Source organism: Trachurus trachurus (assembly GCF_905171665.1).
Source record: "Trachurus trachurus genome assembly, chromosome: 11".
Lineage (NCBI taxonomy): Eukaryota > Metazoa > Chordata > Actinopteri > Carangiformes > Carangidae > Trachurus > Trachurus trachurus.
Window position 1 is genome coordinate 23,430,962 of NC_139904.1, and position 72,089 is coordinate 23,503,050.

General features: G+C 42.1%; 3 protein-coding genes across 3 annotated transcripts in view; all 3 read left to right on the top strand.

Annotated features, from left to right (window-relative positions):
- Positions 1-16,002: 16,002 nt before the first annotated feature.
- Positions 16,003-40,990, top strand: LOC310993237 (CMP-N-acetylneuraminate-beta-galactosamide-alpha-2,3-sialyltransferase 1-like; the record flags this gene model as incomplete). Its single annotated transcript, XM_083981551.1, has 6 exons — positions 16,003-16,029; positions 17,064-17,260; positions 17,434-17,613; positions 39,166-39,211; positions 39,287-39,406; positions 40,823-40,990. The coding sequence occupies 6 exons, from the start codon at positions 16,003-16,005 to the stop codon at positions 40,988-40,990; spliced, it is 738 nt and encodes a 245-aa protein (XP_083837677.1).
- A 3,024-nt stretch (positions 40,991-44,014) lies between these two features.
- On the top strand, positions 44,015-62,744 carry LOC310993238 (CMP-N-acetylneuraminate-beta-galactosamide-alpha-2,3-sialyltransferase 1-like; the record flags this gene model as incomplete). The annotated part of the gene is made up of 5 exons (XM_083981552.1): positions 44,015-44,080; positions 55,202-55,398; positions 57,251-57,359; positions 57,802-57,921; positions 62,688-62,744. 5 exons carry the CDS (start codon positions 44,015-44,017, stop codon positions 62,742-62,744), a joined length of 549 nt encoding a protein of 182 aa, XP_083837678.1.
- A 3,094-nt stretch (positions 62,745-65,838) lies between these two features.
- Positions 65,839-72,089, top strand: part of tomm7 (translocase of outer mitochondrial membrane 7 homolog (yeast)) — a 6,845-nt gene continuing 594 nt past the window's right edge. Inside the window, exons 1-2 of the mRNA XM_083982744.1 lie at positions 65,839-66,008; positions 67,398-67,446. Coding sequence (XP_083838870.1) covers positions 65,906-66,008; positions 67,398-67,446 — 152 coding nt within the window. The 5' untranslated portion in view covers positions 65,839-65,905. The remainder of the gene's footprint in view (positions 66,009-67,397; positions 67,447-72,089) is intronic.

A 72,089-nucleotide genomic window follows, 5' to 3' on the forward strand; every position in this document is an offset into this window, starting at 1 on the left:
CTGCTTTTTTAGCTAAGGGAACTCTGAGCCTCCTTCCTGATGGCATCAAAACAAATGCGGAGTTGAGAGGGTGGGTGGTGTCATTGTAAATCTGAATGGCTTTTTTGGCCATAGAACGATTGTATATTTCCTTGAGCTGAATTTGCTTGTCTCCTGTTATCTTACTGGCCTGGTTAACTACCTGGGCCAACTTATTCCTGTGTCTGACTGAGAGGTTCCCATACCAGGAGATGATATTAAAGGAGAGAACACTCTCAGTGAGTGACCGGTAGACCATGGTCAGGGTTTGTTTACTGGCATTAAAGCTCTTTAATTGTCTAAGAAGATGCAGCCGCTGTCTAGCTTTTTTGTAAATGTTGTCTGCATTTCCCTGAAAGGTGAGGTTGTTGTCTATGGTTGTGCCAAGATATTTAAACTCCCTGACCTGCACCACATCCTCCCCTCTCATGCCAACAGGCCTGAAGATAGACCCTGTGCATTCTGCTCCTGCCCTCTCTCCCAAACACATCTCCTTGGTTTTACTGACATTAAGGTCAAGGAAGCTGTTCTCAAACCAGGTGGTAATTTGGTTGATGTGTTGGGAGTAGGAGGGACAGCAGGCATCCTGCAGGCTGGCAACCAGGGCCATATCATCAGCATACTTAATAAGAGAGAAGTCTTTGCTGTTATATTGCAACTCATTTGTATACAGGGAGAATAAAAGCGGCGATAAGACCCACCCCTGAGGAACGCCGGTGTTCAGGACAAGACAGTCAGAAAGTATATTATTAACACACACACGTTGGGGTCTCTCTCTCAAAAACTCCCTGATCCACAAAGTGAGATTGCTACTGACGTTCAGGTCACATAAACGTTTCAGGAGAATGTGCGGCTGAACCGTATTAAAGGCGGAGGAGAAATCCATAAAAAGTACAAGAACATAGGTTTTAGCATGATTATTTAAAGGGGAACTAAACCCCTCAGTTTTGGATGACGTGCTCTAAGCTTGAAATTCAAAAAATGCCTTGATTATGGGCGGGACTCAGGAGCACTCTCCGATCCCCCCTCCCCCCTGCGCCCCATTCACACCCGCGAAATCACACAAAAGAGAAAAAAAAGTAATAAACACACATCGACACTTCTGCTAGCGCTAACGAGCTACTAACGAGTGACTCTAACAGCACTAGTAGGGCGGACGCTACTAGGAGAGGACGCCAGAGCCGTGACACAGCATCTACAGCTGATCCGCCGGCTCGTTAGCTCGTTAACGGCTCGTTAGCGCCGGCCGCACTAACGATTCCCATCCAGGCAGCTGTTAGCAGCCGTTAGCCGCAGCAGAGCAGCTAGAGTGCCTAGCAACCGTTAGCTGCAGGCAGCAGCCGGTGCTGATTGGTCGGGGAGCTGGTGGCCGGTGACGAAAGCTGCCTCCAAAACGTCATCTGCCTCCATCTCAGCCAATAGAAAAATTCGATTGTAATAGCCGTGTTTCAACCCATAGAGGGCAGTCACTCTACATTTTTACTACAAAATACACCAAATTGAAATATTTTGACTAAAATGTCAAAAGTTGGACCAGAATCAACTGACAACACTACCTTATACCCAAATATATTTGTTTTCAGCAGAAAAAAGTGGTTTGGGGGTTTAGTTCCTCTTTAAGTGACAGAATATTTTATCCAAAAGAGTGAGAGTTTAATAATAATTGTTCAACATGTTCAGACCGAGCCAACAAAACAGGATGAATTGAATATTAACAAAATGGGGGGGGGGATACATCAGTCCGACCGCTCATTTCTCCGACTACCCATTAATCCAAGTTATTCTACAGTGTTACGGTTAGGTTTAGGGTTAGGGTTACTCAAATCGGAGAAATGGGAGGTCGGACTAATGGACACAAAAATAAAGAGATGTATGGTCAGAGAAATGGGAAGTCGGAGAAATAGGTAGTCGGACAGATGTCATGTGCCCCAAAATGGGTGGGTCAAGATTAAAAATGTAATTTTCTTGAAAACTATTACAATGGATTTATAGCATTTTGGAAAAGAGCTCCTCAAATGTTGATAGATATTATTTTTATGAAAAGCCCAATAGGCTACTAGGTTTCTTATGTCTGTATGGCAAAATAGCTAGAGCCAGCAGCCAGTTAGCTCAGCTTAACATGATTAACGATAAGAGGGGAAACACGCCCGGCTCTATCTAAAAGTGACCAAATTAAACACTATCTGGTTTATTCAATCAGTACTTAAGTGTTAAAAGGACTCCTCACCCTACCTGTTTTCTCTGTTTCAAAATTGAATGCGAAGCTATACAAAGTTGTCTCTGGCATAATTTTACTGTAGCTATACTGATCTTCTTATTCAGCTTTTAGCAGGAAAGGGATCATTTCAAAAGAAGTGCCCAAGACGTTTTGCTACTCTGATACTTTGTACTACATAGGTAGTTGAAAGTCTGCTTTTTTATTTTTAAAGGAGCAGGCTACTAAGAAAACCTATGAATGGCAAAAAAAAAAAAAACTTAAATTCTAGGTTTAAACCAACACTAAGGAACTTTTCAACCTTCATATAATATTTTCATAACTTTTGTGATGGTACATCGACTTACAACAAGTTGAATGACACCTCTGTCATGGCCTGAGGGGGTCTGTATCACCTTCACTGGCACTAAGCAGTTTCGAGGTGCATGGTAGGAACCCGGCTCTCACTTAAGTTTCACTTTCACTTTCGCGAGTCACGACGAGGAGGGAGCAGGCAATGCGGCACCTTTCCGTTGGATTGTGTATGTGTGTTTACTGAGAAATTATCCGCTGGTAACAGAAACTTAGTTTGGACGTCTTCTGTTCATTTCCATGCACCGGGAGATCAGGATGTTTACAGCGCCACGTGCTGGTGCTCATGGGTCTTCCCAGTCTTCCTTCAGGCAAAACACTACCGCTTTGGGCCACTGGTGCCGCCAAACTCAAAATTGAAAGTTCTTAAGTACTGCTTTAATGTTTGTTTTTTCAGATCAGTGTCTTTGGGTTTGGTGCAAACAGTGATGGAAACTGGGATCATTATTTTGAAGTACTCCGCAACAAAAACCTGAAAACTGGAAATCATCCTGGAACACATGAATATAAAGTTATTGAGGAACTTCACAAGACAAAGAATATCCATTTTTATAAAGGATGGTAATTTTTGCCTTTCTCTTTCTGTTGAAGGGGAATTGCCATTTTCTTTACAATCTGGACCTTATTTCTAGCATAAATTATGATCATTTACTCACCCAGATAAATTTGGTGTCATTACAAGTAATTCCGACGAAATTAGATCCAGCCGAGAACCGCATATCCATATGCGAGTCTACAGGGCAGCGGAATGCAGCCTCTAAATAACACATTATCCGCCATGAAACTCTTTTATTTCCCCAAAATGTTATGATACACTAGTGCTATTCCCCTCCGAGTCCGGGGTTAGCTGTTATCAACATCCGTGGTCTGTAGGTTGACCTACTAACCTCCAGTGTTGGGAGGGTTACTTTTAAAATGTATTCCCCTACCGATTACTGATTACATGTCCTAAAATGTAATCTGTAATGTATTTGGATTACTCAACTAAAGTAATGTAATCTGAATACTTTCTGGATTACTTTTAGATTACTTCAAAATTGCCGGCCTTAGCACCTTTAACTGGCACTGAATTTGCTTTAAAGAATGATCTCGACACATGAACTTATAGGCTACTGTGGCTCCTTTAAACTAAAGCATTAATAAATATGTGTTTGAATTTGTCAAACCACATTTAAATTTGTTGTTGATCATCCAGCCATATTTAAATTATTTTTTTAAATAGCTAATCACATTAAATTAGTAGACCTAGGCTATATTAAACATGAGCAGCTTTCTCTGCTCTACAGTCCAGGCTACAGCCCCTCAACCTCTCATAATATGCAGCATACCTTTGAAAAAATACATGGTTTAAAATAGGTTTTGTTTGTGAGTGTAGGGCAAGCAACATGTTGATATTTGGAAACAAAGTAATAACAGGAGGAGCCACTGTTAAATCTGTAGGCTAACTCTGAAAAATTTACTTAAACTCACTTCTCTGCTGAAGTCGGTGTCATTTTGGAAACAGCGTGACATTGCTGTTAAACCATGCTTATTATAAACATGACAGTCCAGGATCCTTTTAAAAACGTGATCCTGTCGCAGTTTATTCATGTTGTTTACCAGAGGCCGTACGTTGAAGAGGAATATGCTGGCCATCCCCAACATTACCAGCAATGTAATCCGTTACTCCCCAACCCTGCTAACCTCTGACCTAGATTATATCATCTCTGAGCGCCGCACAGCTCATTCTGATAATAATCATTCCGCTTCAGCATTCGGGTTCATTTTTAACGCATCTAACCAGAGCTTTAGTGAATCTAGGTTGCGGAGAGGAAGCCTGTGGAAGCTGAACTTCGTCCAGCTGGTCATTTTGTTCTGACAATTCGGAAACAGCAGAAACGGACAAGCAGTAGCAACGTTAAAGTAAACAAGCCGCGCAGCGTTCAGAGATGATATCATCCAGGTCAGAGGCTATAGGTCAACCTACAGACCCTGGATGTTAATAACAGCTAACCCCAGACTCAGAGGGGAACAGCACTAGCATATCATAAGAAAATATTGGTGAAATGAACGAATCGTGGCAGATAATGTGTCATTTAGAGGCTGCATTCGGCTGCCCTGCACTTGCATTATACGGATATACGCGGCTCTCGGCTGGATCTAATTTCATCGGAACGACTTGTAATGACACCAAAGTTATCTGGGTGAGTAAATGATCGTATGTTATGCTAGAAATAAGGTCCAGATTGTAAAAAAAAAAATTAATTGTATTAATATGAGCAGCATCATTTTTTAACTTCCTCCATATAGTCCCATACAACCAAACTGCAATGGCAAATACATTTTGTTGAGAATGTTCAAAAATATTCAAAGACAACTATTTCATTAATGAATAAGTGTGGGGAAAGATCATGGTTTTGTTTGTCATTTTTTATGTGACAATTAAAATATTTTGTAACTCAGAATATACAAGTTTTTGTAATGTGTAAGAAAGTGAGGAATGTCTTGGTTTTTTATCAAAACAGAGTTAATTTAGTTTCTTTGTATAGCCTAATACTGAATCTTTATACAGTATATTTTTTAATTCATTTTTGATTTTATTTTATATTCTGTGTGATGTATTTCAACATGCACTTAAAGTAGCACTATCACAAATACAGCAGTATTAGCAAAAAAAAAAAAAAAAAAAACTGAAATATGCAATAAATAGGTCCAGGGGAGCCATAACTATCTTCACACAATATAGCCAATGGTGTAGTTCCTGTGCAGCAAATGCAGAATTACTTTTTGTTATGAGACAAGCCGGCCCAGCGCTCAGCCCCACCTCCTGAACGGCACACTATGTAAAGAGGATGAGGATTGTTTATATCTGATACGCTGCACCACTGGCCCCATCTTGTGGCCAAACAATGAATTGCAATTTGCGATAGTGCTACTTTAACCAGCCCCAAACAAGTTACATCAGTGCAATGTATAACACATTAGTACAGTACTGCTCATTTTGTTCATTTGGTTCTTGGGTCATACTGTCATGATCATTTGGAGCTCTAAACTCCAATTCATATAAATGTCTTAATGTCCATAAAACAGTTGACAACCTTTCCTTGCAGTCTTTGGGTAATGGTTAAGGTGAAGCAGCATTATGCAAGTCTTTCTTCTTTGGGAATTTGTCACAATGACCGAACAACTGCCAAAATGCCAGTAAATAAAATAATTTATTAAAACAAGAGATGAAGTTTTAAGAGTTATCAGTTGTGTTAATGTGGTTGAGAGGTTATGGTGTGTGTGCGTGTCATGTTGGATGCAGAACCAAAAGTACAAAAAAACAAAAGTGTCATGTCCTTCGTGGGTTCTTTTGTGTAGTTATTTCCTGTTTTACTTTGAAGTTCAGTGTTCTGTCTTCCTATGTGTTTTGGTTGCTGTCTTTCATTCTCTGTGGAGTTCCTGTTTTATTCTTAAGTTTAATTTCTTGTCTTCCTGTGTTCTCCTGCTTGTGATACCCAGCACCACCTGTGTCTTGTTCCCTTGTGTATTTATGCTGCATTCAAAACAACTCGGAAGTCAGAAACAAACAAGCTCTGAGTTGTAAAAAATGAATTGAACGGCGTGGAACTCAGAAATTACAGGTGGGAAACTCGGGTATCAATTCAGAGCTCCGACTTTCCAACTTGACGTCATGACAACATCAAAACATGGCGCACCTCGTCTAATGGTTAGAATTTAGAAATTTTAAGTTATTTGTTGAGGTTTTAATGCATATTTTTTGTGTATTATTGCAGTAGGCTATATGAAATAAATTTATATTAAGATGTGTTTGTTATATTGTGTGTGATTGTGGCCCTCGTATGTAACTGAAATAACGTTTAACTGTTATCAAGGCTATAACATTATATGTCCACTCACAACACTGAAGATATGTCACTTTGATACAATGGAAAGTAATCAGTGTGCGCAGCTTGTATAACAGTGTAAATTACCTGTCCCCTCAAAATAACTCAACACACAGCCATTAATATCTGAACTGCTGGCAACAAAAGTGAAATGTCCAAATTGTGTCCAAAGTGTCAATATTTTTGACATTGCAATGCTACAGAGGTTGAAGGGGTGGGGGGTCAACCCTGGCAACCTGTGAAGCTCTAGTAAACTCCATGTCCAAGATAGTTAAGGCAGTGTTGGGAAAAAAAAAGGTAGCCACACAAAAAATTGACACGTTGGGCACAGTTTGGACATATTTACGTACTCCAGTGGTTCAGACATTAATGGCTGTGTGTTGAGTTATTTTGAGGGGACAGCAAATTTACACTGTTACACAAGCAGTACACTGACTACTTTACATTGTATCAAAGTGTCATATCTTCAGTGTTGTCCCATGAAAAGATATAATGAAATATTTACAAAAATGTGAGGGGTGTACTCACTTTTGTGAAATACATGGCAACTCTTCAACCCTCCCCTCCACGTAGTTCCACTTCCACCTAATTCCACCCATATAGATCTAAGTTCAGGTGTGAGCTCAATCAAGACAGGTTGAGGACATATCTGAGGTGTTATCCCCTGGTTGTAACAGCATCACTTTGACCAATAGGGGATAACATTAGAGTTATGTGGTCAATATCATGTGTAGCCTTAATTTTGACTAGTATCAATACTGTTGAGGTTTTAATTAGGTAACTTGTAGCCTATTAGATGGAAGAGCAGGTTCATTTCAAACCACCATGCTGATACAGCTAAGCAGTGACGGACAGGGGTGGGGATGGTTGTAACACCTTTTATCTTTGTTGTTTTATTAAGTGTCATTAAGTGTCAACCATCTTTCCTGGAATTTTACATGGACTATGAGCTGCTTCCAACCTCCTGCTGAAGGTTTACATTCATACATGTTCACCATTCACTGGTATTATCAGATGTTCTATAAGACAGCTTTCTACAGTAGGATACACACCACTGACACTGTTTTTCATTTAGCCGTCAGTCATGAGTTCTTTTTGTTCATACTGAACCATAGGACATACCCAACATATCAAATTCCCAACACACAGCCGTGGTCACATTTTGGACTTGGTCTGCTCCACTTATCTCAACATCCAACAGTTAACCAGCCACAACCTGCATACTGTATCTCTGACCACCTGGCTATCACAATGGACATAGATATCCCTAACCCCACCACCAAACAAGACCAGACCATAACTTTCATAAATCTTAAGTCCATCTCTCCCTCAGCTCTCTCAGCCTCACTCACCCAGGCACTCATCTGCCTCAAACAGTATATAAAATGAATAAGTAAATGAAGCTCAATTTGTTATGTTACTCACACATGCAGGCCTCTGTTGCCCGCATGTCTGCTTTCCTGCATGTCCTCTCCACGGAGATAGGTGTGTCCAACAAGATATCACACTGTGATTACATTAATCACACCATGTCTGTCATGGGAAGCCTCCTAGCTGGCGAGGAACTTGTTGACTCTTCACACACCATCACCACCATGTCACTTATGAAAAGACAATAGTGAAGCAGTCTTATTGGTGCCATTTGGTGAGGCAGAAAGAAATGAAGGGGTTTTCAGTGGACCGCATAAGTTTCGCTTCAACCCCGCACATGCTGTATGCAGAACGCTTCTCTGTGTGTGTGTGTGAGGGAATGTCAATACGGAGCAGCGCTATGCGGAGGTGAATGAACGGAACGATCGTCTGACGGGGGACGGGGGGATTTATTTGTGGCGGGCGTAAGTCTTTTGTGGCGGGCCGCACAAATGAATGTGTGGGAAACACTGAATTGAGAACGGCTGGTTCTCCTGCTGGACTTGGGCAATTCCCCCTACATGATTGATGGATGTGTCTCAGAGGAAGAGTCGGGCCCTTCTGCCTCCTTCACTATGGGACAGTGGGACGGAACTTGATGGAAAAAAATAATATGCTGAGGCAAAACACACAATGATGTGTGTCTCAAATGACTTCACTGATGAATGTCTGGTTTGATTTCCTGGTATGAATGTTTACCTGAGACAGCCGTCAGGCCTCGACAAGAGAAATATGAATGCTCTGCGGTCTAATCCACTGAGTTAATGTTAATTCATTCAACCACCATCATGAAGTGCTTTATTCAAAGATGTCAAAACATTATGTGTTTGACAGCATGTGTAGTTCAGTGCTATCTAGATGTGGTAAAAAATAAAAAAAGCTTTTGCAGCCTCCACTTGTCTAAATCTTAAGTCTGTTGTAAAAAGTGTAACATTGATGTAACTTTTATAGGGACTATTCTGGAGCCAGTGACTTGAGTCAAACGCTAACATCAATATGGCAACACGCTCGCAAAGGTAACGCTCAGGCTTCCATCTTTATCTTGCGCAAATATTAGTCTAATAAATTCATGTGTAAATCAGGGTGAACTGGCATGTCATTCACTTTGCCAGTAAGAGTAAGAGTCAGGGGGAATTATTCATCCTGAGATATTGAAGAATTGTGTCAGAAGAAGTCAAAAATGAACCAAGTCATTGGGATAGTATGAGTTAGACGGAAGGGAGCAGCAGACCTCTGCTCTGGTCCGTTATCACATTACAGTATCTCCTTCCTTTTGTTTACCTCTCTGCAGGTTGAACAAGTTGTTTAGGATGGTTTGGCTTATCACACTCGCAGTAACTGTATGGGTGTGGTTCTTCCTGAAAAAAACTCAAACAGGCTATTATTTGAGAATCAACAGATGCTATCTGCCAATAGAAAAAGAAAAACTCATGTGGTGGCAGGTTATGCTGTGTCACGTCATCTCATCTGTTTCATCTCATCGCTCTGATGCATACTTGGCACGCTGTAGAGAGCCAGATACAGGAAGTGTTCAGATATTTGAATTTGTCCAGGCCATGGTGCCATCCTTAAATGATGATATGAGTCATGTATGTGTCCTACCTCTGTCTTCCTGTTAAGTTCCCCACCTGTTTGATTACCAAATGTGTCTTACTGCTGTTGATTTAACAACCTGTGTCTCATTCCCTTGTGTATTTAACCTGTGTGTTTTCCCACTGACCTTGTCCGATCGTCTGCGTCCATTCACTGTTGCTCCCCATGACATGTTACAATGAACCTGTTTTGTTTGTTCTCAGTCTGAACTTGGGTCTGCCTTCCCATGACCCTGACAGCTAACATTTGTTAATTAGTACAACTGAGGCTGATGGGACATATATTTGTTTTGCAGGTTATAAACAAAAGACCAGTTTTAGGCACATGAGCATTGAACAGTTGCTAATATGATTTAGCGCATTTGTTTATTACTGTTAAAGCGCAACTGGTCCATGTGCCTGTGTATTGTGTCAGTGTGTGTGTGTGTGTGTGTGTGTGTGAGAGAGAGGGTGCAAGGGGAGGGTCTGACTGACAGAGATGACGGACGTGAAATAATAGCCTAATACCGGTAATATAGTATATTTTTTTGGGCCACTTCCACTGTCTCTTCAGAAAATAAACCACAAGCATGTTGCTGTCTCTCTTCTGCAGTTCCGCCCCCAGCACGTTATTAATTGACATTTAGAAAATTATAGATTTTGATATATAAAATAACATTTTTTTTTTTTTTTACTGACTCAAGACACTCGAAAACCGACTCATTTAGTGAGTGACTCATACAGACTCGAGTCAGTAAAAGGAATCGAGTTTACCATCACTAAACAAGAGGTTGAAGAAATATATTTCTTTTGATAGTCATTGGTGAGCAATGTGTTATTTACGTACATTGAAAGAAAATTGACAATGTGAGAAACCTGCTGTCATTTGTGTTTTTATTAATGTTGAGTGTCTACTACAACATGTCTGCCGTGAATCCATCTCCAGATTACATTCCAGAAAATATTCTGGAAAAAAAATGAATTGTTTAACTCTAAAAGCACATCTGTAACAGTTTTACTAATCTAAGATATAAAGTATACACTTTAAGTTGTAGGGTGGAGGAAAAAGTAGAATTAAAATGAATATTGCATCATAAAACTTGGTCAGGACACATATAAGTGAAAGTCTATTATTCGTTAGTACAGAAATGAGAGAGTTTCTGTGTTGTAGAGGCATCAAAGACACTCCTTCACAGATGAACACCTGGATAATATTTGAATCACATAAACCTCTGTTTAATGTCATATGCGTTGACCTCAACTGAAAGCAGCATAATACAACTGGGACCAGTGAGTATGTAAAAACACTGATTTAATCATTACATGAAATGTGAAATTAAGAAGTATAATAAAATGGTGAATAATTATTCCATTGAAAAGAAATACATGTTTTCAGTGGGATATAGGGAAATATGAATAAAATAAATAATAATTTAATAGTTTTAGTTTCACAGTTTCTGTTTCAGTTCGATACAATGTTGTTATTTTTCTAGGAAGGCCCTAGTTTCGTGGTGCGGCGCAAGGTGGCGCAGGCGGCGCAGTGCAAGTTTCGACCAGCGCAGCCCGGTGCACGGTCAGTTTGGCAATTTAGTAGCCCGCGGTGCGCCGAGATGGGTGTGGCGGCGCAGCAGGGGGAGGTGTCACAGATTCAGCTTGGCACAGTGGAAGTTTTGTGTCGAAAAGCCGCGCCGAAAGCCCGCCAGCTCCAACCTGGTCTACTCTCGGCGCAAGGCGAAGCGCAGCCGGCGCAATGGTAGATTGGCTGACTGGCGTGCAGTGAGCACACGTCACCAAGACCTCACAGGCCGGTTTCCATAGTTCCAGGCACATTTAGATGCAATAAATAATTACAAAAAACACTATTTAAAGCACAAGTAAGCGGAATGTTTGTGTTAATATAAGTCTTAAATCACTTACATAGAGTGTTTGGTCCGAAACACGGGTCTGTCAGTCACTCTGCTCTGCTGTAAGCCGAGGAGAAAACGTCTTGTATACTACAACCTTTATCCAATGAGGAGAGAGAACGGCATGAAGGGCTGTGTGTGCAGCCAAGGGATGCGCGTGAATGTGGTGACGTAGGGACGTAGGGACGAGGACCAATAGATCCATGACGAGGGCGGGGGCTGCTAACTCCATCGGCTGACAAGAAGTTAGCCAAAACGACCGGATCGCTTACTTCTGCTTTAATGCAACTAATGTAATCAACACGTGAATTTATATCTATATAGATTGTCCCGTCACATCTGACATCAGATCATAGGCTGTTGGCACACGTAATGGAAACTCGACCTGAATTAACACAGCAGGGATGAACTGGGACTAAAAAGCAGCCGCGGGTGTCCCAAGAGCAGGACTGTGAGGGTGGATGACTGCATGTCACTGCTGTGTTGAGACTACGCACTGTGCCGTTGTGATGATCCGCTTTATTTATTTATTTACTTATTAATCGTGGTCGTCGTCACGCAGCCAAACAAAAAACAAACAAAATATCATCTCTCTTAGCCAACCACAACAGCCTCTGCATCAGATAGTGAAAGCCTATACTCAGCATCTCTCATCACAGAAAAAAAAGAGAGACGGACAGACAGAGAGAGAGAGAGAGAGAGAGAGAGAGAGACAGACACTTGTCAATGCGTCCTTTACGCTGAGATGCTCCTGATTTCAGAAACAAGGTTCCTTATGGAGCTATTTGAACAGACTGATTGGATGACTGATTAAAAGAAGAGCAGCTTTTAAGTAAACACTCATACAAACTAAAGAGTACAAAGTTGAATGTTGGGTCTGGGTGGGTGTGGCTTGGGGCATAGCTGCCTCACTGTGACATCGCAAAGTTACAGAAGTGCCTCAGCTCATTTTAAGGCTCGATTTCTGAATACAGGCCGTGCGCATTTGTCTGCTAACTGAGGCTTTGATACTTTCACAGTATAAATATAGAACCTACACCTGATTTATAATCAAAGAGCGTATTTTACTGATATCATACCAGATGTAGGTATGATATCAACTGAACTGGTTGAGGAGTTTAGGCTGCCAAATAGATCACTGAGGCGTTGCAGGGAAATGGGGGTGAAGGCATCCAAAATCGATCTGGAATCAAAACTGGATGACTGGAGAGAGGATCGGAGGAGGGTGTAATGCTATCCCTGACATTATTTATCACGTCTACAAAAAAGGAGAGGAAGTGACTACAGTCCTTATTTGACAGAATGGGCACATCAGAAGGTGCAGGAGAGACAATGTTATTAATAGTGTAAAATAGGACTTTGGGATTGTGTGTACTAGTTGCAATAAGATTGGCAAAGTACAAATCCCTTGCATCTTTAATCATGTCATTTAATTCAGTTAGGAGGTCTTTGCAATGAAGCCTATACTTGGAGGCCAGTGGACTTCCACTGACACTCTGCCTTCCGATATTTACGCCGAAAGCAATGAATAGAATCGTTTAACGAGGGGGATGATCTGACAGAGGAGCTAAGGTGAGTTTTTATAGGGGCCACTGTTTTCTAGCACAGATAAGCAGTGTGAATTGAAGGATTGAACTAAACAATCTATGGCCGAATTCCGATTCTCCCCTTAGCCCTAGCCCTTGGCCCTAACCCTTCGTTTTGCGCGTTCACGTGAAGTGGTAGGGGTGTCCCAATTCTGGTTCAGACGAGGGTTAGGGGGAAGTGGTAGGGCTATCTCGCCCTCAAAACAGAGATTTTTCAGGGGCACACTACGGACCGAGGGCTATGGCAAGTTTCCCAGAATGCATCTTGCGGCAACCGGCAGCTGTTTTATTTCTCACTGTAGCGCTGTTATTACGTCGTTTTGTTAAGTTTTAATATTTTTTCACGCGAGAAAGTAGCTGTTTAGATCCCCAATGTGCGGCCGGTTTATCCACATGAGGCTGTTTAGACGTTTGCTCCGATGTTTTTCGGAGAAGTGAAGCTCCACGTTGGAGCCTCCACCTGTGGAGCAGATCAGCGGCTCGTCACGGAGGGGTCATTCCTATGTTCCCACAGCCCTATGTTCCCACATTTCTAACTTTTGTTGTCACTGAAAATTAGGCCCTATGTTCCCACAGCCCTTTGGTCCCACCATTGGTTGGGTTTAGGCAATGAAGAAAAGAGTTGGTTAAGTTTAGTAAAAAGACCCGGTAGAGGCTAGACAGGCCAGATAGATCAGTCCAGATAGGTAGAGAGAGTCCAGTGGGAACATAGGGCCTAATTTTGAGGAAAACCTTAGAACTGTGGGAACATAGGGCCGTGGGAACATAGGGCTGTGGGAACATAGGGCTGTGGGAACATAGGCACGCTCCCGTCACGGAGACACCACCCCGTCCGGAGAGCTCGTCAGCCGGCCAACCACCCGACCTCGTCCCGGTAGAAAAGACGACCGCTAATTAACTTACCCGCAGGGTTTTAAAGGTTTACCGCCGCGTAGTTACATTCTTTTCAGGAGATAAATGCTAGTCTCATTGATGAAATGTAACAATTGTCGCATTCATTTGTTTGAATTAAAAGTGAAGCTTCATGTGTTTTGGACACAGAAGCAGCACTGCCTGGGGGCTCTGTAGCCTATACAGAAATCACCACAATTACATCAATAAATAAATGTTTTACAATGAACCGATCAGTCTTCATTAAATTTTATTTTATTTTATTAAGTTAACGTGGTTCCGAATAGAGGATTGTCTGCTTATGTGAAAGCCAGCAGAGACGACTGATGACGTATGTGATTGTTGAAGTGGTGTCCCAATTCGTAGGGGTTGACTTTCAACCCTACTCCTTGTAGCTCCGTTTCAAGGGCAAGGGTTAAGGGCTAGGGGTAGGGGTAGGGATGAAAAAATAGAATCGGAATTGGGCCTATGTGTGCATTGTAAGGCAACACCGCTTTAGGGTGAAATGCTGCTGAAGATTTTAGTGCCTGCATACTAGGGCTGTCACTTTTTATTCGACATTCGAATATTCGTTCGAATGTGGGGGGGAAAAGTTCGTATTCGAGCAGTAATGACCTGCTCGATATGCAGGCTGCAGCAAAGATACTCTATTTACCGTCTTTGGCTGCAGTGCCCAGCGCCTGCATAGCGCCGCAGAACTTCCACCGGACGCAGAAGGGCCGCGAACAGCCGAGAAACGGAGCCAGTTTACTTTCTGTGCCCATATTAACCGCTGGTGTGGTGTCGCGGCGTGCACCTCCGCCGCCGGCTCGCGGCGTGCAGCGTCTGGTCTATTTTGTGTGAGAGCCGCGAGCACTCGCATCAAGCTGGGCAGGAAGTCAAACATGAAACAACGAGAGTATCCGGTCAATTTTCAAAATAAAACACCGCGACTGTGTGTGCTGCGGCGGCGGCAGAGCGGGGGCGGGTGGGTGGGTGGGGGGGGGGGGTTGGGGTAATATTCGAATATATCCGAACGAATTACGGGTCATTCAATAATCGTTCGAACCTCATTTTTCTAAAAACTGACAGCCCTACTGCATACATCTCATGTTGTTATTCATGCTGATCAGATAATCACTTCATTAAAGCATCTGAGAGGCTGATGAGTGAAAATATTTGCTCTGGTTTTAGGAGAAGGCTGCAGGATAATGACAAAACTGGACACATTAGGCCACTTCTTTCTGTTCACATGCATGCTTTCTTTTTTAAAACCTCATTTTTTCAATGTCTTCAACTTTTGATTGTGGTGGGTGACGGAGTATCAGGAACTTCATCCTCTGTTTAACAATGCAACATGAGACAGCTCAAATATAAAGTATTTGGATCCTCCTGTCTGACAGAGGACTGATAGGAGGAGGAGGGTGGACACAGTGGATAGGAGGTATGATTTACGGTGATAGACTTGCATGACTAACTTTTTGATTTCTATCAGACTGGAGGGACTGAAAAACCTGTTTATTTTTTAAATGTATTTGATTTCCTAAAATAATATTCTTAGGCTTTTTTTTAAACAGTTTTTCTCTTGTTTGTGTTTCCTAATCAATAAATGTAACCAATCTGGATGAAAACGTGGCAGTGGTCGATTCCACACTGACGCACTCACTGTGCAGTTATTATTTCCTAAAGCCACACCCCCTGGCTTGGTGTCATCCTCTGTGGAAATACACTGATCTGAACATTTCCTTGACTGAGAGAGGATTTATTTTATTCAGGTACTCAGGTAAGAGAAAAATTCCTTCAGAACAAATAAGAGATTTGCTGCAAAGTTTATCATTATTATCAATATTATTATTAGCTAAAAATCATAACAGTAAAACCAGTAACATAATCATCTTTTTTATTGTTGTTGTTTATATAACAGTTATCATTAATAATGGTAGCAGTAGTACTAGTAATATACTACTACTACTACTACTAATAATAATAATAATAATAATAACAATATTATATTATATTATCAGTCCTTAAGACACAATGCATTCTGTGATCATAAGTTTATGGGTGCAGCTGTATTTATAACAATCAGCTCATGTATTTTTATTTATTTATATTATTTCATGTAGACTTCATGAGTTCTCCACAACCAAACTCAACTGCTTTCACTGACCATAGATGTATAAAGATTATTTGTATGGTGTGGTTATAATGGCCGTCTGCTCCTGGCACGTGAACGTATAGGCTCATTTTGTATTTCACTTTGCCTACAGATGCAAAACAATTCCCAGTCACAAGCAACAAACAGGCGAGATCCAGACTGAAGGTGTCGGTGTTCCTGCTCTGTGTCAGCGTCTGTGTGGTTTATAGGGAACATGTCACAGAGATCTTCTCCCAGCTTTTGGACACAAGCCCCTGTGCCTGTGGGACATGTTTATCAGAGGATGACACGTGGTTCATGCAGCATTTCAATAAATCTGTTGAGCCATTTTTGTCCCGAAAGCACAGTCTCCCCGAGGCTGTTTTCAATTGGTGGAAAGTAAGTTACTTAGAGAAATTCACCCTGAAAGAATGAGGAAGTGAACTATCACTATCAACTATCAACACAAAAGTCTATCCGTGGCTCTACCTCTCATATGACCAGAGCCACTGAGAGGCGACTGTGAACTCGCATTTAGACGGACATCTTTTGTTCAAAATGTCTGGTCTGTTAAAGGTTGTGCGATATGAAATAGTATCCCACCTTCCATGAGGGAATGCCCAAGCCTGGTAACCTTTAAATCCTTGTTGAAATCATGGTTAAGGGAAAACCAGACTTGTAACCATCAGTAATGTGTGCTACGAATTTGTCTATCTGCTGCTACCTTATCATATTACATAGCACTAGTTACCACTGTAATAAGTATTGCAGCACTCTACCTCATCTTGCTTATCCATATCCTCACTCTCTCATATACCCCAACAAGAGTTATGACCTGGTTTTTGCATTGCTGCAACCCTCCAGTCCACCTCCACATCACCCACTGTCCCACATCTTGTACTGAGCTGTCCAGCTGTAGTATACTGGTATTGGCGATGTTGGTTCTCTGTTTATTTGTTTGTTCGTTTGTGTTAACCACTTGACCGCTGAGCACCCCATGTCCTGCACAATGTTTAAACTTTTTAATGTTCTAATAATAATAATAATAATAATAATAATAATAATAATAATAATATTGTGCATACAAACTAAACTGTAATCTAACCCAACATTTGATGATGTTCTATGTCAGGCTTTACAGGCTGAGAAGCGCAACTTCGATTTCTACAGTGCAACAGTAGATACGCTGTTTCAGATGTTCCCACCTGTTCCAGATGTTGTAGAAGGCAGCCCTGACCGCTGCAGGACTTGTGCTGTGGTGGGCAACTCTGCTAATTTGAAGAGATCCCATTATGGACCTCTGATAGATAACCATGATATCATAATAAGGTACATTTTTAGCTGGAAGTTTTAATTATTCTTCATGCATTATTAGATACACTAACACAAACTGTTCAAATTATTTCCTGTGTCCGAAACTAATATTCAAGCAACTAGCTTTTTCATCATTATTAGTATTTCTGCCAATGACTGGTGCATGTGACAACATCTGTGCTTTTTAGAATGAACGGAGGCCGTACCAAGGGCTATGAGGCAGATGTTGGGAGCAGGACCACTCACCATGTGATGTATCCAGAGAGCGCTGTGGACTTGGACAACAACACTCATCTGGTGTTGATTCCATTCAAGATACTGGACCTAGAATGGATCATTAAAGCTCTCACCACAGGCTTCACTGGAGCGTGAGTCATATTTGACCTTTTATTAACTCTCAGAGCTGTACCTATCAGCCTAAAGAAGCCAATGTTCAGTAATGGAAATAATGAATAATAATTACAGTAATCCTTTATATGAATACCTTGGCTCATTCATATTGAAACAATAGTCTCTGGTCTATGAAACGAGAGCTCATGGGCACAAAAAAACGTAAAATTATGTTTTTGGCATTCAATGAGTTAATCTTAAGGATGTATTGAGGATTGGTTTCCATAGTGACCAAAATCCATAAGGCAAGTTGGAGCATGCACAAGGTCAAAAAGGCTCTCTTGGCCGCCTTTTGTAATTTCATTGTACAGATCAGTGGTTCACGTGACCCACATGGAAACACGTTGGTGGCCCATCTGATGGGCGAAGTTCAGTTTTTATTTTGTATTTGACAGCAAAGTGATCACTAAAATGTCTAAAGATGCCATTCAGTGGTTTATATTAGGGGTGTCAACGTTTACAATTTTTTCTACACGTGTACACAGGGCTTGTAACCGACGTGTACACGGTTACACGGGGGGGGGGGGGGGGTTATTATTATTAATTTCAAACAATTCTTATGCTCAGCACAGATGGAAAATCTATAATATAATCAAATGGTTCTGTTGTAGAAGGAAGGGTCGGATCGAGAGCAGCATTAATTTACAAGTTTATTCTGCACCAATTAGCCTACACTTTTTCTGAATAAATGTATGCTCCATTGCTCCAGCCACACACTGTAGATAGGCTACCGGCTCTTCCCTTGGCTCAGTCATCGGACCGGGCCAAACACGACCGGACACACCGGGTTCGGATCGACAACATTTACTAGCTCCGCTCCGTTCAGACGTTGTGCTGAGCGTGAACGCACCCCACCGGCGCAGCGTGAAGAGAGAGAGAAGGAGACGGAGGGGTGAAGGCTACTGTGAAGCGAGTTTAGTGTGTTAGCGAGGTAAGTTGAGTCTAAAGCAAGGGGGCAGTTGTCGGTCTGAGAAGTGAAGCTCACTTCCGCGTTCAAAAAACTGCAATCCCCTCGGCTGTCGCTGGGGGCTGGCTCCAGAAGGGAGCAACTCCAATTGAGCCCCATGTTAAAATAGCCGATTTTACAGCTTAAAAAAACATATTTACAGCCTGGTACATTTTATTTTTTTGGTCTCAACCGATAGTTTCTACCCCCGCACACACTCTGAGGGGGGTGAATTTTTTTTTAACTCTACCGTTTTACTATTATTAGGTTTAAAGTTCTGGCCAATTAGGGCGCGGGAACGTTGAGTGACAGGTCCGGAGACCGCTGCTTCGAGGCCAGTGGGCGGGCTCTCGGCCGGCCAACGGCCGCACCGCTCCAAATATGGCAAGTAGAATCCAACATGGCGCGGCTCAAACCCCCGTAGCAGCGGCACAAAACAGACTCCTCCAAACCAATGGGTGACGTCACGGGTGCTACGTCCATTCTTTTTACAGTCTATGGTCTAAAGCCAGGCTCTCCTGTACTACAAAGGTGTCTCTCTTTTAAACCAGCTAGATCACCATGGTAACTTATGCTTAACTCATAACCTCATCCCGAACAGGTTCAGAGTATATATAATAAAATCTAGAGGTCGACCGATAGTGGATTTTAAAATTCCGATATAATAACGATAGTTTGGAGCAGGAAAAAGCCGATAGCCGATTGATCGGCCGATCCCCCCCCCCCCCCCCCCCCCCCCCCCCCCCCCCCCCCCCAAAAAAAAAAAAGATATATTAATAACTTTTTTTCAATTATTATTATTTTTTTTTAATAAGCTATGCAGTAGACTAGAGAGATTGCAATGCTATGCTGAGGAGAGGGTAGAGAGAGGTAGCCTGCAATGCTATGCGGCGGAGAGGGGAAAATTATGTGTAGGCAGAGAGAACGCAGTGCTGGAAGCGACCGAATCGAGATACCACCACCAGAGATATGCATGCTTACCGGGCAGATAAGGTTTCAGAGATTTTTGATTTTCTTGACGAATGTAGGATGAATAGGCTGCTGACGACCAGCGCCCCATTTGCTGGAGTGAAGCAGGTGGAAGCTAAAGTGGCGGCTCTTGTCCGAAAGAGTAGCCTGAATACTGATGAGTTGGGATATTGCACTGCAGGAGCCTTCCGGAAATGCTGTGTGAACCAGGTTTTTCTAATGCTTGAAAACCCATGACGAGCTAATAGAAGACGCTGACGATGAGATTATCTAGGTTTGAGAACGGGCCCTGCAAGGAACGGATGTATCATGCAGAATATACAGAGTGATTGGCACCTGTTGTCGTGCGCTTGAGGGGAACATTTACACATTCTCTTCAGCGGATCTAACTGATCTAATGATGGGAAACTTGCACTGAGGAAGACTCCCCCCAAAATAAAGTATACCATACTTGGTTAAAGAGCATCAATTCTACAGGGAAAACAAAGACAGCAAAGATGAGACAATATTCATAACATAATTAAACCCAGGAATATGGAGAAATTCAGATTGCAGCTGAATACAAAATACAATACATACCAACATAACATGCAGAGGGAATACGGAGACAATAAAAACTCAATGGCTGAGCTATACAGCGGAAATACTTTCATGATGCTGAGGAATGCCATGCAAATGACCGCCATGCAAATGGCTGAGCTCTGATTAAATGAAACTGATAAAGGCCATGCAAATGACCGCCATGCAAATGGCTGAGCTCTGATGAAATGAAACTGATAAAGGCCATGCAAATGGCTGAGCTCTGATTAAATGATGCTGATAAAGGCCATGCAAATGGCTGAGCTCTGATTACTAGTGTAAAACTAAAGGATGTGGGACACTGAATCATCCCTGGACCCTGTGAGTGACGAACAGCCGAACTCCACACGTGAGTTTGTTTACACTGATCAGCTGTAGCAAGAACGTGACGCTGCAGGAGAGGAGACTGTAACTAGGACGTTAGCTCGTGGTGTGGTTACGCCGTACATTAACAGGTGACTGTTTCACTACAATTAGCCTAGGCTACTGTGTGGAAAACCCATAGACTGTAAAAAAGAAAAACCACCACGCTGTAATGACCGTGATCGAGTTGGACGAGTGTGTTTGGAGCTGACGGGAGGAGAGAAAAAAGAGAGCGAGACGCGCGTAGCGGCCGTGATATGACGACACCGTCCCCGCTGAGGAGGAACTCTGCTGTTATGGTAAAGGACCTAAACCAAGTCGAGTAGAGCCCATAAAGCCCAACGTTATAGTGTAAAGAGCCATTATTGTGCGTCTGCCCCATGGATGTATTATATTAACGGTCTGTCCCAACTCTGAAGCTGAAGCGGCGCTCTCTCTTCCTCCTTCCCGTCTCTCGCTAGCTGTCCTTTCAAAATAAAAGCACAAAAAGCCGGAGGGGGAAAAAAAAAAACACGGACTCGTGAGCTGGTGGCGGTGAGATATTTAGCGTGGCAGCCGCCACCAAATTATCTATGCAGGGACCCAGGCTGTACATATATGATTAAGAGAAAATTGTTTCTCATTAAATAACAAGAGAGTTTTGTTCCAGTCAGCCCCTCCACCTGCCGCCTCTCTCTTACTGCGGTCGCACCGCACCTACAGTACCCTCACCTGGGTCACTTCTCCGCTGCTGCCGCTGCACACGCCCCGTCTCTCTCTCTCCCATGCTCTGTGTGTGTGTGTGTGTGTGTGTGAAGAGCAGCCCCGCCCCTCAGTGATCAGAGACAGAGAGCGGCAGGGAAGAAGCAGTTTATGGCGCTGTGGAAAAAACTGCAGCCATCGGCCACTATCGGAGCCAAGTTCAGCTGATTCCGATAGTTTGTAAAACGTCCTATTGGCGCCGATTAATCGGCCAAAACGATTAATCGGTCGACCTCTAATAAAATCGGCTATAAAAGCGCTGCTGTTTCACTATTTAACTCATTTTCAGATGCGTCACCTTTACTTTGAAAGTCCAGTGGAGCTGGATCAGAACGGAGCGTTTGACCGGAGGGAGAGATCACGCTGATCCTGACTTTCTCTCTCCGCCTGCAGATGTTCAGCTGAGGGAATACGCTGGAGCAAGTTGATAACCAGCTTCATAGTACCGTGTTTGAGGTTTTGTTGAACTGGAACATGAACACAAAGCCTGGCTATGTTGAGCCTCCTTCTCAGTACAGGCCGGAGGAGTCAGTGTTTTTTTTTGTTTTGTTTTTTTTCCTTGGCCTTTATTTTGAAAGGACAACTGGAGAGAGACGGCTACGCGGAGATAGAGTGAGGGGGAATTGACACGCAGTTCCATTATTATCTGAAGCTTTCACGCAACATTATCACCCCTAAAAATAATATTGGTGAGAAATGAACGAGGAGGAGGGGGGAAAAAAGACGTTTATTGGATTAGATTATTGATTTTTCTAAACGGTTATGATTTGTTATCCGTGTACACGTTTACACGTGTAGATGTTGACACCCCTAGTTTAAATCATATCTGGGGGAAAGACAACAATGTGTCAAGGTAAATGGGGAAAAATCCCAACTTCTCACCAACAACATGGGAGTACCCAGGGTTGGGAGGGTTACTTTAAAAATGTATTCCAGTACAATTACAAGTTACCTGTTAAAAGATGTAATTAGTAACTTACTCTAAGTATCACAAAATTTAAGTAATGTAACAGATTACTTTTAGTTACTTTTGGATTACTTTAATACCAAACATATGCAAATTAAGTCACGCAGCCATCACGCATCAATCCACTACATCCATGACGTAGACGTAGACTACTATAGAGGGAGGAGAGCTGTCCATAATAATAATAATAATAATAATAATAGTAATGTAGTTTTTCTCTCTGTCTAAAGTTTAAAGGATACTGTAGGTGGAATAAGTGGTAAGTGGCAAATTAATCCCCTCTAGGGGGGTGCCCCCAGAAAAAAATGTGTGATTTTAACATGTAAATCAAGCATTCTGGGGCCTCATTTATCATTGTGGATACACCTTTTTTTACACCCTTTTTCCCCCGTTTTGTGCGTACGCACTTTTCTCCGCCAAATTTGGGATTTATCAAACCAAAACCTGACGGGGAAAAGTGCGGACATTTACACCCATTTTGACCCTGGCGTACCGTGATTTACGCCTTTTTTGAGGAACAGGAGGAATTGGCGCACCGTTGCTGAGTCAGAGAACTGCAGTGTGAGAGGGAGAGAGGAGCGGAGTGCATTTAGAAGAGCACAGTAGGATTTTTTGAAGTAATTGTGGTAGTGGTTGAGTTGATGCTGGCAATCCAACCCGCTCTATAATAACACTAGGCTTTATGTTAATTGATAAACAGAGCGGATTGAGGATTTTGCTTTTTTGATTAGGCTATATGTGACGTCCGACAAGGATCAAACCATCCAAGTTTAAAAACACATCGGCAGCAGCACACTGATCTGCAGCTACTGAGACTGTTATTAATCTGTCACCTGAGTTAACGAGGTGCACGTGTGTTTGGAGCTGACGAGAGAATAAAGAGTGAGACAACGCGGCCCTGAGGAGGAACTGTGAAGGACTCTGTAATGGAAAATGACCTAAACCAAGTCCAGTAGAGCTGTAACTGTGTAGTGGGAAGGCGTTCAAAGTAATGGTAACTATCGTTGATTTAGCCTACATTGTTTTAACATCTAGGTGTAAAAAAAAAAATTTCTGGGATAAAGGGGCAGATTAGGAAGATTCTTCTTCTTTCTGCTCCCTTTTGTTGAGATTTGGGAGGTTTTGGTTTTTATTGTAGCTTATTAAAATGCAAGATCATTTTTCTGACTGATTTGTAGCCCGATATCGCCGTGTATGTGCTTTCGGAGAAGTTCCGCTTCTTTCCCCCACCCTCCGCCTGTTGTCTCCGTTGTCACTTTGTTGTCACTTTGTAGCCGCTCCACAGACCACATGGCTAATTAAATATGCACGTGTTCTGGGGGTGGAGTAAGAGGTGTGTTCACGTGTGCACCATTCTTGGGTCCGGTGTGATTTACCAAAGGCAAATTGCGGAGAGTTGTGCATACGCACAGTTTGATTGATCTGAAAAAGGTGTAAATATTTTGAGTGTACGCAATTTTCGTCTTTTCGCCGTACGCAAAAATGTAGTAGCAGTTTTACACCCTCTTTGATAAATGAGGCCCCTGGTGTATACTCTGAGAAGAAAATAGCCTAAGGAGAAAAACAACATTTGCTTCAGATAAGAGGGGGAAAAGCAGATCTGTGGTTCCTATCATTGTATGGCTGGAGTGTATGAAACTGGTCTAGTGGGGAGCTGTGGCTTTTGGCCTGGACCAGCCTTTCAAGATCCTGTTTCCTCTGCTTCACCATGAGCCTCTTTCAGGCCACACTTTACTGTTCCACCACATCTGCCCTATTCACATCTCTATCTTGATGTAGCCTACTGTCAGATAGCTCTCTTGAGCGTGAGATTGAGCGTGACTGTCATGGCCAATGCGTGAGAGTTAGCAACGCTGGCTTAACATAGCTTATCACATAAGAAAGTCACAACAAACAGGTTTTGCACAATGGTTTGCACTTTGCACAGATAAGTCTTAAAGCCTTTGGAAACCTGACTATATATAGTAAAAATGCTTATATTATATCAAAGTCAAGTGCCTCATTAAGCATCCACAAAAGTCTGAGTGACAATAACTATTCATAACTATTAGAAAACCTGGTTTAAAAACAGCTCATTTTGCTAGTGAGGCACTTTTGAGGCCACTGGTCAGGACAGTGTGGGCGTGGCAGATAACGCTATGATTGACAGCTCCCTCGTCTTGATTGACATCTCTCTGGCCCCGCCCACTTCAAACAATGTCATAGCAACACGTCAATGGCGACCTCACCGGAGGACGTGCATCGATTGATTGATGCTATTTAGCCTGCTAACTAGACTAACCGGCTTTCGTTTTGGAGCGTCATAACCGTCTTTGGTCGTAGTCTCACAGAAAAAAAAGCTTTTAACCGTCACTCATGTCTGTGTGAGCGTCAAGAGGGGCTGACTGACACACACACACACAGAGACAAGGCAGGTCGCGCTGGAAAGCTAATAAATGCTAAAAGCTAATCGCCAATTTACACACACCCTCCCCCCCCCCCCCCCCCCCCCCCCCCCCCCCCCCCAAAAAAAAAAAAAAACCGGCTGTATCGGCTGCATGTAGAGGAGTTGTGAGGAGCTGTGGGCACAGACAGACAGTTCGCTGCCACTGGGGGGCTGGATGAGAGAACTGACGTGACGATTTATGAGTGGTTCGGATTTATTGCGTGATAAATCCCAGAGATAACTCCGCCCAATTCAAACCTACTGTACAAAACCTTAAAAGACAAATATTTTGAATTTGGATGGAAACTTTTTTCTAATTATTTTTACATGTTTAATAATATGTACACAGGGTTTCCCCCAGAAAACTTGTTAAGCCCGGTGGTAGGGTGGCACCGGCGGCCCATCCGCGGCCCATCGCCGCCAACCCAACTCATCAATAACAGGATCGTGATACTGGACCACCGCTCACATTAGCTACACAACAAACCGTTAACAATTAATCAACACTCAAACCGAAGCAACAATAATGTTAACTGTACTCAACAAGCTAGTATTACAAGGTTTACAACAGATGTGACAGACAACCTGGGCTGTGTGCGCGCGCGCGTGCGTGCGTGTGTAAGAAAGAGAGGGAGAGAGTAGGTAGTAAAACCTGCTAACCGTAGCTCAGGCGTTGGTCTCCCATCAGGTAAAAGCTGCCGTTTATTCCTCAAATGAAGCTCGTGAAGTTGTTGAGCCTCTCCGGTACAGTTATCCATCACTGCAGTTGAATTAGCCTCTAAACTGCTGGACGCTAAAACCGAGGGGGCCGTCTGTGTTTACAATTCACGAAAGCAACGTGAACGCACGTGCTGCTCACACTTAGTAGAGTTACGTTAAGAGGCAGCGTAGCCACAGCCACACACACCGTACGGGCAGAAGAGGCAGAGCAGCTGTCTGTGTGCCTCACCTCTGAAATACAACGAGACGGCGAGTGGCTTCTACGGCCGCTCTATAGCCTGTGGTTGATTTAAAAAATGTGAAGTAATCAGCCAAGTAATCTCCGTTTTTATCAAATGTACCGGTAATCTGATTACGTTTTTTTTTCTGTACTTGTAACGGACTACAGTTACCTGTTTTTGTATCCTGATTACGTAACACCGTTACATGTAGTCCGTTACTCCCCAAGCCTGGGAGTACCACAGGGGTCCATACTTGGACCTGTTGTTCACTATGTACATTAATGACCTGCCACTAAGGGCGCTTTCACACCTAATAGTCCGGACCAAGGTCCAGACTTTTTTTTTTTTTTTGTTACATTGTTTCCATATAGTCCAAAAGTTCGCTTTCACACTGCTATTATGCCAGCGGACTAAAGGATCTACCGACGTCATGTCGTCATTACCCGCAAGGGCTGCGCCTGCTTATAATAGTCAGTGATTGGCTTGTGGATGAGCGTGCGTCTGACATTAGCGCATAGGAAGTGCTCTGAAAAAAATAAAATACAAATATGTGTAAATATGCTGGAAAGCACGCTGTGGTTTGTAATCGCGGTGCAGAAGAGTGAGTTTGGAGCTGATGAAAGGAGAGGGTCGTGCCGCAGCGAAAATGCTCTCATTGATGAGAGCAGCAGCGATCAGCTGTTTTGTGTAGTGGAGGACACACGTGCGCACAAGCGCGATCCTCCTGTCAGATGTGGCTGCATCTCTCCAGGTCACTTGTGTGTGTGTGTGTGTGTGTGTGTGTGTGTGTGTGTGTGTGTGTGTGTGTGTGTGTGTGTGTGTGTGTGTGTGTGTGTGTGTGTGTGTGTGTGTGTGAGAGAGAGAGAGAATTAAAAGCTCTGACTTGCTGGGGCAGACAAGTGTGCAGACGTTGTTTGGTATCGTGTGATAAATATCCGTCTTTTTCAGACTTTCTTCGGCGGAAAAAAATATATTCGGGTCAATGTATAAAAAAATAGGCCATATAAAAAAAAATGCATGTATCATTTGGGGATTTATATTAAACACTCTACTGTTTAATTCCGTGTAAACGTTTACAAATGTAGCCTACACTGACACACCCATCCCTCTGACCAAATCTGGATTTAATATGATCTCCTCCTCTCCCCAAGTGTTTTTTTTAAGATTTAAAAAAACAACGTGTTACGTTATTAGTTACTGAAAAAAGTAACGGCGTTACTAATAACGCGTTACTACCCAACACTGGTTATAACAGAGCACAGGTAAGTAATAGTCAATGCTAAGAGATGGACCAGTAAGAGAAGACTATAAGCTAGTGAGAGCCCTGGTTGTTGAGTAATCAAAAGACACAGGCATTAGTTTGAGTTTTTTGTGTGGCCACTTGTTATTATTAAACAATAACACAATGAAAATACAACAGGTTGTTGCAAGGCATTCAATGAAAAATAACAAACTAAAATAATAAAGCCGGCAAAATAAAACCCTTTTGTGTCCCAAAGTTACCGTTGGGGCCCTTGTTTCTTCGGATCCGTGTCAAGTGTGTCTGTAGGTGCGTTTCCATCAGTGGCGGCTGGTGGTCAAATTAGTTGGGTGGGCTAATAAATAAATTATACCCATTAAATGGTTAACACAGCAGCAGCTAAAAGTTAGGGTTATCCCATCTCACAAAAGTAGGCCTATAGCAACTAACTAGGCCTACACTGTAGAACGGTCTAGTCAAAAAAAAAACGTCACTTGGTTATCTCACACATACGTACACACACAGGGCCCTAGTTTCTTAGACCAGGTGAAGTCTAATCTCAGCGCAGCTTCGCCACGTCAACGGGGTGTGGCCCAGGTCCATTTCGCAAGATTGGTGGGCCACGCAGTCAGACTTAGACCAGCGCAATCCCTCCCCTCGTCCCTCCCACCGGCGCAAACGGCAAAGAGGGAGGAGAGAGGGCGGGAGGGAGGCAGGAGGAGGAGAAGTGGGATTAACACAGCCGATTCGGATCTTCACCAATCAAAGGAGCTCCTCTCCTCACCTTTAACTGCGCCGCGGGTGATGCGCACTGCAAGTTTGTCATTTTATACTTTAACATGGACGGAGGAGACAGCGACGCCAGAGGCCGAACCTCTCCCAGGAGGAAACAGCTGTTTTGGTCCAGAGGTCCGAGCTCAGAGTGACCAATAATGAGTTTACTAATATCCTTAATCAGGTTTGATCTGGTACACTGAGAACCGGTGCTCAGTGTAAGAAACAACAACTAATAAACTAATAAAGAAACTCACATTTATTCAAACCCTGTGTAAGCAAGATGAGAGGTGTAGGCTACACTAATCACAACATAAACAAACACCATGCGGATGAAATCAGCGTAAAGGACGCTCTCTCTCTCTCTCTCTCTCTGTCCTCCTCTCTCTCTCTCTCTGTCCTCCTCTCTCTCTCTCTGTCAGTCTCTTTTTTTTCTGTGATAGAGATGCTGAGTATACTGTAGTAGGCAGTGGCGAACCGTGGACCCAGACCCTGGGCCTTCAATAGGACCATGTAGCAATAAAAAATTAAACATAGCAATATAAATAATAGCCAGAGCCTTGTCACATGGATGGTCGGCATATTACATGTTTCTTTGCCCTAACTGGCTTCACAACACACAAGGTGATTCTGGAAAAACAGTCATTCAAAGCTGCTCATGAATCACTTATTTAAAAAAAAAAAAAAAAAAAGAAACTAGCAAATCACACATTCACTTATTTGTTTAGCTGGAATGAAAGTAAAATGTCAATCATGAGCTGTTCAACAACTAAAGATGTATTTTTTGATAATGTTTTTTGTGTTTGTTTGAGCTTAGACACAGTTGAATTTCACTGTAGATTTAATATTTCTGCCAAAAGTGGCTATAAAACAAACACCTCCTGAGGTGAAATGGGAAAAAGGCACAAGTTCTTTGTAAATGCTCAGCCATTTTTCACTGGCTTTAATGGCTATCAAACTACCGTATGCAAATTGTAGGTTTACAGTACAAATTCAGTTCTGTGCTGCTGCGACGCTGGGTCTGTGGGTCTGGGTCTGGGTCTGTGGGTCTGTGGGTCTGTGGGGCTTCAACAGCAGAACTGACCCAGCTTAAAGTCAGGCGTTTAATAAGCACCATTTAAACTTTTAATAAATAAATGTGCGCTCCGGCCACTGACTGTAGGCTCCGCTCTTTCCTTCGGTCAGTCGGAGTTCTCAACGGGCTGGACCGAGCAACATGACCGGGTGGTGTGGCTGCGTTCAGGCCGAGTGCCGGGTGCTCGTACCGCGGCGAGTCGGAGCTTCACCACCCGCTCAGTCAGTCAGTCTCAGTCAGGGCAGGAGTCCGTTTCACAAAGCAGGTTTAGTGAAAAATGAGTCTGTTGACCCTGAAAATGAGGCAAACTCTGGGATTCCTATCTCGGAGTAGGCTAGATCAACTCAGAGTTCAGGATTAGACTCAATTTGTTGAACCTGCTTTGTGAAACGGATGAAGCAGTTAAACTGGAAACTGCTCAAACGGGCGATCGTGGGCTATGAGGTAGGAATAAAAATAGACCCACCTTGAGAATTTACGGTAACTATTCTCTTGATCAGCGTGGTGAAAGCCAATCTCGTTGTTGTTGTTGTCACCATGGCAAAGTGTGTTGTGTGTGTACGGGGGGAGGGAGGGGCGGGGGGAACGGGGGTGACACATCCAGCAGGAGGACAAACTATCCTGCGTTTAAATAACATGTCGAAAATATCTGCTTGACAACTCATGGAGCTGGAAGCAGCCCTAAATAAGTAACTACACTTTAACAACAAGCCAAAAAACCCGCAACCCACGACTACCAATATTTATAAGCGACTTCACAGAAAAACAAGCCCAAAGTCACGTATAATAAGCGGACTTGGCAACCCGCTCCCTCAGTATTTTGGCGGCAATGTTGTTCTGCTGGGTATTCGCGAATACCCGGAAGATGTCGTAGTATGGTCCCGCCCACAACTCAGTGGAATATGATTGGCTAAGACACCTGTCAATCTCAAATTCATGCCCACATTGACTTGCATTACACGGGCCTTCAGTCACAGCCACTGAAGGCCCTGCAGGGGGAGTCGATGATTTACTGCCCAGATACCGTTGGAAGAAAAATTGTGATTGGTCCATTTCCCGTTCCATTATATTAACCCATTGTTTCCCAAGAAATATTAGTCCAACTTTATAACAATGATCTAATATTACTTGTGTGTTGCTCACTGTATAAAATTAATAAATAAAATAAAATACAAATTAAAAATAAAATAAATATATAGTAGCACAAAAATTATTTCTATATTTTTTTCTTAGGCCTTCACTGAATACCTTGAAGGCCCAGAGGGTTCCCCTCTGGTAGTAGGCTATATACTGACTATCTGATACCGAGGCTGTTGTGGTGGACTAAGAGAGATGAAGATTTGTGTTTTGTTTTTCATTACGGCTGCGTGATGCGGTCGCTCGCGCTATTGAATTAATAAGTAAATAAATAAATAAAGCGATCATCACAAGGGCAGAGTGGTATGGTTACATGCTGCCATTCCGACATGCTGCCACTCCGACATATCGCCATTCCGACATTTTACTATTCAGACATGTCACCATTCAGACATACCACCATTCCGACATGCAAACGTCCTGCCATTCCGACAGTTTCGTCCCGCCATTCCGACAAGGCTTTAATTTCCATAAGGAAATGTGCCTTACACCGAGCGGCGGTTAGGTGTATGTGTGTATGTTTTTTTTTTTTTTTCATGTTTTAAGACATGTGTACAAATGTGATACAGTCAGTGGAAGCTTAATAAATAAACAAACACAAAGTCTCGCCATGTACAAGCACACACTCCGATGTCAGTTTGTAACAATTTCCCTTACAATAAGGATATAAGAGGAACTGACACAACTGCTGCAGGCGGATCTAGGCTCGCGCTACTGGTGCGTCCAGGGAAGCAATAATCAAAGTCGCTACTTAGTCTGAGTCTCTGTATTTCACTGAACTCAAAACGCGCCCATCACAGGCGGCATATAATAAACAATTACACACTGATCAACAGAACCCGAAAGCCCTCCCCCCTCCCGCTGTCCATTAAGTCCGAGTGGGAATGAGTGTGTGTGTGGGTGCGCGAGCGCACTGTCACTGTCCGTGCCGGCGTGTATGTGTGTGTGCGGGGGTGCGCGAGCTCACAGTCAGTGTGTGTGTGTGTGTGTGTGTGTGTGTGTGTGTGTGTGCGTGCGTGGCGTGCGTGTGTGTGTTGGTGCGTGGTGAGGGTGAGTGAGAGAGAGTTTGTTTGTCCTACTGTCCACACGGGAGAGACGCTGCGGCTCCGCCGAGGTGACCACCAGTCCTCTCCCTCGTCCCGCTTGGCTGAAAACGGGCTGTGAGGTGTCCAAACGGGCCTTTATGATCCACAGGGTAATCCACCGGGAAAAATAATCCACTATGCCGCGCTCTCCTCCCCTCTCACCACGTCACTTCTCCATTTAAACCCTCGGTCCCACTAATGCACTTTTACGCATTACGCACACAACTTACAGCAAAAAAGAAACATTCATTCATTCATTAAAGGTCCGCACGTCCCAGTGCGCAAACCACAAGGATAATTGATCATTTCCCTGGCCTAATACACAATGAAAAAAACCTGGGGAGCAAACCTGCAAATCAACTACCCCAGCTGGCCAGGCAAAACCCAGTGGATCACTACAAGTTGTTGCAACTTTTGGGAATTTACTCCTGGTAAAAAGGCTTACAAACATGGACCAGGACGGCTCCATAATACGCACAAAAATCCAAATGAAACGAAAGGTAACTTTAAAAAAAATAGCAACAGCACGAAGTAGTCAAAATAGCTATGTGTTTTACGCATGCCTCTGTGCGTCTGCAGATCAAATTGTCTATAATTAAAGCAGAAGTAAGTGATATATTTGTGTTAATATAAGTCTTAAATAGTTATATCTTCCGACAGCAATCACTTACATAGAGTGTTTGGACCGAAACACGGGTCTGTCAGTCACTCTGCTCTGCTCTGAGCCGAGGAGAAAACATTTATCGTATCCTACAGTTTTTATCCAATGAGGAGAGAGAACGGCATGCAGGGCTGTGTGTGCAGCCAAGGGACGCCGTGAATGTGGCGACGTAGGGACGAGGACTGTTATGGTGCGTTCAAGGAAACTCGTAGACTCGTGTTTTTCCGTCCTGTGAAGTTGTATCAGTTTGATCTGGTACGAGTTCACGGGTCAGAAGTTACGAGTGGCCGTTATAGTGACTTTCACAGGTAAAACAGGTCAGAAAAACACGAGTGGGTTGCCTGGAACGCTACAAAGTCGTAAGTTGTGACTTGAAGCTGTAATTTACGATTTCAAAAGCCTGCCTGGAACGCAGCATTAGCGAAAACGACCGGATCACTCACTTCTGCTTTAAACTTGGAGCCAGACCCGGCCAGGCTACAGGAGAGATCAAAAATATGCAGGGGTCCAGGACCCCCATGAGAACCACTGATCCTGTTGAACGTACTGTAACTACTGTGATACAATAAAAAACAACATCACTGATCTGATTCACCGGCGTAGCGGTCCCTCTCTCCATTAACTCTCTAGCTCTCTCGACCACAGCTGCAAACTAAGTAGCACAGCGCCAATAATAATAATAATAATAATGCATTTTATAATCGAGATGGGATGTGACAAGGGCGTTGACCAGAGTCAAAGTGCTGTTAGAGGAGAGAGATGGGCAGGCAGTTTAAAAAATAAGAGCGTCAGGTATGCAGCAGGACCAGTGGTACAGCGTCCTACTAGCCTCGTAAACCAGCCGCTCCCGAAAATGCAATTAATTTCATTTCTGAGGGAGAGTCTGGCCTCATTCCTGCTGTAAGCGTCCTACAGCGTCCTTCCGCATACATTTTAGCCCGGTCGTTACCAGAGTTTTTTTTTTTTTTTTTTAATGACTGGAGCATGAGCCGAGTTTTCCTCCTAGACCTAGCACAGTCTCATCTGTTCATTTCATTATTATAAACTTCGGTTACATGCTGCTATTCCGACATGCCGCTATTTCGACATTGACTTCTAATTGTCGGAATAGCGGCATTAACATTATTTTTCAAGCGTCCCACTATTCCGACATTTTTTTTTTCATTGTCGGAGTAGCGGCACTTAACTATTTTTCAAACATTCCGCTTTTCCGACATTGATTGATTACGTTATAGTCAGACGTGTCTTTCTGATTTTTCATCTGAGACACTGTTTCTCATACACAAATACATAGGCCTATAAGAGAGAAGAAAAAACAAACCCGCCAAGTTTAAAAACACACTGGCAGCAGCGCACTGATCTGCAGCTACTGAGACTTATTATTCTGTCACCTGAGTTAACGAGGTGCACGTGTGTTTGGAGCTGACGAGAGAATAAAGAGCGAGACAACGCGGCCCTGAGGAGGAACTGTGAAGGACTCAGCTGTAATGGAAAATGACCTAAACCGAGTCCAGTAGAGCTGTAACTGTGTAGTGGAAAGGCCTTCAAAGTAATGGTAACTATCGTCCTGCTACATTGTTTTACTGTAACATAGGTAAAAGGAAAAAAAAAAAGATTTTCTGGGATAAAGGGGCAGATTACATAAGATTATTCTTCGTTCTGCTCCCTGTTGAGATTTGGTAGGTTTTTGTTTTTATTGTAGCTTATTAAAATGCAAGATCATTTTTCTGACTGATTTATTGCCCATGTATCTCGCTCTAAATAGAGACATGTCGGAATAGCGGGATGTCTGAATAGCGGGCGGACCCCATAAACTTCAACTTGAAAGCTCTCTGTCCTCAGACTGTCCACTACCCAGGCCATCACACAGGGAGAGCATGTGTGGCTTGTGTCATGAGTGTGTTACAGAGTTCGATATGAATGTTCACATCAGTCTTATTTGTCAGTGCTTTGTTGTCATGATAGTTAATAATAAGTGTGCTGAGAAACAGGCTTGTAGCCTAGATCCTACAGGAAAGACCAGTTTATGACTCTCTTTAGAGAGAGAGAGAGAGACGGTGCGCCGTGTTTGTATCGGATACAATGCAAAGGCTTGCCTCAGTTGCCTGACACCTAGGAAAACAAAGGACTTGCATGTAAAAATCCGATGTTCAGCAGCAGGGAACAATATTCACAATGGATCTTTTTTTCATAACTTCCACAACTTTTTTCATATTTTTTTTCCCTCAACCAAAACTTTCGCGACCCCCCTGCAGTACCTTCGCGGACCCCCTGTTGAAGACCTCTGCTCTATATCAAGGGAGGCAACCGTGCTTAAGCAGCTTGGGTTCGAGGTGGTGCGAGTGCGGGCCAGCGGGGACAGGGGAGGGGGGGCATCCTGGCTTCAGCACGGTATGGAACCACTGGCCTGTGCGAGTGCGCCCTTATTTGTAGCCGCTGCCAGCGCCACACGGACTTTGCCTTTCAGCAATCAAGCGCTGTTTTCGTCAAATTTAAAAACAATAACAGCAACAGCTGTCGGCAGCAGAGATCACTGTGCCGTCACCATAGAAACGCAAGACGCATTACAGCTCATTCGCAAAATACCTTTCAATGGAAACACCCGCAAATGGCAATTGCACTTTTTCGAAGTTTCAGAAATATCGCTTTTATTTTGCGAAAATCTGTAATGGAAACGCAGTGTATCAGTGTATGTTTGTTCTGTCCTACCACACAGTCCGTGAGGAAGGGGGAATGAAGGAATCCTTCACCACTCTCAGAGTTCAGAATCAGTAGTTTCAATGCGGCTCGCCACCCAGCTCACGCTGGGAATCTACGGATCTGGGATCTGGAAACAATCTCTGGATCTCTGGAAACTTCACACGAACCAGCTGAAGCTCTCCACTGGACGGTGGGATGTGGCTGGGACGTCATCTAATGATGTCACAGGAAAAAAAAACCTGACCTACAAAGAGGTCAAAGAAGATCCAAATAGCATGTTGATTATCACCAATCAATAATACTAATTTACTTTAACTGGATTAAATGATGCTCTCAAAAAGGTTCAGTTGTACAACAAAAGTCTTCAGTTCAAATATTAATTTACAGTTGTGAAACTATAAATACACTCAAAGTGCATTTTATCATTATATATTATAACCACATTAATAACCGTTTCAAGACCTCAAACAGTCGTAGTTACATTAACACAGAAAATATAATTTTACAAAAACAAAAAAATATTGCATAGTACCCCTTTAATTTTGTAGAAAACTGCATTAAATTTAGAGAAACTCATGGTATTTAGAGGCATTAAGGCCTACTGTGCTTATATATACCCTTGCACCGGTAACAGTGAGAAACTGCACCAAACATTCACCTCTGCATTTACCACAAGCACACACACACATCAATGTTCTCACCACCATCTTATTCTCTCAACATATGTAGTAAACGACAGTTTAGAAAAATATTTTGAAGTAAACAACTATAAAACACAATAAAACAATAAGTTGCATATGACACCAAATGAGCTAAGTGATTATACACAAGTCAATGGGCCATTAGCATCACAACACACTAACAGTCTATGGTGGCTATAGCACCGTTAGCTTTTTTTTCATGGCTATCTGCGCAGATTAACGCAACTTTTAGTTGCTTTACACACAACCAAACAGGTTACACATGAATATAAGATGCATTTCAGGTTAACCGAACAGGTTAAAAGGGTATTTTCACTCACCGAGTGATCAAGCAACGAGCACCGTTTCAGCATTTACCCTCGCCAGGTCGGCGGAAATCATCCGGTCTCACGGAGCTCTACAAAGTTTAAATGTTAACAGTATACCGGTCAACCAATGCATAACACCATCAAGACTTACTACAACTCAGTTTGGAACATTATTTTCATGTCCTACCCCGTGGATGGCAACAGGTTTACTCTTGGTTTGGATCGGATAGCACATGAGGCAACAAAAGTAAACATGACCGCAGAACCGGAAGAGAAGACCGGACGTGACCCTACGGGGTTGATCACCTGAGCTCACAGGGGTTCACTGATTGGCTCGTTCTACGTAGCCCTCTGCAGCAACTCTATTTTTCCTTTTTTCTCTCTATTTCTCCTTTTCTCCATTTTAACCACTTTTAACCCCGTTATTATAAATATGGACATTTTCATTGCTACTATTATTACTGTTACGATCATGATTTCTGTTTGATCAATCTCCTTTTGTTGATCTTGTAGTATTTTTAGATTAGTATGCTACTGTTGTGATGTTGTGTCATGCACTTGGTTTTATCTCATACTGTTGATATTATGCTCTGTGCTTTTAGAATAGCATAATATTGAAAATTAGCACATGTGCTAAACACACCCAAGCAAAGCATCTGGTCTGTCCACTGGAACAGGGCCCTATTTTCCTGGCGCAACTCAGGGGGGCACAGCGAGGCGAGCCCTGGCGCAGCTGGCGCAGTGGCATTTTCCTCCAGTGCAACAATGTGCGCAGCGGATTCGGTAAATTGGCAGACTGCTGTGCGCCGAGATGGGAGTGGTCGCGCAGCAGGGGGAGGTGTCGACAGATTCACCTTGGCGCAGTGACAATTTGTTGCCGATAGACCGCGCGGAGAGTGCGCTCGCCAGCTCCAACCTGGTCTACTCTCAGCGCAAGGCGAAGCGCAGCCAGCGGACTGGTATTTTGACTGCCCAGCTCCGCAGTGCGTCCACGTCACCAAGACCTCACAGGCAGGTTTCCACAGTTCCAGGCATATTTAAATGCAATAAATAATAATAATAATAATAATAATCACAATAACCCCTATTTATTGTAACTATCTAAATCAGCACATACACGTATATCTATATCGATTGTCCCGTCACACTGATGACAGATCAAAGGCTGTCGGCATGCGTAATGGAAACTCAGCCTGACTGAATTAACACAGATGAAACCAGGGAGGGACTGGACAAAAAAGCAGCCGTGGATGTCCCAAGAGCAGGTGTTGACACTACACACTGTGCCGTTGTGATGATCCGCTATATTTATTTATTTACTTATTGATTTATTAGGGGCCAGCGCCGCATCGTCACGCGACCATAACAAATAAAACTGAAAACAAATAAACTATCATCTCTCACAGCCAACCACAATCAGCCTCGGCATCAGATAGTGAGCAGATATTCACATCTCCCATCTCAGGTAAATTCTAAAGAAAAAAGAAAAAGAGAGACGCTCCGAGATGCCTCCTTTACGCACAGCTGTTTGTTTATGTTGTGATCTGTGCACAAGGGTTTAAATATAGGTTACTAAATATGAGTGTCTTTATTAATGGAAAAGGTGTGTGTGTGTTTTTTTTTTTTTTTTTTACTGGGCAACAGCTCTCAATATGTCAGAGCAAACCTGGATAACATCATAACCTCCTCCCTCCCAGACGGGGAGCATACATCAGTCCGACTGCCCATAAGTCCGACGGCTCATTTCTCCGACTACCCATTCTACAGTGTTAAGGTTAGGTTTAGGGTAAGGTTAAGGGTTAGGGCTACTTAAAGCAGAAGTGAGTGATATATTTGTGTTAATATAAGTCTTAAATAGTTATATCTTCCGACAGCAATCACTTATGTGACAGTTGAGGTTCCTGTCACTATGCCTCCAATTGATCATGTGCCCTGGCTACTTGGCCAAGGGGATGTCCCTTTGGGTGACTGGCAAGCGCACATGACTCTTACCCGGGAGGTGTGGGTTCAATCCCCGCCCGGGCCCTCTTCACCTTGCCACATTCTGGCGTTGTTGGCAGGATCCATGTAGTACTAGTGGTGGGTCCATGGATTCCTAATGTGTGGCAGCCTGTGCGGAAGCACGAGGACGTGCTTGTGAAAAGAGGGGGAGAGATGTGACAGTTGAGGTTCCTGTCACTATGCCTCCAATTGATCATGTGCCCTGGCTACTTGGCCAAGGGGATGTCCCTTTGGGTGACTGGCAAGCGCACATGACTCTTACCCGGGAGGTGTGGGTTCAATCCCCGCCCGGGCCCTCTTCACCTTGCCACACTTACATAGAGTGTTTGGACTGAAACACGGGTCTCTCAGTCCCTCTGCTCTGCTCTGAGCCGAAGAGAAAACATTTATCGTATCCTACAGTTTTTATCCAATGAGGAGAGAGAACGGCATGCAGGGCTGTGTGTGCAGCCAAGGAACGCCGTGAATGTGGTGACGTAGCGACGAGGACTGTTATGGTGCGTTCAAGGAAACTCGTATTTTTCCGACCGTGAAGTGGTACCAGTTCGATCTGGTACGAGTTCACCGGTCGGAAGTTACGAGTGGCCGTTATAGTGACTTTCACCGGTAAAACAGGTCGGAAAAACACGAGTGGGTTGCCTGGAACGCTACAAAGTCGTAAGTTGTGACTTGAAGCTGTAATTTACGATTTCAAAAGCCTGCCTGGAACGCAGCATTAGCGAAAACGACCGGATCACTCACTTCTGCTTTAAGTCGGAGAAATGGGAGTTCGGACTAATGGATGCAAAAATAAATAAATGTATGGTCGGAGAAATGGGTAGTCAGACGGACGTCATGCGCCCCTCCCAGACTACTTCAAGCATCATCAGCCCATGAGGTCTGTTCGCGCGACCGGACACTGCGAGCTTGGACCAGACCAGAACATCAGTTTCCTCCCGTCTCACTTGCTGTGAGAGATGATAGTTTATTTGTTTTCAGTTTTATTTGTTATGGTCGCGTGACGATGCGGCTCAATAAATCAATAAGTAAATAAATAAATATAGCAGATCATCGCAACGGCACAGTGTGTAGTGTCAACACCTGCTCTTGGGACATCCACGTCTGTCCCAGTCCCCCCCTGGTTTCATCTGTGTTAATTCAGTCAGGTTGAGTTTCCATTACGCATGCCGACAGCCTTTGATCTGTCATCAGTGTGACGGGACAATCTATATAGATAAATGTGTATGTGCTGATTCCGATAGTTACAATAAATAGGGGTTATTGTGATTATTAATTCCATTTAAATGTGCCTGGAACTGTGGAAACCTGCCTGTGAGGTCTTGGTGACGTGTGCGCACCAAGTCAATTGCCTCCCTCTTCCACAGTGAAATCAAACGTGCGCCTCGCGCGCGCGGCGGATTTAAAGGCGAGGAGAGGAGCTCATTTGATTGGTGAAGATCTGACTCGGCTGTGTCAAACTCACTCCACGCCTTCTCTCCTCCCTCTATGCCATTTGCGCCGGTGGGAGGGAAGTAGGCGGGATGCGCCCCGCTGCGCTTCGAAGGAAAATTGCAAACAGCTCCTGGACACGCCTCGTTGGCGAAGCGAAGGCGAAGCGCAGGGCAGATCCGCCACGCCTGCACCTAGTTAACGAAAATAGAGCCCTCAATGTATTTGTGATGTTCATATCAAATAAATACACATAACATAATGTAACATAACATAACATAACGTATTGATTTAGCGTCAGTCTCTTGAATCTCTTCTCTTGTAATTCCTCCTGTTTCTAAATAGCTGTCTGTTCTGACTGTATCCTTTAAGTGCAAATACAATGAATAATTAAAATAATGAAATAGAGCTTTATTACAACAAAAACTTTCAACTTAAGACCCATCTGCGCTTTAGTTTGATTTTCACATTTCATTTCATTTCCTCCAGATCATACATGCCAGTAAAATCCAAAATCAAAGCTAACAAGGACTTGGTGAGTATTGTTTTTATTCTAATACTGCAATGGTTCATAAACATGAGTTTAAAGGATACTTCTGATTTATAACAGGTGATGGTTGTCAGTCCGGCTTTCATGAGGTTTGTGCACAACAAATGGTTGAAGAATAAGGGCAAGTATCCATCCACTGGCTTTATGGCTTTGGTTCTCGCCCTACACATTTGTGACAAGGTAGGGTAAACTTTAAATTTGATTTTTACTTCTTTGTCATCACTTGTTGATGCAACAAAATAATAATTAATATGTTTTTGCCTATAATTGATGACTGACTCAAAAAAGCCACAAGCTGGACTCAAACCTTGGTGATACATCCCACTGTTAAATTGGTGGGGTTTTATATGTGACCTTACAATGCATTTCTGCAAATAAGGTGACTCACTTAGGAATGTCAGTGTGGCTGTCATGGCAGGCAGTTTTGCAGCTTTGGGCTGCCTCTCTAGTGAAAGACAACATCTCCACACATGGTCACCCAGGTCATTTCAGGGATAGTGCATAATTCCAGGCTGTCCTAGCTTCTACTCTTGTGCATGAATCAGTCCTTACTGTTAATTCAAAGAGCAGTACTGTCTGAGGGATGAGCTCATCACAGAGACTGACAGGTATTTGCATTTAAGATAACTCTGCCCATAGTCTGACAAAATTGGAAACCAGCTCAATGTTATCTCGAGGCGTGTAAATACGTCCCCATGCAACTCATTCGATTATTAATTTCTTGGGAACAGAGATGGTTTGTTATATAACAACTACAGTTGGCACAACCCCCTCCACCAGTTGCTGTTGAAGCCTCCTCTAACTGTGTTGCTAACTGAGCATCCTGACGTCTTTTCCTCCACTGACCTGGCTGCAAGGCTGGTGCAAGGCTTCTCTGAGTAGCCTACACCCCAATTGAACAATCCACATGTTCCCTGAAGCCAGACAAGTGAACCAAACTGGACAGATATTTTTTCCAAGAACCATTACTTCCCTAACGACAGCATAAAAAAACAAGACTTGTGGAATGATTCATCTGCATCCACACCAACTGACCGACCATATTTGTGTAGTTTGATACTTGTATAATGTGTTCACTAGCAAGGACCACGCCACAACAATGTGCCATTAGATTATTTACTGTAATGGGATGGAATGATGAAAACGAATGAATGATATTGTACAGAGTGGTAAAGGTGAGGGAAGGTTCATGTCAGCGCGTCTGCTCTGGGAGGATGAACTGGAGACTGGCGAAGGGAGACTCAGAGTGGGGGTTCCGTCTCGGCGTTGTTCCGTCCGAGCTGGATTCATGCCCCCCAGACGATGCCTTGGAGGAGATCTGAAAGGGAATGCGTTGGTTAAGAAGAAAGGGCTGGAGGAAGGGAGGGAAGGATGGAGGGATGAGAGTGAGGATGATCCGGGAGGAGGCAGGAGACAGGAGGTGCTTAGACAAGGGGAAGAAGGGAGGGTGGGTCGAGAAATCGAGGAAAACGGAGGAGAAAGGGCTTGACCAGGTATTTGTAGGCTTGACCAGTGATTAGAGGTGTGGCTGAGGCATGGCCCTGCTCCCGAACTTAAGTTAACTCATTAACTTTCATTTTGTTCTTGTTTTTCTAGGTCAGTGTGTTTGGTTTTGGAGCAGACAAAGATGGAAACTGGAGTCATTACTGGGAAAAATTACGAAACCTAAAGTTAAAAACTGGAATACATCCTGGAACTCAAGAGTATGAAATTCTTCAGCAGCTCGCTGTGCATAGTAAAGTGGAGTTTTATACAGGGTGGTGATCTGTCTGTCAGCTTTGGTTCATGCCACACAGGGAAGCACAATGATTATTTTCCTCCTTTAAAGTTTTGCCTTTCAGTGTACAGATGAAGTGATACTGTAAAATGTTAACTAGTCAATATAATCTTAAACATAATCCTGTTGACAAACCAATACACCTATAAGGACATTGTGAATAGATGGAATGGAGGCATGTGTAATGTTCATTCGTTCTGAAATTAGCCTTTCATTTTATATTCCTGTCTTTTTTTCTTCTTTTTTTATTGGGTGTACTCGCCTGATTGTCCTGATGCCTTCTGAATGTACGGAGGCACATTTAAATTATTTGTAATGAAATATTAATTTATGTGAGAGCATTACATGACTTTATCACCCAGTATTTAATAGACTATGAAGGAATTGGTCTCCATTAGACTGTTAGCCCCCAAATAGTCCTATAAATTGCTAAATGATGATGAAATCTATTAAATTTTAACTTCTTATTTACTGTTTGAGTTAAACCTATAATGTGCCTTAAAAGCTTTGAGTGTATGTAACTGAAGGTGAAACAGATGAGCTCTTCATCATGGTAACTTAGGGGGGCAGGACTTTTGCTATTAATGCCCCCAGACAATGGAACAGCCTACCTGTAGAGCTCAGGTTAGCTGACTCTTTAATAATTTTTTTATCTCTTTTAAAAACTCACTTTCTCACTGTCATATGGTCTGTAGGCTGTATTGTAGCTGTTGAGTCTTTGTTCTATACAGTACATGTTATCTGTTTTCTCTCATCATGACTCTCCTTGGGTTCCTCTCAGGGTCTTATCTTATAATCTTAGACAATAATTATCCTACTCTTGCTTTTATAGCCGATTTGCCTAGTACACTACCAGTCAAAGTTTAAACAAATCTTCTCATGCAATGGTCTTTCTTCATTTTTAAGACTTTCTACATTGTAGATTTACACTGAAGACATCAAAACTAAGGAACACGTATGGAGTTGTGGTGGAAAATTGCTATGATGGGTATTCTCCTTGTAATAAGTGGTAACATAGTCTTTGAAGTAGTTGTAGTAAGACCATGTAGCAATCCTGTTAACTCCATTAGTGGAGACATTTGTGTATTGACCATAATAAACCTGGGGGCAGATGCATAAAGTGGGGTATAAGAAGGGACTGCAACCTCTGTTCTTGAGGCACTACTCTGAACTGCTACCTGCCATGTAGTTCTGTGTTCTGTTCCCTTCTCCCCTTCTCTGTGGAGAATGGAGAATAAACTTGGGTGCATGCTACCTCTCCTGTCTTGTTCTTTGACATATTTCATATGTGTTCCTTCATAGTTTTGATGTCTTCAGTTTGAATCTACAATATAGAAAGGAATGTAGCGCCACATTATGTAATAATGCCGCATTTTGTAATAATCTGCCACATTTTGTAATAAAATTCTTGAACGCAACATGTAATAAACTTTAATACCATGATCCACATACAGTAATACTACTTTTGTTTCTGTTTTTCATTGGATGGGGAGTCATTTTTAAGTTTCCCATTGTTTTAGTATCTCAATTTATTTTATCTGTAGACAGCACTTTGTAACCCTGTTAAAAAATGTGCTATATAAATAAAGTTTATTGTTATCATTATATGTTGTTGTTAATGAAGGTGGTCTGGAGGCACTAAGTTTCTATCTACAAGATCGAGAGAGTACACTTAACCCTCCTAACACTTTCATCCTCAATTTAGCTACATTTGTGATGAAATACAACTATTTCAGTTTTGAAAATGATTTTTATTTGCAAGTTTCAGGTACCAGTATGGGCACAATTTGTGCACCTAATTATGCAAATGTATTCGTGGGTTTCTTTGAAAAGAACTTTGTTTTCAACCCCGTGATAAATACACACATTTCTAAGATATTTTCTGTATTTATAATGGAAGCTCAGATGATCTGGCAGAATTCGTCACCTTATTGAACAGTTTTTGACAGTAATCTGCAATTTACATCTAATTACAGTGACGAAAAGGTGAGCTTTCTAGATATGTGGGTCATAAAAAATAACGGATCTATCAACACAACTCTTTATCGAAAGGATACTGACAAAAACACTCTTCTGCTGGCTACAAGCTTTCACCCCACTTCTTTGAAAAAAGTCTCCCTATCAGCCAGTTTTTTCGTTTGAGGAGGATCTGCCACTCCACGGAGGATTTTAAAGAAAAATCAGTGGAGATGAAAAAAAGATTTACACAGCGTGGATATCCACCTTTGTGGATTAATGACGCATATGAGCTGGCTCTCAAAAAGGCACGCTCTGATTTACTCAAAAAGAGTGTAAAAAAACAAAAAAGGTTTTCTGTTACGTGTATCACGCAACATTCTATCCACTCCACTGCCATCAAAGCCTGTTTTAAGAAACATTGGCATATCCTTAAAGCAGAAGTAAGCGATATTTTTGTGTTAATATAAGTCTTAAATAGTTATATCTTCCGACAGCAATCACTTACATAGAGTGTTTGGACCGAAACACGGGTCTGTCAGTCACTCTGCTCTGCTCTGAGCCGAGGAGAAAACTTTTCTCGTATCCTACAATTTTTATCCAATGAGGAGAGAGAACGGCATGAAGGGCTGTGTGTGCAGCCAAGGGATGCCGTGAATGTGGTGACGTAGGGACGAGGACTGTTATGGTGCGTTCAAAGCAGCCCGTAACTCGTGTTTTTCCGACCTGTGAAGTCATACCAGTTCGATCTGGTACGACTTCACGGGTCGGAAGTTACGAGTGGCCGTTATAGTGACTTTCACCGGTAAAACAGGTCGGAAAAACACGAGTGGGTTGCCTGGAACGCTACAAAGTTGTAAGTTGTGACTTGAAGCTGTAATTTACGGTTTCAAAAGCCTGCCTGGAACGCAGCATTAGCCAAAACGACCGGATCGCTTACTTCTGCTTTAAGTCCGACCCGGAATTGGCCTCTACTTTTAAAGATCCTCCTCTGTTTGTAAATAGAAAAGGGAGAAATTTAAGGGATCATTTAGTTTGTGCCAATTTTGATAAAAATGTTCGATCCAGTCGAGTCACCCAGACACTCCTCCAACCGCTTCCTAATGGCAATTATCGCTGCGGTAACTGCGCACAGTGTAACAACACCTACAAGACTAATCAGTTTTCCCATCCCCACACGGGCAAAAAATTTTCTATCAATAGTGTTATCACGTGTGCGTCCACCCACGTGATATACATGATACGATGTCCGTGTGGTCTGGCTTGTGTTGGGAAAACCACAAGAAAACTCAAACAAAGAATAAGTGAACATAAAAATCCGCAGAAATGACCCTAACTATCCCATAGCCATACACTTTAATAATTCTCATCATGACATCTCCTCTTTACGGTTCTGTGGCATTGAGCAGGTCACCTTACCACCCAGGGGAGGTGACCATGACAAATTATTAAAACAGAGAGAAGCGTTCTGGATCTACACCCTCCAAACACTGGCACCTAAGGGACTTAATGATGAAATGTTGTTTACCTGTTTCCTGTGATCCCTTAGTGATGAAATGTTGTTCACCTGTTTCCTGTGATCCCTCAGCCTTTACAGTTTTCATGTTAATATTGCTATTTATAATATTCTTTATGTCTATTGGTGGGGTTTTGTCCAGCTATAGAAGATGCAGCCACGTATGTTTATGTCCACATCACCAGACTTATGAATCTATATGTGACCTTTGGTCTTGTGCTCATTTACATATGTAGGTAGACTCTGCATGATTTGTTCAGACTGTTTCAGATTTCAATTGTAGCCTTGCACACTTTTTATTGCAAGTCCCTCTGTCTTCTATTTTTCTATTGTATCTGTCGTATTTATTGTTTCTGACTGCGATTATTAGCTATACCTTCCATTAGGACCTAATGTATCCAGTCACGGCAGCTTAGTATTTATTGTATATGCATTGTTCTTTACCTTTGTACTACATTGATGCTGTTTCTATTGTTTATATGTTGATATTTAATATTTGAATTCCTCACATCCAGACGTGTGGGAAAGTGATTGGTTTGTGTCACACAGCCACTCCTATTTAAGATGGCTTCCTGTGGTGGCGCAAACATTTGCTTGAAAAAGGTCTAGTACCGAAACGTTGCATAATAAATTCAGCAAGTTGGCCATGTGTGCGGGAACTCTTCTGTTGTTAATATGTTGAAAAATGTTTTCAGCATCATGTAGCTATCAGCTTTATTATCATGATTATAATCATGTTTTCATTCTCTAAATAACTTAAACTCAGCGGAGCTGGTGGTGGAAAACACACCACCAACTGATTCAAACTAACCCTTATTTTGTTTCGATGTGACCGAAGAGCAGGCGGCCAACATCCCTCAGTTTGTTTTTATGTTTAACGTTGCTGTTTTGTGAGCGATGGTCTGTAGAGCTTGACTTCAGGCAATGTCCTTCACACTGTTTGATCAGTCACCGGCCGTGCCAAGTAAGATAGCAATTTCTGCATGGTAGCATTTTTTTCAGGGCCATGACCTTCTGCTATGGCTGTTCTTTACTCCTCCTTAGCACAGCAGAGCTTCATCAGTATTTCACGTTGTGTGGTCTACTGATGCCATAATAAGGTTCAGTGTCAGCCAGTTTTGCAGTATTTATTTCCATGATGTTCATATTTTGAGCAGTTAATATGCTGCTGATTAACTTGGCCTGAGCTCACTGTGCTGCTCTTTCTCTCCTAGAGTACTGCTGTGAAAGAGACATCTGTAAAACAGGACTACACCAGCTATAAACAAGGTCAATGATAGTTTTTGTTTCATGACTTTTATTTCATGAAGGTCTTAGATCTTTTGCAGACTGCATCTGTGGGAGAAAAGCTCGCACTGTGCAAGGGCTCCTATAAGTATAATTTAATAGTGACATTGCTCTTCCTCATGTTTCTTAATTTTTTCAGTCTCATTTTTTAGCTCTGCACCTGCACATAGTGTTGTTTATGGATGTGCGTGTGTTTCTGCTACTTTGCATCTGTGGGAGAAACACAATTTTTATTTGTTTTTTTGGCTCAGGTACTGGGCAAATAATTGCATTGAAATGAGTACCTAGACGAGTAGACGCTAGGTACGTCATATGCAAAATGAGAGAAAAAGGTGATGAGAGATATGAGTGTTAGGAACAACCAAGTTATATCGTGCCTTCATGGCATTCAGATGTAAACAAGCTTTTCAAGATATTGTGATAGAGTTCATGTTTTCATGCTACAATTACGTGTCTTCAACCCTTCCCTCCACGTAGTTCCACTTTCACCTAAATCCACTCATGTAGATCTATGTAAGTTTAGTTCAGAGGGGAGAGTTCAGTGTGAGCTCACCCAAGACAGGTTGAGGACATATCTGAGGTATACTACGCCAGCGGTTCTCAACTAGTCTCACTCTGGGACCCACATTTTCCCATGGTCATTCAGTCGCGACCCACTTTTATAGAATTCAAACCAAGAATTTTTTTTAAAGCCTTTTAAAAACTCATTTTGCTCTTTATTGAGCAAAGTGCATTTCAGAGCACATGAATGAAACTGAGGAGGACCATGACAACTGCATGTACGGAAGTGAATAAAAAAATATCATACTGCACAAAATGGAGACCAACAAAATGATATATTTGACTTCTAATGCATCTCTGCATTCAGAGCATATTCATAAAAGTGAATATATATCAAATTGCCCAAAATAAAGACACAAAACAAGGTATTTTCACTCCATTCAGGCCACATTAATAAGAAACTGATATCTTTGCATTCAGAGCAAGGGGAGCATACATCAGTCCGACTGCCCAAAAGTCCGACGGCTCATTTCTCCGACTACCCATTCTACAGTGTTAAGGTTAGGTTTAGGGTAAGGTTAAGGGTTAGGGCTACTTAAGTCGGAGAAATGGGAGGTCGGACTAATGGACGCAAAAATAAAGAAATGTATGGTCGGAGAAATGGGTAGTCGGACAGACGTCATGCGCCCTCAGAGCAAATGGAGCAAATAATAAGAAACTGAGGAGGACCATTACAACTCTATGGGCCGGATTTACTAAGATCCCAGATAGCGGGCGCTATATTGTTTGCGCCCGCTATAATATTGTGAGTTTGGTTAGTGCACGCAAAACAGGTGATCTACTAAGAGTAACCCGCTAAATGAAAACACGTGAAAACCGCAATATGTAAATGAGGGTTTTGCGCGTGGTAATCGTTTTCCGCCATGGAGAGAGTGGACAGAGAGCTGGACGGACGAAGGGACATAATGACATTTGATCCGATGCAGACAATGACAGCATGTGTGTTCATCTCTCTCGCGCTCTGTTTAGATAAATAAACACAAATCGCTACAGGGCCCAACTCGTCATAGTGACGAACAGGCAGAAGCTGCAGCGACAATCACACACCTATAATATGTGTGTGTGTGTGTGTGTGTGCCGCCCATGATCCAGTGGATTAATAGAGAGCTCAGGTGGGACACACGGATCTAAACGCTCTGACCACTGACCAGAGGGATCAAAGACGGGTGAAGGCAGCGGTGACGTCTCTCAGTCCGGAACCGGGACTGAGAGACGGAGCTGAGCAGCCAGGTGCTGGAGAGGGAGGAGAGGAGAGGAGAGGAGTGCACTGCAGGACAGACGTGCCCCGTGCGTAACGGCGCGTAAATGACTTTTAACACAGCTGAAAAACTGTTACAGAATTACCCAGACGTGAAGAAATGCAGAGATGTAAGATCACGGGGCTCTGACAGGTATCAAATCAATAAACGCATACGTTTTGGCAAAGTTGTATCAGTTAGTACATGGTTTTCAGACGTGGTGAATAAAGACGCAAAAACAGCCACCGCAATCTCTTCCTGGTTTGGTAAATCACATTGCACGCGCTAAATAAATCTATTTGCATCTACTCCTCCCAGTATTCTGCACGTTCTGGTTGAAACACCCATATTTACATATGCATCAAGGCAAACACGCTAAATGGATCGCACGTGCTATTCTGCCCGTGTGAGGGACGCAATCCTCGGTGCGTCCGGTTAGTAGATCAGGTTCCACATGTGTTTGCATGTGCAATCGCGTTTGCACACGTTTTAATACACGCAAACCTTTAGTAAATCCGGCCCTATGTGTTCACGTGTCTCGTGTGCCTTTCAAAATAAGTTATTTTTCCAAATAAAAGACATGTCCAACATCAGATGTGCATTAAATATTGTTTACTTTTTTGACCAGCTGTCCGCGACCCATCCAGGACGGGTCCGCGACCCACTTTTGGGTCCCGACCCACCAGTTGAGAACCACTATGCTATACTACGAAGCAGGTTCAACATACCCATGCAGGGTACAGTATCTTTCAGTTACCTGACTTCACTTTACCGAATAATTGCAATCAACTCAGTAAATCAACCCAGGGTTTCCCAGTCGAGCTATGAGTTCGTTGGGGACAGCCTTCCATTTCGAAACACCCCCATTTCGAAACACCTCCATTTCGAAACACCCCCACTACGAAACACCGCTGTTCCGACCCTTCTCCAGAAACACCGCTGCTCCGAAATTGATTTTCAAGTTCAAATTACTTCAAACACTGTAGTCCGCTCACCGGCCGCACTCATGCAACTCATTGTTTTTTTTTTTTATTGCTAATAGGCTTATGTCACTATCTTCATTTAGCCTATTAGCTATGTATATTTTCGCTTGTATCAAACACATTTAAACGTTTGTCAAATCTTTTTACAGACGCTATCAGTGGTGCTGAAATCCCTGTGCTGAAATAAACTGTCGATCTGCCGACACACACGCGCACACACACACACACACACACACACACACACACACACAATCTCGACTGTAACACAACACCTAAGAAAGACTAATAGCCTAATTGATTCTTATTTCTTCCACTTACAGAACTGTTTACGACTTGAAACAATGTGACGTTTCTGACCAAATGTTGCGGCTTCAAATGCATCACATTCCCACATCCAGTTACGCAGGCAGCTGTCCAGGGTGCTGAGGTGACAGATAAAGTAGACTGCACTCTGCACTCTGGTGTTTGCTGGGCAGATCTGTCTCACTTGCTTTCTCATCCACTCTGTTGTGGGACATCTCCCACAGAGCAAAACATTTTTTTCTCTCTGCTCGGCTCGAGCGCGACTGAACTCTGGCTTGAACCCACTTCACCCAGGCGCGAGCCTGCAGCCCCCGCTCCTGCTGACAACAGACCGGGGGAGAAAAGAGACACATTTGCTCAGATCAGGCTGTGTGATTATGCACGAAGATCGGTATAACGCATTGGAGCAATTTTCATACAATTTCGGATATTTAGCATGATAAAGTAATTTAATTTCAACATAACCAGCCATTGGATCAGCTGAAGCATAATGAGCGTTATATGAAGTAGACTATTTGCTTGTTTTGCGGTTAAGATTATAGATGATCTATTTGAACCCACAAAGGAAAAAAGGATAAATGCGCAGCCTCCGTTTCCTTTCTGATTGTGTCCGTTCGGAGTGGGGGGGGGTCGAAATGGAGGGGTTTCCCCAATAGCCTTTTCGGAATAGCGGGGTCTTTAGAAAAAATAGAAAACCCCGCTATTGCGATGAATGGAGGTCTATTGTCGGAAAGGCGGGGCTTCGGAAAGGCGGGGTGTAACCGAGTTCGTTCACATGAAACAGGTGGAGTTTGCAGCATCTGACCAATCACAGACATGAACACGTCTGACAGCAGCTGCAGCAGCAGAGTGGAGTGTTTCACTAACGAGGAGCAGACAATAATTCTGCAGCAAAATGAAGAACTGAAAGATCAAATCCAGACAGAAAGAAACACAGTCGCTGCAGAGAATTCCTGACTGTGTATGCATAAAATTCAATATAATCACTACTCCGTCATTGTGGGATGGCTCAGACAGGAATCACATTTGTGCATTCCTCTACCGGCATGTTGCTCACCTAACCCTTCTACCCGGCGATCTCAATCTGGAACATAATCTGCTCCGGACCAGGTTAACCATTCAGCATAAATTACTGTACCATGGAGATGTATCCCGGAAAGAAGTGAACCACTTGTAGTATGGAAAACACAGAGTTAACCCTGAAGTTACCTCGATATGCTCAAATCCTGCTTCGTAGTACAGAGTCTGGTCATGGCTACCCACCCACAGAACAATGACACAATAACAGTAACACAAACAAAGGACCGCCTACACTGCTTACCTTCTTACCGCCCTATAATAAACCTCCATCTCTATATCTCTCTCTTGCTATTTTTTTCCTCTCTCTCCGGTCTGCCTGACTGGCTAAATACAGTCATGCATATCTGTTGATTTGCAACAGGGAAGTGACATTCAATCAGATGGAATTCTGTTTTGGAGTCAGGTGAGCTGACGAACGGATGCAAGTTAATGCCAGTGCACTCTAACAGGTAAGCCATCATGATTCATGAACCCCTGACTATTTTTATTTTCTTCTTTTTTATAGTTTTTATCCTGTTGTCTGGCAATACAGTAAACTGTCTACAGTGAGAAGTTTTTTTTTCATAGAATAAAATGTTATGTATGTATGTAATTAAATTCTCTTGTACTATTCTCACTACTGTCTTGTCTAATGCTGATTCTAAGCCTTAACACCACATTTTTGTTTACTTTTACTTGATTCCTTCTTTCTTAGATGATCATTGTTAATGTTATTATTCCCTGTAGAAGCAATGTTCTATATTTACATTTAGGCTACTGTACAGTACAATTTGAATAGTGTTTGAAATGTTGAACAGAACTGGAGAATGACTCAGCTGTTGAGTCCTTAAGTTGAAGTTGAAATCTTTTCACTTGGCTCCCAGCAAATCTTTTCTCTTGTTTTCCTGACTTTTGCTGGAAAAGGATGTAATACATTGCACCAACAGATCTACATAAATGCTTAGTGTGGTGACATTGCTAACTGCTGACACAACATGTCCAGCCGGAGTTTCTAGTTTTATGTTCTGCTATAAACTTGATATCAACTCACCTGTACCTGTCATTGTTGATTGTGTCCACAGATCACATTTCTTCTCCATTCAAACTGCCAAGATGCTATTTGGAATTAAAAATATCAAGGCTGTCACATTCCTGCTGTCCATTGCTGCGGTCACCCTGTTTATCAGCCACTTGTGGAATGTGTCTGTATTTTCCCTCGGCTCTGATGAGTCAAGTGTTTGTTCGTGTCCCAAGTGTTTAACAGACGGTGATCCCTGGTTTACTGAACTTATCACCTCATCTCCTAAGCCCTTTCTGTCAGGAAAAAGTGCAATCTCAGAGGAAGATTTTATTTGGTGGAAGGTAAATGTCAACTCCTCCTTAAAGGCATAGTTCAACATTTTGGCAAATTGGCCCATTGTCATAATCCCTATAGTTTTAGGAGTAGGTTTGTTACCTTTAATGGTTGGTGCAAGCTATTTTTAGAACGGCCGAGCTGCAAGCTGCTCAGAGCTACACTATGGAGGCTCATGGGATTTCTTGGTTTCCCTCATCAAACTCATCAAATACACTATCCAAAAACTCCAAAAAGCTCTCGTGGACAAGTTACCTGCACATTCACCACGCTATGAGATAATAATGGAACATAGGAGACAGATTTGTATTCGAGGTAAATTCATGCAAAACATCTGATGTGCGTTCCCTTTAGGGACAGTTTTCTGGCAAGCAGTCTCGAAAACAACTCTGTCTCATAACGTTCTGTTGTTATCTCATAGTGTGGTGAATTTGCAGGTCACAACTTGAAGAGTTCATTTGCAAAAGCAGATAACTCCGTTTTAAAAAAATTCTAGAATCTTCATTTTTTATTTTTTATTTACATAAGTTATATGATTTTGATATTATATCATTCAAACCAAAGTTGAGTGACTTTGAGATGTAACAAAACAGACATATCTTAAAAAAATAAAGTTTTATTGAAAACAACACTATGCAAAGAATAATTACAAAGCCTCAGCTCATTTTTTTCAAAATGGCACTTATCTGCTTTTGCAAATGAACTCTTCACTTGTCCACCAGAGCGTTTAGGAACTGTTGGATTGTGTATTTGATGAGGGAAACCAAGAAATCCCATTAGCATCAGTAGCGTAAAAATAGCTCGCACTGACAAATAAATGAACCTACTGCTATGACTATAGGGATTATGACAATGGGCCAATTTGCCAAAATGGTGAACTATCCCTTCAAGACACAGCAAAATGTTCCTCCTGTTTTACTGATGATGAGTCTGGAGACAGATTGAGTGTCTTTCGCAGAAACTAGGCTACAACGGGTTCTCTGCCCTCATTTTCTTCATTAGTTTATTCCACAGAACAACTAATTACCATCATTATTATTCATTAATAAAAATGAAATTTTTAACAGTGACCATTTATTTTCTTTAAAAAAAAAATCCCATACACTGAAGAAACTATGTTTTTAAATTATTTCAACAACAAAATAAATGCTTTTCTCTATTTTCCTCTTCTCATTCTAACACCTGTGAAAGTGTCTGAACTGAATAAATGAGTCAGCAAAAAAATTCCAACCCTAACCATTAGCCCATGGTAGCATTGATTCAATAAGAAATAGCAAGATTTTCACATCATCAACCAATTAGCTAACATTATTGCACCAGAACTTACTTAAACTAAATCACAAAAAAAACTGAAATTATCTTATTTAACAGTCACAGTGATATAGTTGATTTTAACAGTGCCATTGGTCCCCTGTCCTCCTATTGCCACTCCTCTGCCAGGAACCTCTGGGTTATTTTTGATACTGATTTTAATTTTGTTAAGCAAATTAGCACTTGCGACTGCTTGCAGAGACAAAGGCATATCTACCACGTAAGGATCTTAATATGCTTTTATTACTCCTCGACAAGACTACTGCAATTCCCTGTATGCTAGCATCGACATGTTTTTAATGAGCAGATATATGTATTGTATGTATTATCATGCCTAACTTTTTCTGGTCCCTGAATATCTAGTCAGTGTAACACAATGGGTTCTAGTTTCGTAGATCAGGCGCAGTCTGGGAGCAGCGGGGACAGCCCTCCATTCCGACACATCGCTGTTCCGGAACCCCCCTACTCCGAAACACCAATGTTCCGAACGTCCCCCCTGTCGCTACCCGATCCGCGACGCTACCGGATCCGTGACAGCCACGTACGGCAACTCCACTTGGACAAACTTAGTTGAATTGACTTAGGATCACTGCCCTATGTGCGTCGCCACAGACGGTTTATCTTTTTATTTATTTTTTTAAATACTTTATTAGTAATGTAAATTGAGGGTTGGTTGTGGTGGTCTGGATCTTGATGCTCAGAAAACAGGAACACAGGCGGACTTTTAATGTTTACTGTCCTCTTTTCTCGCCAGCCTCATCACCATGACAACCACAAACAATCACAACTACCACAACACTCACTGAATAAACGAGTCTGCCGCGGCTGTCTTATGACGGACCTACGCGGTTTTTATTTTATTTTATTTTTTAATCATTTTCACAGTACCGTATTTTAAATTCACAGAACTTAAAGCATGTACGCAAATCGGGCAGTGCCCAAATGAAGTTTGTCCAAGTGGAGTTGCCGTAGGCAGCTGTCCAAGATGGCGGCCGGTCTGCGCATGCGCAGACCAGTTTTGTCACGGATCCGGTAGCGTCGCAGATCGGGTAGCGACACCCCCTGCAGCTGTCCATGGTGCTGAACCGGCTCACGTTGTTTACACTCTGCGTTGTCGCTTGTCTGTGACACGTGCGCTGCTCAGGGACTGGGCAGATCTGTCCCACTTGCTTTCTCCCCGACTCTGTTGAGGGAGATCTCCACAGAGTAAAAAAAATACACTTTTTTTTTTTCTCTCCCCCGCTCCGCTCGAGCGCGGCTGAATCCGGCTTGAGCCCACACGGGCGCGAGCCTGCTGCAGCTGCTCCTGCTGACAGCAGACTGAGGGATTGGGTTTAGGCAATGAAGAGAGGAGTTGGTTAAGTTTAGTAAAAAGCCCAGGTAGAGGCTAGACAGGATAGAAGCATAATGAGCGTTATATGTCATTAATATGAAGTGCTTGTTTTGCAGTTAATTATGCACATGATCCGTTTGACCCCAAAAAGGGAAGAAAAAAAGGATCAATGCGCAGCCTCCATTTCCTTTCTGATTGCATCCGTCTGTCCGTTTGGAGTGGGGGGTTTTGGAATGGAGGCTTTTCCCAAATAGCCTTTTCGGAATAGCGGGGTCTTTAGAAAAAATAGGAAACCCCGCTATTACGAAGAATGGAAGTCTATTTTCGGAAAGACGGGTTGTAACCGGGAGCAGCGCAGGTACTCCTCCCGTCCCTCCTACCAGAGCAAGTGGGAAAGAGGGAGGGGAGACTCACGTAACCTATATTTAAACCCTGTGTAACAAAGATGAGTAGTATGCACAGATCACAACATAAACAAATACTATGTGTAATGGGGATTAAATCAGAAGCGTAAAGGATGCATTGCAGAGCGTCTCTCTTTTTCTTTTTTCTTTTGAGATGAGAGATGCAGAATATACTCATTATCTGGCTGTTTGATAGTTGCATTGAGTAGTGGTTGTGATTACTGATAGCATCGAAATGTGCCTGTCATTCTGGAAACCTGCCTGTGAGGTTTTGGTGACGTGTGCGCATTGTACCAGACCAGCTTCGCTACGTCTTGTGCCGAGAGTAGACCTGGTTGGAGTTTTCAGCGCAGCCTTTTACCACAGAATTGTCAATGCGCCAAGCTGAATCTGTCAGGTTGACAGATTCAGTCAAGTTGACAGATTCATTGTGACAGATTCAGTCAAGTTGACAGATTCAATGTGACAATGTCAACACCTCCTGCTGCTGCACCACCACACCCATCTTGGCTCACCTTGGTCTACCAATTTGCCAAATTCGTTAAGCATGGTATTGCGCCGAACAAAATTACCAATGCGTGTGCTGCGTTACCTTGCGCTGCATCACGAAATTAGAGCCCTCTGTTCTCTGCTCTGCGAATTTCTCAATGCATATAACATTTCTTTGCTTTGTTTATTGTACTTTTAACAGCTCATTGAGGCCGCTCCTTGTTGCATTAATATCATGCTGTCGCAGTGCTAATGTTCTAATGTTTTGTTTGTTAGTTTCACGGAAAGCTACAACTACCTTATTTCAATAATAATAATAATAATGATGATGATGATGTGCTGTATAAACTAGTCTCTACATCTGTTATCTAACCTTGCATTTTATGTTGTTCTGACTGTGTCAGGCTTTACAGATTGAAAGGCGCAACTTTGAGTTCTACAATGCAACAGTGAAAAGCTTGTTTCAGACGTTCTCACCCACTCCAGATGTTGTAGAAGGCAGCCCTGACCGCTGCAGGACTTGTGCTGTGGTGGGCAACTCTGCTAATCTGAAGAGATCACATTATGGACCTCTGATAGATAACCATGATATCATAATAAGGTACAGCTTCAGAATTATAGAAATCCCTGTGTGTGTTATGTCATTGAATGACAACAACATTAGTGCCTTTAACTCTTTCGCGACCATTGACGAGTTAACTCGTCACAGCCTGCCGAACGTTCACGACCATTGACGAGTAAACTCGTCAAAACCGTGTTTTTACAGATTATGATAATAGACACTCTGAGGTATCCTGTGTGTGAATATGGTAGTCCTCTGATATGTAAAACTGTTTTAAACTAAAATCAAAACATAATGTTTTTTATAAACTGTGTGATCTTGGTTTTATTTGAGTAATCGGTCTCCTTGAACGCTGCTCTGGGGGCAGCGTGCAGCGCTGTGCGGCTGTCGGCTACAGTGTTGCCACTTTCTCGCTGAATCTGGCGACTTTCCAAACCCTCTTTTGACAAAAGCGACCGACGACAAATGTGGCGACTTTTACCGGTGCTGTTACGAACGTTTCTGGTTTGGAGACTCGGATCTGAAAGCCCGTTATAACGGCTGTTTTCACGGCGCTGTGCAGCAGAGCGGGCGCTCTGCAGCGGGGGCTGTGACCGGCCGCCCCCGCCCCAGAGCACTCATCGCCGGCCAGTCACACAGCAGTGTCACGGAGCTGCTCCGCTGCAGCCAGAGACCCACACCGCTGCACCGCTGCTCTCCAGGCTGCCACACCCCCCAGATTTACCTACAAATATATTTATTTATCCGTAGAAATGATTTGGGAGACGCCACACTGCAGAGTACCGGTAAAATGAGCAGATTACCACTTGACACAAAAGTGCGTTTTTCTCTGAAACTAGAGCGAGAGCTCCGTTTTTGGAGAAACCCAGCTCTCTTCTTCTACTTCGTCCTCACGAACGAAACGGCGGAAAAACTCGCCGTTTTTTCGAGGAGCACGTTGGAAAGTCACTCTTCAACCGAGTGAAGACCGTTTGTTTCTAGGTGATGTACAGAGTTCGGTTCGACGTGAGATAAAAGGTAAACAAATAGCCAAAAACATGTGGTCCTGAGCGGATGCGCTGAGGAATTAGTGTGGTCGCGAAAGAGTTAAAGGGATAGTTCACCCAAAATTCAAATTTCACTCATTATCTACTCACCCTCATGTTAACTAAGAGCTGTGAGATTTTTCAGAGTCCTCCGTGCCTTCTCTGAGTTACGGGGGGGTCCGCACAGCAGTATTTGTCCATATAATGGTTGTGAATGGATACCACTTTTCTTCGTCCAAGAAGACACACCAAAAAACATCCAAATACCTCCATACTGCTCGTCTGTAATGTCCCTCTTTTATTGAAGCCCCAACATGAGAAATTGTTCCGAAAAAAAAATTAAATAAGTCTATATTTTAAGCTTGTTTGTAGCGGAAGCTCCCAGTGTCTCAGTTCACTGCTCTTCCTGGACTGACCGGCGGAACAATTTCTCATGTCGGGGCTTCAATACAAGAGGGACATTACAGACGAGCACTATGGAGGTATTTGGATGTTTTTTTGGTGTGTCTTTTTGGACACACCAAAAAACAAGTGGTATCCATTCACAACCATTGTATGGACAAATACTGCTGCGCGGACCCCCCCGTAACTCAGAGAAGGCACGGAGGACTCTGAAAATTCTCACAGCTCTTAGTCGACATGAGGGTGAGTAGATAATGCGTGAAATTTGAATTTTGGGTGAACTATCTCTTTAAGATAAATTATAGTGTGAGTGAGAAACACAGAAACACCTACAATTCAGTGAGCTTTTTTTCAACATGAGCAACTTGTTTTTATTTATTTTTTGGATTTCCTTTGAATCTAACCCTCAGTCACCATATAACTGACCGCATGATATTAAATATGTCCTCCCTTGTATCATTCAGAATGAACCATGGGCGTACCAAAGGTTATGAAGCAGATGTTGGGAGCAGAACAACTCATCATGTGATGTATCCAGAAAGCGCTGCTCCTTTGAATAGCACCACTCATCTAGTGCTGTTTCCATTCAAGATTAATGATTTACTATGGCTTCTCCAGAAATTCAATCAAGGGTGAGTGTTAAAGGATACTCTCTTGTGTTTATTAATGTTAATAAACCTAAAAACCTAAAAGTAACTGCATGCATATATTTTATTACTTATCAAGTTAGTATAATTAGCATTTTGACCATTTTAAATGGGTTTTATGTCATGATTGCAAAACAATACTTAATGTGTACTTAATTCCACTTTATTCTAAATGAATGCTCCCTCCAACAGAAAAAATACTGCTGCCAAATCAAACCCTAACAAGGATCTGGTGAGTTTTTTACGGTAACTTGAATGTCTTGCTCTGTAGATAGCCTATCTAGCAATACAGTACTGTATTGTGCATTCATGGTAAAAATGAATGGTTGATAAGTGTCAGAATGAGGGCTGATTCTGCTTCATAACAGGTGATGATCCTCAGTCCAGCTTTCATGAAATACGTTCATGAAAGCTGGCTCAAGAAGAAAGGCAGATATCCATCCACTGGCTTTCTGACTGTGGCTCTCAGCATGTACATGTGTGATGAGGTAGGTTCAATATCATTGTGTTTACTAACTGACAGATAAGCATCTGCTATTCATAATTGGTACGTAATGTCTTATAATGTTACAGAAAACCTGCATGTTTTTTCTCCTCATGTCCTACACTAGAGAACGTGTTCTTCTTATCACCAAACAAGGCTGCTCTCTCTCTGACAGCTGATTTTTAAATACCATAAAGCATAACATGTATGGAGGAGAGACGCCCACTGATATGCTACGCCACTGGCTCCATCTAGTGGCCGAATTAAGAATTTGAATTTGCGCTAATGCTCCTTTAAAGTAACATTATTTGTCTTGTAGGGGAGATTTGTTTTGGGCCCATGGTGCCTCTTTGTTGCATAGCAAACAATTTCATGGACAAGGAGACATCAGTTACATCATCCACATACATGACATACAGAACATACATAAAATCAGTCTAGTCAGTGCTCGTGCAATAAAATTACAGACCAAGACATCATGAAAGACAATCAGAGCTAAATGGAATACATAGGAAAAAAAGGAGAAAACAGACTGTAGTAAATGAAACCATGTTAAGAACATCATAAAAGAAAAAAATTTACTATAATATTAAAATCATATATGGCCATAATAAAAGAGCCTCCCCACTGCCCCAGTGGGAAAGAGAGGGGAGGGAAGGCCGATCAACATGTGAGGTGAGAGATATGGATGTGGGGGCAAAAGACAGTCTAATTACTTTTTTCTTACTTTTGCATCTGCTAGTTCTGAGGTGCCTCCCTGAAGGCAGCATTTCATATTCAGAGAGCAGAGTGTGTGAAGAGTCACAAAGAGTCAATTCTGTTAGCTTGTCTGACTACATCATTCTCATACACTGCCTGGTATAGGCTGTAAATGGTCGTGTTTCCCCACTATCTTCATGGCTAATGTCACCGTTTTTTGGAGTTTGGACTTGCATCGTATTGTGAGGGAGCCATACCACACTGGCATGCCGTATCTAATTATGCTGGCTAGTACAACATTGTAAAAAGTTAGCATTACTTCTGTGCAGGCCCCAAACAGCCACAGTCTGCTAAGAAAGTGGAGCCTCTGTGTCCTCGTACAAGTACCTAGGGTACTACTTGTATGAGGACACCTGTTCAATTTCATTGTTTCCAATAATCACAGGGTCATGAGCAATAATTCCTTTTGGGTCAAAGATAATTTCTTTCGTTTTCTTTGTGTTAATCACAAGGAAGCTGTCACCACACTAGGATTTAAAGGTGGTTATCTCCCTGAAGTATACAGAGGGGCAGACATGGATATGAAGCAGACTCAAAATGATGGTGTTGTCTGAAAATTTCACCACATAGTTGTTGGGATGTGAGCTTCGGCACTCGTTGGTATACAGTGTGAAAAGTACAGGGGAGCTGACACAACCCTGGGGCACACCTGTGCTACACTTTTTAATTGCAGATATGGAACTGATTACTCTGACCTGCTGGGTGCTGTTTGTTAAAAAATAATAAAACCATTCAATGATAAAAGGATCAACCTTTATGTTGATTAGTTTCTGCGTGATCAGGTAGGGCTAGAGTAGACTGTATTAAAAGCAGAACTAAAGTCAGCAAATAAAACTTGTGCATATGATTTTGGATCTTCCAAGTGCTTGTTAGCAAGTGGGTGACTGTGATAACTGTGTCCTCGGTACTACGACCTCATCTGTAAGCAAACTGTAAGGGATCAAGACACTCTGCGATATCAGATTTCAGCATGTTCACAATGATCCGCTCGAAGCATTTCAGTACAATAGATGTTAATGAAACAGGTCTATAGTCATTGTTTCCAGTTCTGGCACAATGATAGACTTTTTCCACAGACTTGGTACTGTGTGGCTGTGGAGAGTGCATTGGAAAATGGGGCACCAAGGTACTGAGAGTTCACTGGAACAGCTGTTTAATACGCAGGCAGATAAGCCATCAGGACCTGTAGACTTCCTTTTTACAAACTTTACTGAAAACATTCTGCACATGCTGAGGTGTGAAAAAAAGCTCACGTCTGTCAGTGAGCATTAGAGTCCAAAACCCTAACCCTAACCCTAACCCATGACAGGTTACATGCTGTCATTCCGACATCCCACCATTCCGACATACCGCTATTCCGACATGCCATCATCCCATCATTCCGACAAGGCTTTCAATATAAGGAAAAATGCGTTACTCAACAGGTGACTCCTTCCTACTTATCTGGACTCTCTCTATCTGTCCAGGTTCTATCTGACTCTCCAGGTCAGGCACACCTGGATTAATCAGTTTGTCCAATAATGGCAGACAAGAAACAAAGGAGATGGCTGAAGTTCAGGAAGTAGTGCAGCTGTGCATAAAGCCAACTGTAGTTTATAAGTGGTGATTTTCTTGTACACCTGTCTTAAAATGTAAGGGATACTGGAGCTTGGTTGGGGTGGCGGGACTGCTCACAGCGGGTGCTGTAGAAGAAAAATAACATAGAACGTATATCGTCCTATTTGGGCCTTTACTTTTCCTTCTCCATTTAAGTAAAATAGACTCAAAAACTCAAAACATGACGCTGGAAAAGATGGATCTTCAAGTAGAGCTGTCTTTAATTCACTTCAGAACAAAGCAAAAGAAAAACAACCCGAGTCGCATACATAGGCAAAAGATAAGAAAAATAAAGTTCAGAACTTCGTGCACGGAGGTGCACTGCAAAGAGAGCGACAGAGCGACTGAGCGACTGATTTCATATCATCAGTGTGTGCCTTAGGCTATATACTATTGGGCATGTGCTGATCTCAGTATTTCTCCCTCCCACCTGTTGAGGCCTTATCTCTGCTGACTGTGCATTTTATTCTGTGACCTTGGTTTCACCCTCATCTTCTCCGGAAGTGTACCACCTTCCTAACCATATTTGAGATGTTGCCATCCTCAATCCTTGCCTGGTGGCCATTCTATGTTACTGCACCGGAAGCCAAAACTCCTGGCTCAGCAGAAGGTGTTATAAGGGTCATATACAGTTCACATCCATCCCCATTCACCACTAAGCCTTGCACTCCTTCAGATCCTGTTGAAGTGCACACTCTCATTCATTAAGTGGTGCTAAAGAGCATGCTGTAATTTTGGAGATCAAAATGGCTGCCAGTAGTGATGATGCAATGTTGAAATGAAACAACATAAGAACACAAAATAACTACCGGTATACTTCAACTATTCAAACCAACACAAAATAACATAAAATGTAATGTAGTCATTATTGAAATAATAACACAGTTCATACTTGATCTTTAAAGGTGGCATAACTCTTTTCACTGGTCTTGTTGTTTTCAACCTTTTATGTCACTTCTCATAGAAAAATGCCACCACAGTGCCGGAAAATTTCCCTTATTTTCAAATCCAAAACTTGACAGGTATACTTTTAGGTAGTTGAAAGCCTACTTTTTTTTTTTTAATGAGCAAGCTACAAAAAAAAAAAACCTATAAATGGAAAAAACAATACCTTAAATTCGTCTACTGTTTAATGTTTGTTTTCTCAGATCAGTGTCTTTGGGTTTGGTGCAGACAGTGATGGAAACTGGGATCATTATTTTGAAGTACTCCACAACAAAAACCTGAGAACCGGACCTCATCCTGGAACACATGAATATAAAGTTATTGAGGAACTTCACCAGAGAAAGAAAATACATTTTTATAAAGGATGGTAATTTATGCCTTTCTCTTTCTGTTAATTGCATTAATCGTACTTCCTCGAATGCCCTTTTTGTTAGAAGGTTGTGTTTTCTTTTTCTTTTTTTTGTAATTTACTTTTTATTGATTTTCAACAAGAAAAACATACATACCAACCATACCACAGGTCGAACGAACAGAGCTCAAACGGAGCTTATAAAAAAATATATATATACGTATATATATATATAAACAACACAAAGACAAACAAACACACAGAGGGAGTCCGACAGAGACAATAAACCTACACCAATATAAATATGCATACAAATGGTGACTGGTGACAGAAGTTAGCCTAAGGGTGCAATTCACAATTGTATCAAGATGCTGCAGTATAAGGGCCCCATATTTTCATGTATAAGTCTTCTTTGTCTTGCAACCTATAACTAAGACGTTCGTAGGAAGCAATCTTGGCCATCTCATTGAACCATTCCTTCACCTGTAAAACTTCTTTTGTTTTCCAGTGTCGCAGTACTATCCTGCATCCAGTAATGAGTGCTGTTCTACACCATATCGTCTGGTGGACAGTTAGACCACTTCCCTTTGGTAGCACACCTAGTAGACAAAGCAGCGGCTGTTGTACCAGAGCAGAGGACATTACAGTGTTAATAAAGGAGATAATCTTAGACCATAGTAAGTCTATCATGGGGCATGAATACAACATATGAACAAAAGTACCACGAAAAGCATCACATCTCCAACACAAGTCAGAATTTATAAGTCCCAGCCGTGCCATTTTACATGGGGTCCAGTAAGTTCTATTAATAATTTTATAATTAATCAGACGGGTCTGCATTTCCCTCGATACTTTAAACCATGATCCAATAATTTGCGCCCATAGAAGGTTGTGTTTTCTACAAATTATAGTCCCATACAACCAAACTGCAATGGCAAATATGTTTTGTTGAATATGTGCAAAAATATTCAAAGACAACATATGAATAAGTGTCTGTAGTTTGTAGGCACATGATCTAAATTCAGGGAAAGATCATGGTTTTGTTTGTCATTTTTTCTGTGACAGTTAAAATATTTTGTAACTTTTTATCGTGTAAGTGTGACCGATGTTGTTTGGTTCAGACTTGCCCTAAGCGAGGATTGAACCCGCAGCCTCCCGCACCGCAGGCTAACTGCTAACTGTTTCGCCAAGAGATTGACAACCGCTTGACAAATTGGTTAGCACGTCTTTTATGGGTGAGTGAGTTTACTTCCAGTACCGCTACCGCCACAAGCTGTCACTTCTCCTTACTGGTACCTTGTGACAGTGGCACACCCGCGGACCTCCGTTATACTCACCCCCCTAAACTCACTCAACCCAGGGCATCCGGGTCACGGCACCAGTGTGACCGATGTTGTTTGGTTCGGACTTGCCCTAAGTGAGGATCGAACCCGCGGCCTCCCGCACCGCAGGCGACGATGCTAACCGTTTCGCCAAAAGGTTGGCAACCGCTTGACAAATTGGTTAGCAGTTAGTTGATTTTATATTCTGTGTGATGTATTTCATCAAGCACTTAAAGTAGCACTATCGCAAATACAGCAGTAATAGCAATAAAAAAAACTGAAATATGCAATATTATATTATTATATTATTATACAAAATATAGCCAACAAGTTAGTAACTGTGGAGCAAATGCAGACTTCCTTTTTGTTATGAGACAACTCAAAATGTGCAAAAATGCCTCCTGAATGGCACACTATGTAAATAGGACGAGGATGTTTATATCTGATAGCTACGCTGCACCACTGGCCGAACAAAGAATTGGAATTGTGCTACTTTAATTAGTGGCGGTTGGCAACCAACTTGATGGTGCCTTACCGCCACCTACTGGAGGTCCCACACTCCAGTCCAGTAGAGGAAAAAATGGGCCGCGATTAAAACTATTTAATCCGTTTTGTTTTTTTTATTAATCGCATCGCGATTAACGCGTTAACTATGACAGCCCTAATAACATGTGTTTGCAACAGAGAACAATGCTGCTAATTTTGTTCATTTGGTTCTTGTGATATACTGTCATGATCATTTGGAGCTATGACAACCTTTCCTTGCAGTCTTTGGGTAATGGTTAAGGTGAAGCAGCATTGTGCAACTCTTTCTTCTTTGGGAACTTGTCACAATGACCAAACGACTGCCAAAATGCCACTAAATAAAATAATTTATTAAAACAAGAGAAGTTTTAACCCTTGTATTATGTTCACTTTTTGGACCCTTTGGTACTGTTCAGGTGAAATTAACCCAGGACATTGGGAATCAAAGGGAATCTTTTTGGATCCATAAACTGCAGGCTACAAAACCAGGCTTGAATGAAGACTTAGACTTATCTGTTTTTCTGTGAGCTCTGCTTAACCCTTGGATTGGTCCTGGTATGATTTAGTCCATGATTGTATTTATTTATCTCTTTGTTGTTTTGATTTTTGTATCTTATCCAGTAGCCTATCTATTGTTGTCTTATTATTTGAACCCTTTATGCATTTGAAATGTATCTATACTGACCATTGTTTTTTCTTTATTCAGCCTTTACCTGTGGGGTGGGTTATGGCCAAGCCTATCTGAATTATCTGTTTGACTCCCTGATGAAGGTTTGATGCCGAAACGTGTCATAGTCATTTTAAACATGCCGTTGTGACAAGGCCAGATTAGTTAAAGGGATTTTTTCAAACTCATGAGAGTGTCTTGGAGTTTTTCTTTGTTTTCCATGATCCAGGACATTATTGTTGGTTTTAAAGCAATACAGAAATAAAAATGTACCTAAAAAACTCCAACATAATGTCTTTATCTCAATTCCAAACAATAGCTATAGATAACATAGCCCACATGATTAATTAATTAATGTAGACCCATTTATCCTTGAAGGGAAATTATATGGGGTGTCTATGTGTGTAACACAGACCAAGTGGAATGCATGGAACACATTTTTTTTGTAAATAGCGCCGTCAGAGATCTGTAATGTTACATAGCTATGCCACATTGGGTGTTTTTGGTAACTTAAAGCAGAAGTAAGCGATCCGGTCGTTTTGGCTAATGCTGCGTTCCAGGCAGGCTTTTGAAACCGTAAATTACACCTTCAAGTCACAACTTACGACTTTGTAGCGTTCCAGGCAACCCACTCGTGTTTTCCGACCTGTTTTACCTGTGAAAGTCACTGTAACGGCCACTCGTAACTTCTGACCCGTGAACTCGTACCAGATCGAACTGGTACGACTTCACGGGTCGGAAAAACACGAGTTACGGGCTGCCTTGAACGCACCATAACAGTCCTCGTCCCTACGTCACCACATTCACGGCGTCCCTTGGCTGCACACACAGCCCTGCATGCCGTTCTCTCTCCTCATTGGATAAAAACTGTAGGATACGATAAATGTTTTCTCCTCGGCTCAGAGCAGAGCAGAGGGACTGGGAGACCCGTGTTTCAGACCAAACACTCTATGTAGGCCTAAGTGATTGCTGTCGGAAGATATAACTATTTAAGACTTATATTAACACAAATATATCACTTACTTCTGCTTTAAATTGTCATTTGAAAATAAATGGGCTTGACATTTTCTTATGCTCTGTAACACAAATTTGACCTTTTATTTGCATTTCCATAACATAGGCTAAAATTACAAATTTGCTGGTTAGCTAGCCTACTATTAACAATTTTTTAAGACAAGTTTCACGACAAAAAAGGGGAAACACTACAATGCTGAGATTGCCTCATATTTAAGGTTTTAACCAGTTACTGAGAGCTGTGTGCAACCACAATTTTCTTTCCTGAACTACAAATAGCCTTGGCATCTGGATGGACAATTGTCTTAAGCACCATCCAGTGGCGGCTGGTGGTGAAATTAGTTGGGAGGGCTAATAAATAGCCTATATGGTTAACACAGTAGATAAAGGTTAGGTTATATCCAGTCTATGGTTATATCCCATCTGGCACAAAATAGCAACTAACTAGGCTGTCTTGTACAGCAGCTAATGGGGATCTAATAAACAAACACACTGCACTAAGTAGAAGGGTCTAGTCCAAAAAAATCTCTCTCTCTCTCTCTCTCTCTCTCTCTCTCTCTCTCTCTCTCTCTCTCTCTCTCTCTCTCTCACGCACACACACACACACACACACACACACACACACACGACACGACGATATTGCTCAATTACTGTAAAAAAAAAAAAAAAAAAAACTTTTGGTGCAACTATACGTTTCTCCACAAGATGGCGACCGATCCCAGAGCTTGGCAGCTAGGAGCGTTACCGCTTCCTCCTACGTCACTTCCGCCTTCACCTCGTCCTTGGCATCCTCGCCGTCCAGGATAAACACATGGCTAAAATGAACAAAGAGACCAAACAGCGGCTGCAGCAACTTTTCCAATGCGGCCAATTTGTCATCCGATGGGGGTTTATCCCCACCGTGCTGTATCTCGGTCAGTATCCCAACATAACCGGGGGGGCGGAGGGGGTGTCTTGCTAATATTAGCCGGTAGGCTAATGCTAGCTGATTAGCCATGTTCTAGTCCAGACTTTTAGATGAAAAAGCAGTTTTTTTCCAGTTCCAATCTCCATTGACCTCTCTTTAATTGGCTCCACGGCCACCATGTAACGTGTATGGCTCTAATGTGGCTGTAGATTTAAAACCCAGAGGAAATAACGTACGTCATGATGGTCAACAAGTGCAGAAGTGACACTGTGGGTGTCCCTGAGTGTGTTGTTGAGTCAGTGCAGTGGCTACCCCATGATTTGTGATTATTAAAAAATAAAAATCCATAATGCCATAATCATAAGAGAGTAACAGATCTCTTAACTTCTCATTGACCATGATCAAAAAGTCTTCAAAACTGTTATACTGGAGAACAAAGTCCTGGATGTCTGATTTCAAAGTGATCCTCTCAAAAAAAAAGTTAAACTGCGCATGTGCACTTTAAATCAGAGCAATTTTCATAGGGGCACTGATATAGCAGTTTGAAGATGGGGAAGTTGTTCTGTGGAGTTGCTGAATGGGAGTGAAACTTCTCTGACTTCAGCATTTTGGAAACACCAACACTGTCATACTTTCACCACTTATTTAACTTTTCCTTTTCCTTTTGTTTCACAATGAAGTGTGTAAATGATGTCGTAGTTGTCAGTTTTTTTTTTTTCAAATCTAAAAATCTGAATGTTTTTACTCTTTCGCATTATAGCAAAGCAAACACCAGTTTCTTTTTTATTGTCTGTCCAGCACCTCAGGTTCTGAAAGACAGACAGGTGTTGGTCATTGGTCTTTATTTTAGTGCATTTCCATCAAATATTTTTCTAAAGAATCTGTTGCATCATGCTTGACTCAGTTTGTGAGGTAAGAATGATGCTGTCTCATTCCTATATGTGTGTGTGTCTGTGTGTGTTTGGAGGAGGTGGTGAGTCACATGTGCTGGTGCTGCTAACTACGTTGCAGCTGTACACTTACGTCTTACATACTATTCCAACAAAACCGGACCTTCACAATGGATGTCAGAGCAGACTGATGCAACTATGCAGTTTAATCACACAGGGGTGTTCTAATAATCTATGACCCAGTGAAACACAAGGGACTGTCAATGGCAATTAAATAAAATGAAAGTGTTTTGGGAAGAACTTTGGGTATTGAAAATAGTCAGCCCCCTCCCTCCGTTCGTCCCCCACAGCAGCTTGTTTAGCAGTCTTCATCTGTCAGTGACGTGGCACAGTGTGCATTTAGAGAATTACATACTTGGACTAGATTGTGTTTTCATTGGATGATGACATCTCTGGGCTCTGCTCTTAAATGTAAATACTCATTCAGTTCCTCCTCATTGTTCCAGGTTTCAAACGGGGAGCAGATCCAGGAATGCCTGAACCCACAGTCCTAAGGTAAGGAGAGAACGTTGTGAGGTTTGTGCTAAGTGTACTTTGAGTCATGGGATGTCATACTAACTCTTACACAAGTCATTGTAAAACTGGCAGCAAAGAAAAGTACATGTTGTGTGTGTATTAGGGTTGCGGAGAAAAACAAAAAAGTGAATTTCTTTATTTGAGGTTATGAGTTCAGGTAAATTGAAGTCAATATATATAATAATTTGGTAATAAAATGGTTCATATCACAATCTTGCTATGTTATGACTCTTCTCTTTAACTGCTGGGGTAAAACAACAAGATTTTTGGCAAGAACTTTACAATAAACTATATAAATAATCCACAATGTGACAATCTGCTGAGAGCAAAGCTATGTTGGCAAGAAGTTTGAGAAGTTCAGCCATATACATAATATATTAATATGTATGTTTATGACTGAACCAATATAAATGCATATTTAAGCAATATATCACGACAGGCCGTGGTATACGCTCAGTATACCACGGCTAAGGGGCGTTGTTCGGCCCGACGCAAAAGTGATATATTGCTTTTATAAAACGGTTACCAATAATGACAATATGAAAGATTGATACACAATCAATTAGGGGTGGGACGATATGGGTAACTCACGATTCGATACTGTGGCGATATTTGGCCCACGATAATGATAATATCACGATACACGATATCTGCGATATTCGATATATTGCAAGAAATTTCATCAACGATATATCACGATATATGTGAATGAAAAAAAAAACATAAAACGGAAAAAGTCTCATGCATTTATTCCAAAACTTTGTACAATGTACAAATGAATAAACACTGTACAGCTGGAGACGTTAAAGTGCATGAACATTAATAACATGTCTTATGTAAACCAGGACAGTGCTTTATGATACTTAAAAGTCAGTAGCAACTTGTTTTATGTAATTTTCCATTCATGGTATTTAAAAATCATTTTCTGTAACATTATAAGACAGCGCCGCCCCCATTTTATACAAGTGCAAGTTACAACAACATATTTCAATTGGATTTAGGTCTGAAACATGATTTATTATTTGAAAAAAAAATTTAATTTTTTTTTTTTTTTTTAAATCGATATTTAAATATTGAATATCGATATCGTATCGCGGTATAACGTATCGCGATATATTGCCATATCGATATTTTTGCCCACCCCTACAATCAATTTCATGTAGTTTTATTCAACCAGAAATACATATTATTCAATAAAATAGCCTCACTGTGAAAAGAATAGCTAGTTAGCTCTGCATCTCGTCTTTTCCTCCGCTTTTTTTTCAGGTGAAAGTCACTGCTCAATCCCCTCTACCACTGTTAACCCTCCCCGCAGGTGAAAGTTCACCTTAAACATGTGAATTCAACTACTTTAGTCCATTTTTTTACATCGTAAAAACAACAACTGTCTTTTGCTACGGACTGCAACAGTCCGTTGTCATTAGGGGTGGTGAAAAAAATCGATAATCGATTAATCGCGATTATTAAATGACCGATTATGAATCGATTATTAATTTTCCAAAAATCGATTATTTATATTTTTCAAAAAAAAAAAAAATTCAATTTTTTTTTTTTTTTTTTTTTTTTAATATTTTTCAAATTGTAATACAAAGGCGAGTCCTCCTGTTACTGGATGTCATACAGGATTTAACCACAAGGTGGAGCGGTCTGTCTGTCATAACAAGAGGCTGTGTAACTGAGCCAGCAAGCAAGTGTGTAGATGCTAACAAGGTGCTAACAAGGTGCTAACGGTGCCGGAGCGAGACAAAGATTGATACAATTGAGGGGCGACAGCTTTTGATGTCGCCGCCAGCGCGGTCACGTGGTTCATGTTCCAAACTAGGCTGCCGCTGTCATGTTTTTCTATGGGACAGACAGCAGTGAGCTTGCTTTTGAAGCATAAAGTCCGCTAGCTTAATGCTAACGTTGTATAATGTAAAACACCATAGACGGGCTAACAGAAATTAGCATTGCTACAACCATAGCAGTAAAGCTGCTAAAACTGTTTTAATTCTGGCTTTAGCGCTGTTAACACGTCACAACATGTGGACCAGCTGGTCTTCCCCCATAAGAATCTGGTTGCTCCAGAGCAATGATTTGATCACTGAAGTTGAAGTTACACATCATGCTCTGTTTTTATAACAGTAGGCTAAAGTAAAATGTGTGCAAGCTGGTTGTTCCAGAGCAATATTATTTGATCACTAGTTACGTGTGTTGTGTTGTGTTTTTATAACTGTGTACATTATCTAAAGCCTACAGTAAAATATGTGTTGCATCTGTCTTTCAAAAAAATAGACTTACTAATTTAAATCTCCTTTGTGACACTTCCAAAAATACAAAGGGTCCATGATCAGTTAAAGTAACTTATTGTAACAAAAAATCCAAGAATCAAAAAATGAGCCAACAAGCAATCAACGCACAAAGAGAAAATTAATCTGTGGTTTTCAATAAATAAAAATAGGCTAATAATAATTCAGCAACTGACTGATAATAATCATAACAATAATCATTAATAATCGAAAATCGAATCGATAATCGTTAATAATCGAAAATCGGTCTGTAATCGAATCGAGACTTCAATAATCGTAATCGAATCGAATCGGGAAATTGGGCCAATTAACCACCCCTAGTTGTCATGGATTCATGACAACAACTTCCATTCATACCAGTCATACGTGAATGACGCGGAGTGATAGCCTATGCTGTGATAAGGCTTTAGAATAGTAGCCGTGTATGCTCATTATACCACGGTTATAACAACCAATCTGATTGCCGGATTTCACCTTTCCGTTTTATAAATATGTGGCTGTGTGCTAAATAGCTCCAGTGTTGGCTCAGCTGCAACCTGATGTTAACCATTATCAAGTCTTAATTACAGAGTTCTTCACCACTGCAGAGAGATAAGATTTCAGGACCCAGCTAAAATGTTCACCTCCCCTGTCCTACTTGAATCTGCAGAGGTAGTTTAGTAGTTTGTTTCTGTCATATGCCAAAACCCAACCAACAGTCAAACAATCATCATCAATCTTCCTTCAATCAAACTTGAGAGTCCATAGTCTTTTTTTTTAATATATATATATATTTTTGGGCTTTTTCGCCTTTAATGGAAAGCACAGTTGAGAGAGAGACAGGACAGGCAGAGAGGGGGGGGTGACATGCAGAAAAGGGTCGCTTGATGCAGGATTCAAACTGGGACCACCTGCATTGAGGACTGTAGCCTCAACACATGAGGCGGCTGCCTGCTTTACCAACTGAGCAAAACATAGTTATGGCATATGCTGAAAAGGAATAGGCTGAAGCTATCGATATTATACATGCCTACTCTTTAATTCTGCTCATGTATTAGGCAAGGCAAGGCAATTTTATTTGTATAGCACGTTTTTACAAACAGTTTGTCTCCAGGGGCTTTACATGGCATCATAACAACATCCTCTGCCCTTAGACCCTTACATCGACTGAGGAAAAACTCCATAGAAAACCCTTTTAACAGGGAAAAATCGGAGAAACCTCGGGAGGGGGGATCCCTCACCCAGGACGGGAAGATGTGCAATTATAATTATTAAGCCTTAACCAATTATATTTCAATGGTGCCAACTGCCAAGTCAACCAAAAACAAGAATGATGCCAAACTGCTTATCAAAGTCAAAAAATAAATATCATAATAACCCCATAATCTTTATTTTATTTTATTATTATTTTTAAACCCATTGAAATCCCTCTAATCTTTCAAACAATGACATATTCAAAAACATTTACAAATTACTGTCCAGGTATAGGAATACCCTAAATTAATAGAAATAAATAAATGACTAACTCAACTAACTTTGTGTTTTTGTGTATGTCGTTCAAGAGGCCGTCACACAGCTCAAATCCAGCTTCACTAATGTTCACAGTCCGAATAGCAAAGCATTAACCTCGTAGTGATACCAACATCCTCAAAGACTGGAAGTCCAGTTATATTCATACTGTGGGCAGAGAGTCGACGGCTATGTGGGGGTTGTCCCCTTTGTGAGGGTTCATTATAGTGTGGTTAGTGACTTTACTAACAAAGCCCTTGCATGACAGTCCCTTACACATGCAAATTGATCCACATTAACAGACATTTTGTGTGCGTCATTTAAGTCCACTGAACAACTCGTAAGTACAGTTATTACGAAAGAGGAGTAATATAAAAACCCGGCTGAACTGACTGTGATTCAAAACGCGGGTGTGGTGCTTATTAGTGAAAAAGTAGGGCACGCTAGTCAAAACTAGTTTGAGAAAAACTCGGAAGCGCTCCATCAGACGGGACACGAATGTCCAAGTGATGGATTTTCTTTACACAGAAAATCAAACGCTTGAGCTAAATGCTATGTTTTAAATGTCTGAATAACACAAGATTAGAAATAGTTAAAACAGACGACATAACATACAAAACCATCTCTGAATGTAACTCTATATCAATTGAACATCCTGCCCTGCCTCAGTAGTCATGACCACAGATTACTTCTGCTTAAACATAACTATTGTCAGTAGCTATTGTATTGTCAACAGCCTCATCAAGTAGAGTCTTAACACTGATGTTTAACAGTCAGAGATTGTGTCATAAAACTGGTTATTTACACATTTGATCTGGATCAGTAATGATTTCTTTTGCAGGAACA